At 39.1% G+C, this 72,089-nt stretch overlaps 1 protein-coding gene across 7 annotated transcripts; it reads left to right on the top strand.

The window, feature by feature from the left end:
* The first annotated feature begins 49,183 nt into the window (after positions 1 to 49,183).
* RFXAP (regulatory factor X associated protein) lies at positions 49,184 to 71,390 on the top strand. 7 transcript variants are annotated; one of them, XR_010318228.1, is made up of 5 exons: positions 49,184 to 49,856; positions 56,341 to 56,539; positions 65,767 to 65,818; positions 66,158 to 66,205; positions 67,646 to 67,755. XR_010318228.1 is itself a non-coding variant. In XM_023551382.2 (4 exons), the coding sequence occupies exons 1-2, from the start codon at positions 49,416 to 49,418 to the stop codon at positions 65,815 to 65,817; spliced, it is 492 nt and encodes a 163-aa protein (XP_023407150.1). In that variant the 5' UTR covers positions 49,184 to 49,415; the 3' UTR covers position 65,818; positions 66,158 to 66,205; positions 67,646 to 67,755. The 7 variants fall into 7 exon arrangements, 5 of the variants coding, with proteins under 5 accessions (XP_023407150.1, XP_023407147.1, XP_064126319.1 ...); XR_010318229.1 differs by lacking the exon at positions 66,158 to 66,205 and having other exon boundaries at positions 67,646 to 67,704; XM_023551382.2 differs by lacking the exon at positions 56,341 to 56,539.
* The last annotated feature ends 699 nt before the right edge of the window (positions 71,391 to 72,089 follow it).

Below are 72,089 nucleotides of genomic sequence, written 5' to 3'. Positions count from 1 at the left end.
AATACATACTTTCCCAGCACCCCACCCTTCTTTCCCCCACTCAGCGTCCACTGATTTTTGCCAGCCACAGTCTCTTTGCCGGGAGGCACCGGCTCCAGCCCCATTCGGGTTGGATTTGCCCCACCCACACTAACTAGCTCCATCAGTACCATTTGTTTGTAGCTGGTGTTGCTTCTTTCCGATTCTTTTGGTTTTTTCCTTGCCACACACCACCTCCCTCGCCTTTCTATCAAACACCTGCCAGCTCTGCTTCTTCTTGAAAGGCTATGAAGCACCACTTAGCTGAGGAACTGCTTCCCAAGTCCGAGGTGTCACACTCGTGGGATCCCTGGGGCCTTTTTCCTTTAAAAAATTTTTTTTGTCTTCTTTTCTTTTGTTCTGATTTGTTTGTTTTCTTTTTGTGGCTTTGAAGTCCCTTCTAGCCACGTTGTACTGTCCAGCTTGGGAACCACTTCCCCAGTCTGCACAGCTGTACTGGTGTGATCCCTGGAGGCATTTCTTTTTCTCTTTTTTCCTTTTGTCTTTCTTAATTTCTCAGTTTCTTGTCTGTCTATATGTACCTTCTTTCTCCTGCATACCTGGAGCTGTGTGATACCTCTGCCCCTTCTAGCCAGACTGTACTTCGCAGCCTGGGAGCCACTTCCCCAGTCTTCACAGTTGCACTGGTGGGATCCCTGGGGGCTTTGCTTTTATTTTTTCTAGTTTTTTTGTATTTTATTTGTTTTCCCTTTTTTTCCCCCCTTTTGCTCTTCTCCACTTCTCGGTCTCCCATGTCTCTACTCCAATAGGAAACTCCCTTAGCACTCTTTGTGTATGTGTGTGTGTGTTTGTTTGTTTGCTTTTGGGTCCTATTTCTCTCTCCTTTCCGATACTCATCTTAACTCCACACATCACAACTTCTTCTTCCTGTCTATCTGCACCATGCGCTGAACATCACACCCCCAAACAGAACAGGCACAGCCTACCAGTACCTGACCTGTGCTGATTCCAGGCCCACCCTGTAAGCCCTAGTACGTGCCATAAACAACCCATCCCTGCTCCTCCCTTCAGCTAGATCTGCCATGCTGCACCATAGATGAGTGACTGGCCCTGCCCATTGGACAAGAACCTGAAAAGTATCATCCCCATAGATGAGCAAACAGCAAAGAACGCACAACCCTCCTGCTCAAGCATAACAAAATAAAACAAAAAAATCAGGAAAAAAACAAACAAATCTACAATCAACAAAGAGAATAACTACTGAATGTCCTGAATACAGCAGACAATATAAAACACATTAAAAAAAAAAAAGATAGGATGGTTCCAAAAGGCATTCAAAATAAAACACCAGATGACTTTCCAGTAGAAGAAAAGGCACTAGAACTACCTGATAAGGAATTCAAACTCTAATATCCAGAGCTATCCAAGAGTTGAAGCAAAAAGCTGACAGATATGAGGAAAAAAATGGGCAAATGCATGGAAAAGGCAGACAAATTCATGGAATGTACAGGCAAAAACACGGAAGAATTCAGGAAAATAATACAGGAACAAAATCCCAAAATAAATTTACAACTAGAAATCATACAAAAACAATTAGAAATCCAAAAGATAAACAAGATTTCAGAAATGGACAGCTTCATAGAAGGGCTGAGGAACAGATTTGAAACAATGGAAGACAGGATCAGCAAAATTGAAGACAAATACTTGGATACAACCTTGAGGAAAAATCAGATAAAAGGAGGAAGAAAAATGAAGAAACCCTGAGAATTATGTGGGACACAACGAAAGCAAAAATTTGCGAGTAACTGGAGTTCAAGAACAGGGAGAGAAAATGGAAAACACAAAGAGGATCATTAAAGAATTACTGACAGAAAATTTCCCTAATATCATGAAAAGCTGACCATCCAAGAAGCTCAACAAGCCCCATATAGGACAGACCCCAAAAAAGAAAATCACCAAGGCATATCATAATCACACTCACTAAAACCAAAGACAAAGCATCCTGAGAGCAGCTCGAGAAAAATGAAAAGTCACATACAGAGGGGAAACAATAAGACTAAGCTCTGATTATTCGGCAGAAACCAAGCAGGCAAGAAGGGAACAGGACGATATACATGAAACCTTGAAAGAAAAAAATTGCCAACCAAGATTAGTATATCCTGCAAAACTCTCATTCATATGTGATGGTGAAATTAGGACACTTCCAGATAAACAGAAATTGAGGGAATATGTAAAAACCAAACCAAAACTTACAAGAATTATTAAAGGGAGTCCTTCAGTCTGAGAACAAACATCATCAGATCACAGCCTGAATCTAGGATTCAAGATTGTACCAGCCAGATACCAACCTAGGAAATTAACTCTCAAGGACTATCCAAAACCAAAAGAATTACAACAGGGAACCAGAGAGATTAATCTGTAAATGACAACAACACCAGAACAATAAAAGAGGGAATAAATGGTATTGCTATAGAACTTTCTAATGGAGAGGAAGGCAAGGTGATACCAAGTAATAACAGACTGGTTCAAACCTAGAAAGATGAGAGTAAATTTCAAGGTAAACACAAAGAAAGTTAACAAACCTACTAGTCAAAATAAAGAAGATAAACATAAGATCTCAGTAAAAACAAAATCCACAAAAATAAATGAAAAATTTTCACAAACAAAAGGAATTCAGCACAGGAGAGTAAGAGGAACAAAGAAAAACGGCAGCACTGCAAAAAAAAAAAAAAAAAAAAAAAAAGCACTACAAAATGACAGCAGTAAACTCACACCTATCAATAATTACACTGAATGTAAATAGCCTAAATGCACCCATAAAGAGATAGAGAGTGAAACAATGGATTGAAAAAAAAAAAAGGATCCATAAATATGCTGTCTACAAGAGATACACCTTAAAAACAAAGACATAAATTTATAAAAAATTGAATAATGGAAAAAAATATATATCAAGCAAACAGCCACCAAAAAAGAGCAGGAGTGGCGAAGCTAATCTCAGATAAAATAGACTTTAAAACAAAGTTCACCATAAAAGACACAGAAGGGCACTATATAATGATTAAAGGGACGATCCACCATGAAGACATAACCATAATAAACACCTACACACCAAATGACAGGGCTCCAAAATACATAAACTCTAGCAGCACTGAAAAGAGAAATTGACAGCTCCACAATATTAGTAGGAGACTTCAACACACCACTCTTGGTAAAGGACAGAACATCTAGAAAGAAACTCGACAAAGATACAGAAGAGCTAAAGGCCACAATCAGCCAACTTGAACTCATAGACATATATAGGACACTCCACCCAACAGCAGCAAAGTACATATTCTTTTTCAATGCACATGGAATATTCTCCAGAATAGACCACATCTTAGGCCACAGAGCAGCCCTCAACAAAATCCAAAACACTGAGACAAAACAAAGTATCTTCTCTGACCACAATGCCATCAAGGCAGAAATCACCAAAAGGAAGAGCAAGGAAAAAAAATCAATTACATGGAAACTGAATAACACTCTGCTTAAAAGCCACTGGATAATAGAAGAAATCAGAGATGGAATCTAAAAATTCCCAGAATAAAAACACATCATACCAAAACCTTTGGGACACAGCAAAGGCAGTGCTCAGAGGTCAATTTATAGCAATAGATGCACACATCAAAAAAGAAGGGACAAAATTAAAACAGCTACACAAGTCAAACAAAGAGAAAGAGAACAGCAAAAAAAAAAAAAAAAAAAAAAAAGCCAACGGCCACCAAAAGAAAGGAAATAATAAAGAGCATGAATAAATGAAATAGAGAATAGAAAAACAATAGAAAGAATCAAAACCAAAAGTTGATTCTTTGAAAGGATCAACAAAATCGACAAACCACTGGCCAAAATGACAGAAGAAAAACAGGGGAGGATGCAAATAACCCAAATAAGAAACGAAATGGGAGACATTACAACCGACCCAACGGAAATAAAAAGAATCATAACGGAGACCTATGAAAAACTATACTCCAACAGGAAACCCTGGTGGCGTAGTGTTTAGGAGCTGCGGCTGCTAACCAAAAGACTTGCAGTTCAAATCCACCAGATGCTCCTTGGAAACTCTATGGAGCAGGTCTACTCTGTCCTATACACTCGCTGTGAGTTGGAATTGACTCAAAGGAAACAGGTTGTTTTTTTCAATTCCAACAAATCTGAAAACTTAGAGGAAATGAACAAATTTCTAAAAAGACACTACTTACTCAACCTAACACAAGATGATGTTGAAAATCTGAACAGACACATAACAAGAGAAGAGATTGAAAAGGTAATTAAAAAAAAACTCCCCCCCCCAAAAAAAAGCCCTGGCCCAGATGGCTTCACTGGAGATTTCTACCAAACATGGAGAGAAGAGCTTACACCAGTACTGCCCAAACTATTTTAGAACATAGAAAAGGAAGCAATACTTCTGAATTCCTTCTATGAAGCCAGCATAACCCTGATACCAAAACCAGGCAAAGACACCACAGAAAAAGAATATTACAGATCAATATCTACCATGAATATAGATGCAAAAATTCTCAATAAAATACCAGCCAATAGAATTCAGCATCTTATCAAAAAAAAAAAAAAAAACACCATGACCAAGTAGGATTCGTACCAGATATGCAAGGATGGTTCAACATTAGAAAATCAATCAATGTAATCCACCACTTAAATAAAAGGAAAGAAAAGAATTGTAAGATCATCTCGACTGATGCAGAAAAGGCATTCAACAAAGTCCAACACCATTCCTGATAAAAAGTCTCAATAAAATACGTATAGAAGGGAAATTTCTCAACATAATAAAGGGCATCTGTGCAAAACCAACAGCCAACATCATTCTTAATGGACAGAGGTTGGAAACATTCCCTTGAGAACAGGAAAAAGACAAGGATGCCATTTATCACCACTCTTATTTAACATCATGATGTAAATAAGGCAAGAAAAAGAAATAAAGGGCATCCGAATTGGTAATGAAGAACTTAAACTGTCCCTATTTGCAAATGATATACTACTGTACACAGAAAACCCAAAAGACTCACGAGAAAACTACTAGAACTAATAGAAAGATTCAGCAGATTAGCAGGAAACGAGATAAACTTACAAAAATCAGTTGTATTCCTATACACCAATAAAGGGAATGATGAAAAAGAAATCAGGAAAACAATACCTTTTCTAATAGCCCTAAAAAAAAAAAAAAAAAACTTAGGAATAAATCTAACCAGGGATGTAAAAGACCTATACGAAGAAAACTACAAAACGCTACCACAAGAAACCAAAAGAGATCTACATAAATGGAAAAACATACCATGCTCATGGATAGGTAGACTCAACATTGGGAAAATGACAATTCTACCAAAAATCTTTTTTTTTATGGTAGTGCCCTTTTTTAAAAAATTTTTTATTGTGCTTTAAGTGGAAGTTTACAGTCAGTCTCTCATACAAAAATTTATGTACACCTTGCTATATACTCATAGTTGCTCTCTCCCTAATGAAACAGCACACTCCTTCTCTCCACTCTCTATTTTCGTGTCCATTTGGCCAGCTTCTGATCCCCTCTGCCCTCTCATCTTCCCTCCAGGCAGGAGGTGCCCACATAGTCTACTTGATCCAAGAAGCTCACTCTTTGCCAGTATCATTTTTTATGCCATAGTCCAGTCCAATCCCTGTCTAAAGAGTTGGCTTTGGGAATGGTCCTGTCTTGGGCTAATGGAAGGTCTGGGGACCATGACCTCTGGGGTCCTTCTAGTCTCAGTCAGACCATTAAGTCTGGTCTTTTTCTACCCAAAACAATTTACAAATACAATGCAATCCCAAATACCAATAACATTCTTTAAAGAGATGGAAAAATTAATCATTAACTTTATACGGAAAGGGAAGAAGCCCTGGATAAGTAAAGCACTAGTGAAGAAGATATAAAAATAAAGTAGGAGGACTAACAGTACCTGGCCTCAGAACCTACTCTACAGCTACAGTAGCCGAAACAGCCTTTTAGTGGTACAACGACGGATACATTGACCAATGGAACATTATTGGGAACTCAGATGTAAATCCACCCACCTATGGTCATCTGATCTTCGAAAAGGGCCCAAAGTCCATCAAATGTGGAAAAGACAGTCTTTTAACAAATGGTGCTGACGAAACTGGACATCTATCTGCAAAAAAATGAAACAGAACCCATACCTCACACCATACACAAGAACTAACTCAAAATGGATCAAATACCTAAAATAAAGCCAAAAAGTATAAAGTTCATAGAAGAAAAAATAGGATCGATGCTAGAGGTCCTAATACACGGCATCAACGGGATACAAACCATAACCAACAATACACAAACTCTAGAAGATAACCTAGATAACTGGGATCTTCTAAAAATTAAAAACATATGCCATCAAAAGACTTCACCAAAAAAGTAAAAAGCGAAACTACAGACTGGGAAAAAAAAAAAAAAATTTGGCTATTACAAATCAAAGTTCTAATTTCTAAAATCTACATGAAAATCCAACACCTCTACAGCAAAGAGACAAATAATCCAATTAAAAAATGGGCAAAGGAAATGAACAGACACTTCACCAAAGAAGACATTAAAGCAGCCAACAGACACATGAGGAAATGCTCACAATCACTAGCCATTAGAGAAATGCAAATCAAAACCACAATGAGATGCTGTCTCACCCCAGCATTACTGGCAGGAATCAAAAAAACAGGAAATAACAAACATTGGAGAAGCTTTGGGGAGATCAGAACTCTTAGGCACTGCTAGTGGGAATGCAAAATGATACAACCATTTCGGAAAACAATATGGTGCTTCCCTAGAAAGCTAGAAATAGAAGTACGATCCAGCAATCCCACACCTAGGAATATATCCTAGAGAAATAAGAACCATCACACAAATAGACATATGTACACCCATGGTCATTGCAGCATTGTTCACAGTAGCAAAAAGATGGACATAATCTAGATGCCTATCAACAGATGAATGGATAAACAAACTATGGTACATACACAAAATGGAGTATTACAAAACAGTAAAGAACAATGATGAATCTGTGAAGCATCTGATAAAACTGATGAATCTGGAGGGCATTTTGCTGAGTGAAATAAGTCAATCACAAAAGGACAAATATTGTATGAGACTACTACTGTAAAAACTCATGAAAAGGTTTACACACACAAAAAGAAACAATCTTTGATGGTTACGTGGGAGGGGAGGTGTGAGGCTGGAAAAACACTAAATAGGCAATAAATAAGTAGTAACTTTGGCGAAGGGTAAGCCAGTACACAGTACTGGGAAAGCCAGCACAACTTGTCCAAGGCAAGGTCATGGAAGCTCCATAAAAAAAAAACAAACAAAAAACAGTCCCGTTGAGTCGATTCCAACTCATAGCGACCCTATAGGACAGAGTAGAACTGCCCCATAGAGTTTCCAAGGAGCACCTGGCGGATTTGAACTGCCAACCCTTTGGTTAGCAGCTATAGCACTTAACCACTATGCCACCAGGGTTTCCGGAAGCTCCATAGACACATCCAAATTCCCTGAGGGACCAAATTACTGGGCTGAGGACTATGGGAACCATGGTCTTGGAGAATATCTATGTCAATTGGCAGAACATAGTTTATAAAGAAAACGTTCTACATTCTACTTTTGTGAGTGGCATCTGGGGTATTAAAAGCCTATGAGCAGCCATCTAAGATACTGCACTGGTCTCACACCTTTGGGAGCGAGGAAGAATGAGGAAAACTAAAGATGCAACGGAAAGATTAGTCCAAAGGACTAATGGACCACATCTACCAAGGCGTCCACCAGACTGAGTCCAGTATAACCAGATGGTGCCTGGCTACTACCACTGACTGCTCTGATAGGGATCACAATAGAAGCTCCTGAACAGAACTAGAGAAAAATGTAGAACAAAATTCTAACTCACAAAAAAAGACCAGAGTTATTGGCCTGACAGAGACTGGAGAAACCCCAAGAGTATGGCCCCCGGATACCCTTTTAGCTCAGTAATGAAGTCACTCCTGAGGTTCACCCTTCAGCCAAAGATTAGACAGGCCCAAAAAACATAAGTATACTAAAGTAGCACACCAGCCCAGGGGCAAGGACTAGAAGGCAGGAAGGGACAGAAAAGCTGGTAAAAGGGAACCCAGGGTCGAGAAGGGAGAGTGTTGACACGTCGTGGGGTTATGAACCAAAGTCATAAAACAATATGTGTACTAACTGTTTAATGAGAAACTGATTTGTTCTGTAAGCCTTCATCTAAAGCACAATTTAGAAAAAAGATATAAAAAAAAGTCTAGCCAATAGAATTCAGCATCATATTAAAAGAAAAAGAAATCACAGTGGAAAAATGTTTTTAATATTTTAAATTGATAATGAAAATATGATGTATCAAAGTTTGGGGATGCAGCTATATCCAAGATTATTGTTTAGTGACAGTTATGTAGCCTAAAATGCCTAGATTAGAAGAAAGGCTAAAAAGTAATTAAGTATCCTTTTCAAGAAATAGGAAAAAATAAAGAAAACCAAAGAAAGCAGTAGAAACAACAACGTTAACAACAGAAATTAAAGAAAGAGAAAACAAATATAATAAGAAAATCAATATCACTAAATGTCAGCTTTTTTTTTTTTAAGACTGATATTTTTTCACAGGAACACAACTACCACATAAATTGAAGAAGGAATGTACTTTATTCAAAACCTTACGAAAAGTTGTTTCTATTTCAAAAAGTCACATAACCAACGGCAGCATTGCTGGTGGTATTCGAGTCACCACGACAACACTTGTACCGAACAGTCTGCATTTGCGGCTACAGCATTTATAGTCATTCTAAGTATACGTACGAATATACCTACTTAGCTCTTCTTTCAAAATGTCAAATATAAATAAAAAATGTGGGCAAATATTCATTTAAATATTTGAAATATTTCAGTTATATATATTGCACAGATGAACAGTCACCAACGTGCCTATTCTACCAATGCATTTTTTCTAATTAAGCCAAGTAACCCATCAAGATTAAGTCAACATTTTACAAAGGAACATGTTGAAGAAACTGGCAAAGATATACCATATTTCTGATACTTAAATAAATTGAAAACTGCAATACTGTCACTGGGATGTTTGAAAAATGTTCTATTCAGAAAGAGATACATTTCATTTTTCTTACAGAACATTAATGATCACAAAATATGATAAACCACACAGCATTCGATAAAAATGAATCTTAGCTGTATAAGAGATTACTTCAAAGGTGATGAAAAAATTAAATAACTTCCTTTATTCTATTGACCAATACTGCTTTAAAAAGGTGGCAAATATGCCCAAATCAACTGCATAATACAAATAAAATCTTTATTACAAGTGGATGATAGCATCCTGCATGATCATGAAGCTTTACCATTTACATTTGTAATGTTTGCAAGGATATAAAAAGTTGTAGAGAAAACGTTATTTTCAAAATGAGTGTCGTGAACACATAAGAATTGTCAATATTTGAAACCCTTAAAATTACTTAAAGGAAAAAAAAATCCCTTTTCCAACGGCATTGCTCGTTCAACAAATGGCAGCAATGTAAGGTAATAGCCAGTTTTAAAAAGGTGCAACAGGTATTTTAACAAGTCACTTTATTCATTAGCACACTTAATTACCAAGAATCTTGGAGGAAGAGCTCAAAGATCAATGAATGTTTAAAACTAATGCCTCAACGATAGATTACTCATAATCTATCAAATGTCAATGAAGAAGGGTTCGAATGCTTTGTTCAACTCAAAGGAATAAGAGGCTCTCCAAAGGAATTTTTTTTTTTTTAAGATTTGGTTCATTATATAGACCTCTAGGGAATTTTTGATGTGATCAATGAAAAATAAGTATCAAATTTGAAATATAGCAAAACAATGAGGGATATATTTCAAACATATTTGAATTTATAACTGTTTTTAATGTATAATGTATATCATTGTACATTTTCAACATATTTGTGTTTTTATGTATATCTTAAAATATAGCAGAAAAGCTGAAAACCAGAAAAATAAACACCCATATGCCTACTACCTAGATTCAACAATCATAAGCATTTTTCCATAATTGCTTCTCAGGTATGTGTATATTTTGATTGAAACATTTTGACATGAAATGCAAATATCATGCCACTTTACCCCTAACTTCTTAAGCATGCATATCCTAAAAATAAGAACATTATCTTACATAACCACAATGTCATTACCACAGCTAAAAAAAATTCAGAATTTTCTAATGTCATCTAATAGTCCATTTTCGTATGTCAATTGTCCCCCAAATGTCTTTAATAATTGCGTATGTTGTGTTTAACTAGGATGCAATAGAGGTTCAAGCATTGCATTCTTTTGTTGTGACTCTTTAACCAACCAATCAGCTGCCGCCGAGTCTATTCTGACTCATGGTGACAGCATGTGTGTCAGGGTAGAACTATGCTCCATAGAGTTTTCAATGACTGATTTTTCAGATCTCTAGGTCTTTCATTTGAGTTATCTCTGGGTGAACTCAAACCTCCAGCATTTCGATTAACAGACTGCCATGTCTTTCTGCTACAGGGCCCTGGGTGGGTTAGACCCATCAACCTTTGGGTTAGCTGTTGAGTGCTTAACCACTGTGCCACCAGGGCTCCTTTCTGTAAAGATTACAGCCTTGGAAACCCTGTGAGGCAGTTCTACTCTGTTCTGTAGGGTCATTATGAGTTGAAATCGACAGTAATGCGTTTTTATGCTTCATTTTGCTTTACATCAAGAGGCAGAAGATGACAGGTCATGTGCCTATTACTAATGGTATCATGAGGACAAGCAGGGGACAGGCACATCCATCATTGTAGAGGTCCATTTATAATGTAATCTCTGGGGCAATACTAGATGAGCTCATTATAGAACTTTAAGTAAAGGATATCAACCTCACTACAGTTAAGGGAATTATCATGATTTTATCAACAAATATAACCCATTTACATCAAGAGGCAGAAGATGACAGGTCATGTGCCTATTACTAATGGTATCATGAGGACAAGCAGGGGACAGGCACATCCATCATTGTAGAGGTCCATTTATAATGTAATCTCTGGGGCAATACTAGATGAGGTCATTATAGAACTTTAAGTAAAGGATATCAACCTCACTACAGTTAAGGGAATTATCATGATTTTATCAACAAATATAACCCATTGACAAACCAAACCTGTTGCCGTTCAGTCAATTCCAACTCACAGCGACCCTATAGGACAAAGTAGAAATGTCCCATAGAGTTTCCAAGGAGCAGCTGTGGATTAGAACTGCTGACCTTTTGGTTAGCAGCTGACCTCTTAACAAGTTTGCCAGCAGGGCTCCATCAACAAGTATAATATTTAAAAATAACCTTGCTCACTGAGGACTTTTATGGGTTTCAGCTTTGCAGCAAAATTTATGTAACATAGCCAAACGAAACCAAAACCTTTGCAGTCAAGCCAATTCTGATTCAAAGATGTTGACTCAGAAATATATGCTGTCAGCATAGAAAAGGATGGAATACTCCCAAACTCATTCTATGAAGCCAGCATAACCCTGATACCAAAACCAGGTAAAGATACCACAAAAAAGAAACTTACAAACCAATATCCCTCATGAGCATAGACACAAAAATCCTCAACAGAATTCTAGCCAATAGAATTCAACAACATATCAAAAAAATAATTCACTATGACCAAGTGGGATTCATACCAGGTATGCAGGGATGGATCAACATTAGAAAAACAATTAATGTAATCCATCACATGAATAAAACAAAAGACAAGAACCACACGATCTTATCAATTGATGCAGAAAAGGCATTTGATAAAATTCAATACCCATTCATGATAAAAACTCGCAGCAAATAGGAATAGAAGGGAAATTCCTCAACATAATAAATGGCATTTATACAAAGCCAACTGCCAATATCACCGTAAATGGAGAGTCTGAAAGCATTCCCCTTGAGAATGGGAACCAGGCAAGCATGCCCTTTATCAGCACTCTTATTCAACATTGTGCTGAAGGTCCTAGCTAGACCAATTACGCTAAAAAAAAAAGAAATAAAGGGCATCCAAATTGGTAAGGAAGAAGTAAAAGTATCTCTACTTTCAGATGATATGATCTTATACACAGAATACCCCAAAGAATCCTCCAGAAAACTACTGGAACTAATAGAAGGTTTCAGTGAAGTATCAGAATACAAGATAAACATACAAAAATCAGTTGGATTCCTCTATACCAACAGAGAGAACTTTGAAGAGGAAATCACCAAATCAATATCATTTACAGTAGCCCCCAAGAAGATAAAATTCTTAGGAATAAATCTGACCAGAGACATAAAAGACCTGTACAAAGAAAACTACAAGACTACTGCAGGAAACCAAAAGAGACCTACATAAGTGGAAAAACATACCTTGCTCATGGATAGGAGGACTCAATATTTTGAAAATGTCTATTTTACCTAAAGCAATCTACAAAGACAATGCAATCCTGATCCAAATTCCAATGGCATTCTTTAGTGAGGTGAAGAAACAAATCACCAAATTCATATGGAAAGGCAAGATGCCCTGGATAAGTGAAGCATTACTGAAGAAGAAGAACAAAGTGGGAGGGCTCACACTACCTGCTTTCAGAAACTTTTATATTGCCATGGTAGGCAAAACAGCCTGGTACCAGTACAACAGAAGATACATAGACCAGTGGAACAGAATTGAGACTCCAGACTTAAATTCATCCACCTATGAGCAGCTGATACTTGACAAAGGACCACAGTCCCTTGATTGGGAAAAGACAGTCTCTTTAACAAATGGTGCTGGCATAACTGGATATCCATCTGCAAAAAAATGAAACAAGACCCATTCCTTACACCATGCACAAAAAGTAACTCAAAAATGATCAGAGACCTAAATATAAAATCTAAGACAATAAAGATCATGGATGAAAAAATAGGGACAATGTTAGGGGCCTAATACATGGCATAAACAGAATACAAAACATTACTAACAATCCACAAACACCAGAAGACAAACTAAATAACTGGGAGCACCTAAAAATCAAACACTTATACTCATCGAAAGAGTAAAAAGACAACCTACAGACTAGAAAAAATTTTTGGCTACAGTAAATCCGTCAGGGTCTCTAAAATCTACAATATACTGCAAAACCTCAACAACCAAAAGAGAAATAACCCAATTAAAAAATGGGCAAAGGATATGAACAGGCACTTCACCAAACAAGACATTCAGGCGGCTAACAGATACATGAGGAAATACTCATAATCATTAGCTATTAGATAAATCCAAATCAAAACTACAATGATATACCATCTCACCCCAACAAGTCTAGCATTAATCGAAAAAAAAAAAAAAAAAGTAAATGTTGGAGAGGTCATGGAGAGACTAGACCACTTATACACTGCTAGTGGGAATGTAAAATGTTGTAACCACTTTGGAAATCAATTTTGCACTTCCTTAAAAAGCTAGAAATAGAAGTACTACATGATCCAGAAATCTCTCTCCTTGGAATATATCTTAGAGAAATAAGAGCCTTTACATGAACAGATATATGCACACCCACGTTCATTGCAGCACTGTTCACAATAGCAAAAGGATGGAAACAACCTAGGTGCCTATCGATGGACAAATGGTTAAATAAACTGTGGTATATTCACACAATGGAATACCACTCAATGATAAAGAACAAAGATGAATCCACAAAACAACTCATAACATGGATGAATCTGGAAGGCATTAAGCTGAGTGAAACTTTTTTTTTTTCAGTGCCGTCGAGTTGATTCCGACTCATAGCGACCCTATAGGACAGAGTAGAATTGAAACTAGTACAATGAAACTAGTAGAGTGAAACTAGTCAGTAGCAAAAGGACAAATATTGTATGAGACCACTATTATAAGAACACAAGAAAAGGTTTAAACACAGAAAAAAATTTTTTGATGGTTATGAGGGTGGGGGTGGGTATTCACTAACTAGATAAAAAAAAAAAAAACTAGATAGTAGATAAGATTTATCTCAGGTGAAGGGAAGGACCACACACAATACAGGGGATGTCAGCACAACTGGACTAAATCAAAAACTAAGAAGTTTCCTGAATACAGCCAAATACTTCTAGGGACAGAGTAGCAGGGGCAGGGGTCTGGAGACCATGATTTCGGGGGACTTGTATGTCAATTGGCATAACAGCTTATTACGAAAACGTTCTTCATCCCACTTTGGTGACTACCATCTTAAAAGCTAATGAGCGGCCATCTAAGATGCACCAATTGGTCCCAACCTACCTGGAGCAAAGGAGAATGAAGAACACCAAAGATGCAAGGAAAATATTAGCCCAAGAGACAGAAAGTGCCTTATAAACCAGAGACTCCATCAGCCTGAGACCAGAAGAACTAGATGATGCCTGGCTTCCACCAATGACCGCCCTGACAGGGAACACAACAGAGAGTCCCTGACAGAGCAGGAGAAAAATGGGGTGCAGAGCTCAAATTCTAGTAAAAAATACCAGACTTAATGGTTGACTGAGACTGGAAGGACCCCAGAACTCATGGCCCTGGACTCTCTGTTAGCCAAAACTGAAAACCATTGCCAAAGCCAACTCTTCAGACAAAGATTAGACTGGACTATAAGACATGAAATGATATTTGTGAAGAGAGTGCTTCTTAGCTCAAGCAGATACATGAGACTAAATGGGCAGCGCCTATCTGGAGGCAGGATGAGAAGGCAAAAAGGGACAGGAGCTGGTTGAATGGATGTGGGAATTCCAGGGTGGAAAGGAGTGTGTTGTTGCATTTTAGGGAGAGCAACTAGGGTCACATAACAATATGTGTATAAATTTTTGTATGAGAAAATAACTGGAACTGTAAACTTTCACTTAAAGTACAATAAAAAAAAAAAAGAAGAAATATATGCTCTCATTTGGATGATATGATGACTGGATTTAAAGATCAGTTATTAATTTACAATACTAGATTGAGTGGTTTTAAACAGATGTGGAATGTATTACCCAGCATTTTCAAGAAAAGTTAATTCAGTTTCAAAAAGGCTGAAGACAAACCTGAGTTAACTGGTCTAATTAAAAAGATTTTGGATCCAATTAGGACTTTCATATCTACGTCTTAGCAAAGAAGCCAAGTTATGGCAGCATTTCCTACTACATATATAGTTACCCAAAGGGTCGGCAGTTCGAATCCACCAGGCGCTCCTTGGAAACTCTATGGGGCATTTCTACTCTGTCCTATAGGGTCACTGTGAGTCGGAATCGACTCGACGGCACTGGGTTTTTTATATAGTTAAGAATGATTCCAGTGTGCTTACTGTAAAAGTCATAAAAATCAATTGCAAATATATGACAGAAGATTTTAAACTAACTTTAATAAACAAAGCCCGTTACCATCAAGTCGATTCTGACTCATGGTGACCCCATGTGTGGCAGAGTAGAACTGCTCCATAGGGTTTTCATGGAAACCATGAAGCAGATTGCAGGGCTTTCTTCTGAGGTACCTCTCAGTGGGTTCAAGCCACAACCTTTCAAGTTGTAGTCCAGTGCCATCGAGGGACTCCAGCTTTTTTTTTTAATTTTTTATTGTGCATTAAGTGAAAGTTTACAAATCAAGTCAGTCTCTCATACAAAAATTTATACACACCTTGCTATATACTCCTAGTTGCTCTCCCCTGAGACAGCACACTCCTTCCCTCCACTCTCTCTTTTCGTGTCCATTTGGCCAGCTTCTGACCCTCTCTGCCCTCTCATTTCCCCTCCAGACAGGAGATGCCCACATAGTCTCATGTGTCTACTTGATCCAAGAAGCTCACTCTTCACCAGTGTCATTTTCTATGCCATAATGCCATAGTCCAGTCTAATCCCTGTCTGAAGAGCTGGCTTTGGGAATGGTTCTTGCCTTGGGCTAACAGAAGGTCTGGTGACCATGACCTCTGGGGTCCTTCTAGTCTCAGTCAGGCCATTAAGTCTGGTCTTCTTATGAGAATTTGGGGTCTACATTCCACTGCTCTCCTGCTCCCTCAGGGGTTCTCTGTTGTGTTCCCTGTCAGGGCAGTCATCAGTTGTAGCCGGGCACCATCTAGTTCTTCTGGTCTCAGGATGATGTAAGTCTCTGGTTTATGTGGCCCTTTCTGTCTCTTGGGCTCTTAATTACCTTGTGTCTGTGGTATTCTTCGTTCTCCTTTTCTCTAGGTGGGTTGAGACCAATTGATGCAGCTTTGATGGCTGCTCGTTAGCGTTTTTAAGACCCCAGACGCCACTCTCCAAAGTGGGATGCAGAAAGTTTTCTTAATAGATTTTATTATGCCAATTGACTTAGATGTCCCCTGAAACCATGGTCCCCAACCCCCTCCCCCCACTACACTGGCCTTCAAAGTGTCCAGTTTATTCAGGAAACTTCTTTGCTTTTGGTTTAGTCCAGTTGTGCTGACCTCTCCTGTATTGTATGTTGTCTTTTCTGTTAACTGAAATAGTTCTTACCTACTATCTAATTAGTGAAAACCCCTCTCCCACACTCCCTCCCACTCTCATAACCATCAAAGAATATTTTCTTCTCTGTTTAAGCTATTTCTTGAGTTCTTGTAATAGTGGTCTCATACAATATTTGTCCTTTTGCAACTGACTGATTTCATTCAGCATAATGCCTTCCAGATTCCTCCATGTTACGAAACATTTCACGGATTCATCATTGTTCTTTATTGATGCATAGTATTCCATTGTGTGAATATACCAGAATTTATTTATCCTCTCATCCGTCGATGGGCACCTTGGTTGCTTCCATCTTTTGGTATTGTAAACAGTGCTGCCGTGAACACAGGTGTGCATATATCTGTTCATGTAAAGGCTTTTATTTCTCTAGGATATATTCCAAGGAGTGGGGTCGCTGGATTGTATGGTAGTTCTAGTTCTAGTTTTTTAAGGGAGCACCAAATCGATTTCCAAAGTGGTTGTACCACTACATTCCCACCAGCAGTGTGTAAGTGTTCCAGTCTCTCCACAACCTCTCCAACATTTATTAATTTGTGTTTTTCGATTAATGCCAGCCTTGTTGGAGCTAGATGGAATCTCACTGGAGTTTTGATTTGCATTTCTCTAATGGCTAATAACCGTGTTTCCTCACGTATCTATTAGCTACCTGAAAGTCTTCTTTAGTGAAGTGCCTGTTCATATCCTTTGCCCATTTTTTCAATTGGGTTATTTGTCTTTTTGTAGTTGAGTTTTTGCAGTATCATGTAGATTTTCAAGTTCAGACGCTGATTGAAAATGTCATTGCTAAAAATTATTCCCAGTCTGTAGGTAATCTTTTTACTCTTTTGAAGTCTTTGGATGAGCACAGGTGTTTGATTTTTAGGAGCTCCCAGTTATCCAGTTTCTCTTGAAGGACTCCAACTTTAGGACTTAGTAAAAAATATGATAGCATAGAGATAAAAAAAAAACACACACACAAATAATATTTCATATTATTGTTATATATGTATGTTTAAAATTTTAAAGCAGCACTAGATATAAATGTTACAAAAATTACATTTTTAAATTATATATTTATATTTTACAAGTCCCTGGGTGGCGCAAATGGTTAACCACTCAGTTACATACTAAAAGATTGAGAGTTCCAATCTACCCAGAGGTACCTTGGAAGAAAGGCCTGGCGATCCACTTCTAAAAGATCATATCCACTGAAAACTGTGTGGAGCACAGTTCTACTCTGACACACATGGGGTTGCCACGTGTTGGAATCGACTCAATTGCAACTGGTTACAACCGGTTACAGCTGCGGGGAGGGAAAAGCGAGGATGGAGACTAGCTGCTGATAGGTACAAAGCTTCTTTTTGAATTGATAAAACGGTTCTAAAATTGGTGATGGTTGCATAACTTTGTAAATATACTAAAAACAGACTTGTACACTTAAAGTGGGTGAACTTTATGTAAATTATACCTCAGTAAAGCTGCAAAAAAAAAAAAGGGAATGATTGAATAAATCCTAAAAGCCTGCAGCCATCCTTGTCAAGTCCACCTAGGACTTTATCAAGAATTCAGCCAATTATGACTATATACTTTTGTTTGAAAAGTTAGGTAATATCAGATATACAAATACATTTTATATCTAAAATAAAATATAAATTATCATTTATTTTACCAATCAGAACAAACTTTATTCAATACACACACTCAGCAGCATAGTGTAAATTCAAGAGGAAGGAGCTATGGCTCCTTTACTCCTATATCAGTGACTTAAGCTCGATTAAATAGCAGATGATACTTCAGATGCAGGGGATAACCTGTCTAAGGTGGATCCCCTGCAGGATGATTTCCTAGACAAGGAATTATCCTCCTTCAGCACTCCATTAAAATCTCTTATAAAGAACTGTGTAAGGAAACAATCCTGGTCAGTCTCAAGGATTGGACCCCAGCCCCCAATCTCACCTTGGGAGGAGGTGGTGTTTCTCCAATCATGAACACTGAGGTAGCACTATACAGCTGGACCCAAGGTTCTGCTGAGTCACACTACTGTTGCACCAGCTGCTTTCAAGTCAACCCTGACTCTTGGCAACCCCAACTCATGGTGACCTCATGTGTGTCACTGTAGAACTGTGCTCCATATAGTTTTCAAAGGCTGATGGCAGTGCAGTGAATTGCTTTTGTATGGCCCTTCTAGTGATGACGTTGTAACTTCCACAAAACAATTGGGTGGGACTATGGAAATAAGGTGCTTGTGGCCCACCAAGAAGAATGGACAGTTTTTGCTAATGCAAACAAGGTACATGGAATCCTTGTAGGGGATTGGTCAGTATTGCCCCTGCTAGGCTTAAAGGGAGCCAATCCCTGAGGCTGGAAGGGGGAACCTCACTACAGTCAAGAAGAACCAGGAGCAGAACATGTCCTTTGGATCCCTGCACTGAGAAACTTCTACACCCAGGAGACAGGGACAGCTGTAACACTGTAGGTGGCAAAGACATGACACAGCACGAACCAGGAGACCAGTGTGGGGGACTTCCCAGCCCACAGAGTGAGGTGGCAGCAAGGCCTGTCCAGGGCCCAGTGGCAGCAGGCCAAAAAGAAGCTGTCCTGATTGAACAACTCTATCCTGAGTTGTTCTTATTACTTTCAAGGTGATCCTGATTCTGAATTATAACCTGTTACTTCCCTAATAAACCCCATAATCTTCAATATGGTCTGCGTGGCCATTGCAACAAATTACCAAACACAGCAGAGAAGTAGAGAGTGCTGTGGGAGGGACGGTTGGTGTCAGAATTGGTAAAAAAGTTAGAGTTATATCTGACCTCTGCCTCACAGGACTCAGCTTTGGGCTGATGGTGATCTTGATTCTCCTCCACACTCATGAAATTAGATGAAGAGGTCTGATGCCATGCCATTTTTTACAGTGATTTTTCAGAAGTAGATTGCCAGGCCTTTCTTCCAAGGCACCTATGGGTAGATTTGAATTTTCAACCTTTCAGTTAGCAGCCAAGTGTATGAACCATTTTTATCACCCAGAGATTCCCCTTTTGGACCTTAGTGCCTTATGCCAGGGGAGGCACTGATGCGTTCTTATGCTTGCAACAAAGACTCACACCCAAGGGCCTACATTAGGTTCCTCTCCTGGGGTCTGGTCCTGCTAGATGCCTGTGAACTGCCTCAGTATGCATGGGCAACAGAAGCTTACATATCTCCTACTTAGGAATCTCCCCGGGGTTAGCTCTGTTCCAGAAGGCTTGGCATTTGCCCTCATTCGACATACCATTATCAGTTCGTTTACTTATTCAAGTATGTTTCTAAAAAGACTACTTAAATGGAAATATTTTTAAACATTATTCATTTTTCATAATTAATTTACTTAAAAAAAGACTAAACAGCTTTTTTACCATTAGACGTATGAATATAGATGTATGAATGTTTGTAGTGTCAAACACTGCCATAGAGTTATTGCCCAACTGGAAACTACTTGAAAATTATTTCCTCCGTTTCTTTCTTTCTTTTTTTAGGAAAAGTAAAGTCCTTCTGTTATTGATACTTGGTTACTAAACCTGAAACTTTGACTTCTTTATCTTTTCTGCTGAATTTCAGTAGCACTTAAAGTTAAATATTCTCAACTCAAAGGTATTTTTGTTGTTGTTTCAGAGGTTATGCCCCTGATGTCAGCATATTCTTTTCTCTTTTACCTAATAATATGAGATAGTAGCTCATAAAAAGAAGTGAAGAATATACATAATATAAGCAATGGTTTTATGAACATATTTAGGAGTTGGACACTAGAGTTCTAGAAAAGAATTAAACATACCAATCTATAAGGTGTTCATAAAGCACTGAAGATTTTTAAGATCGGGACTGCTGTCATCTGTGTCTTTCACTACGGGCACTTTAATGGACAAGGTAAATCAGTAAGATAGGTGAGGCATTTTTAAGAAATCACTGGATATCAAAAAACCTCCAAGGCATATTAGGACTCTCGTGATGACCCAGACCCTGGCCACATGATTGATCACACCCAAACCTTAGAGCTATTCCCACACAAAATTGGTGATTCATCATCATACACCACAGCAGTGAGGTTCTCAGGTACACAGGGGTACCAAAATACCCTTCAAGAGGACAAACACCTCAGGCCACAGAGATGGCCACAGATCTCAGGCTTGGTCCACAAAGTACAAAACTAATGACGGTGACTTCTTACTGTTATTTTGCTCAAAGTAATAAACAAAGACTAGTATAAAAAGAGAAAAAGGGCAATGAGACAAAACAAACAAGCAACATCTTGACTATACTCACAGACAACCACAACGGTGAGCAAATATTTTACGTAGTTTCCCAAATTGTAGGCATTTTCTAGCCCTTCATCATTTGAAGACATATTGGTGCTGTTTGCTGATTTGTTTTCTTGGCTGGGTTGGGGGTTCTCCCCATTCTTGCTCCCCCACCAGGAAGCTATGACATTTGCTTAGCTTGGGAACTAACTATACTGACAGTTTCAAAAGGATGCAAGGTTGACCATGGTCCCCAGCTCTCAGCTCCAGTAACTCAGTCCCCCGGGGTGTTTGGATGTGTCTCGGAAGCTTCTATGACTTTCCCTTGGTTAAGCTGTGCTGACTTCTCATATACTGTGTATTGTATTTCCCTTCACCAAAGGTAACACTTATCTACTCTCTAGTTAAAGATTTTTCCTCCCCAACCCTTCCCTCCCTTGTACCCATCAGAGATAGTTTCTTTCTGTGTATTAACCTTTTCTTCGGTTTTTATACTAGTGGTCTCATACAATATTTGTCTTTATTTTATTGACTTATTTTTCTTAGCATAATGCCCTACAGATTCATCCATGTTGTGAGATGTTTCACAGATTCATCATTGATCTTCACTGTTGCATAGTATGTCATTATGTGTCTGTGCCATAATTTGTTTATTCATTCATCTGTTGATGGGCACTTAGGTTGTTTTAATTTTTTTGCTATTGTGAATAAGGATGCAATGAACATGAATGTGCGTGTGTCTTTTCGTGAGATGGTTCTTATTTCTCCAGGATATATACTTAGGAGTGGGACTACTTGATCTTATGGTATTTCTATTTCTAGCTTTTTAAGGAAGGACCATATTGTATTCTATAATGGTTTTACCATTTTACATTCCCACCAGCTGTGCCTAAGTGTTCCAATCTCCCCCCAACCTCTCTAACACTTCTTCTTTTCTTTTTTTTTTAATTAGTGCCACTAATGGTAAAAACAAGCACTGCTGGAAAACAAGGCTCCAGAAATTGACAGAATACCAATTGAGATGATTAAACAAATGGATGTAGCACTGGAAGTGCTCACTCATCTGTGCCAAGAAATTTGGAAGAGAGCTACCTAGACAATGGACTGGAAGAGATCCCTATTTGTACCCACTCCAAAACAACATGATCCAATAGAATGCAGAAATTATTGGACAATATCATTAATATCACACACAAGAAAAATTCTGCTGAAAATCCTTCAAAAGAGGTTGCAGCAGTACATCAACAGGCAACTGTCAGAAATTCAGATGGATTCAGTAAAGGGCATGAAACAAGGGAGATCATTGCTGATGTCTGATGGATCTTGGCTGAAAGCAGAGACTACCAGAAAGATGTTTACCTGTGTTTTATTGACTATGCAAAGGCATTTGACTGTGTGGATCAAGACAAATTATAGATAACATTGTGAAGAATGGGAATTTCAGAAAACTTAATTGTGCTCATGAGAAACGTGTACTTAGACAAAGAGGCAGTCATTTGAACAGAACAATGGGATACTGCAAGGTTTAAAGGCAGGAAAGGTGTAAGTCAGGGTTGTACCCTTTCACCATACTTAATCTGCATGCTGAGCAAATAATCCAAAAAGCTGGATTATATGAAGAAGAACTGGGCATCGGGATTGGAGGAAAATTCATTAACATCCTGCATTATGCAGATGACACAACCTTCCTTGCTGAGAGTGAAGAAGACTTGAAGCCTTTACCGGTGAAGATCAAAGACCACAGCCTTCAGTATGGATTACACCTCAACATAAAGAAAACAAAAATCACCACACCTGGACCAATAAGCAACATAATGAGAAACAGAAAAAATACTGAAGTTGTAAAGGATTTCATTTTAATTGGATCCACGATCAACACCCATGAAAGCAGACGTCAAGAAATCAAATGACACATTGCATTGGGAAAATATGCTACAAAAGATCTCTTTGAAGTGTTAAAAAGCAACAATATCGTAGCCAAGACTGCGGAATAGACAGATGCTTCCAGCTAGCCCTCTTTACAACAAAGATCTGAAAAAACAAGTGAAATGAGTATATTTATGTCAAGGTAAAGGTAGGATCCCTGAATATCAAAAGCAAGCTTAGAAAATGAACTAAGGGGCGGGCAGAGGAAGAGATGGTTCAGAAGCAGAGAGGATTTACCAGACCTGAATCGCAGGGAGGCCTAAGGCACCATTCCCAGGAGCAGCGGCATTGGGCTGGTACTAGCGTTCTGCTGCAGTTTCCTCAGGGAGAAGCAGCCAGCCAGCCTACTCACACTTCCGGAACGAGAGAACAGCATTCTGGGCAAAGCTAAGTACTTGCATATATTTACCAACCCGCCCTCCCCCCCCGCCCCCCGAACACCGCTCCCAAGCCAGCTTCAGCGCCTGACTTCCCTGAGCCTGAGATAGGCCATGTTGAGCACCTAGAGCCATCACCCAGCCTTGGAGAAAAAATACATTTGCAATTGGGGAAAAGGATAATTTCCGATCTCCATTAAATGGGGGAGCTCAGGACAGAAGCGGCTCCTGTCCAGGCATAAACAGTTCATGGAATTTCAGTATGTTTCCCTTCGGCATGGACCTGTGTGGGCCTACTTCAGAACAGGCCATTGCTGGCAGACTACAACCATTTCAGCTGTGCGGGAGAAAGCTGGGCATTTGATGCTTGGCATTGCTTTGCTTGTTAAACAGGGCCCTCACCTACCCATATCAGGGGCCTAAGGACTGGTAGCTCCACTCAGGTCACCAAGCCACCCACGACATGGGTCCAAGGATAACTGGTATCTCCCAGCCCTTACCACCAAAAACACTGGGTGCACATGGTCTGTCTGCAGAACCCACCCACCTGTACGCTCTACAGATCAGGTACACGCTGTCCTCAGAGGCACGTGGGTGACAAGTCTCAGCCCCCTGCCTTCTTCAGAGTGTGACCCCTTGCTGCAACCAGATACCAGTACCTACGCCAATCACCCCTGCCTCTCTAAGACTGTAGGACAGAGCCTGTACCACACACTTGATGATCAGCTACCTGGACACCTGAGCTAAATTCATACAAGAAAACTGAATGGACTCCTAGACTGATATACCTGATAACAGCTCTAGCCAACTAGGGACAGGACATCAGAGCTCCAAAGGCGAAAATAATCAAGCTAGCTTACTCAAGCAACCCATTTGGGTATATCAAAACAAAACAAAGCAAGAAGCTATGACACAGTAAGAAACTCAGAGAAGCAGAATTGAGCAAGTGGAAGGCAGAATTTCTGAACTTGAAGATAAAGCACTTGGCTCTAACATATCTGAAGAAAAATCAGATAAAAGAATTAAAAAAAATGAAGAAACCTTAAGAATCATGTGGGACTCTATCAGGAGAAATAACCTACCAGTGATTGGAGTACCAGTACAGGGAGGGATAACAGAAAATACAGAGAGAATTGTTGAAGATTTGTTGGCAGAAAACTTCCCTATTATCGTGAAAGATGAGAAGATATTTATCCAAGATGCTCATCCATCTCTACACAAGGTAGATTTTAAAAAGAAGGTCACCAAGACATATTATAATCAAACTTGCTAAAACTAAAGATAGAGAATTTTAAGAGCACCCAGGGATAAATGAAAAGTCACCTACAAAGGAAAGGCAATAAGAATAAGCTTGGGCTACTCGGCAGAAACCACACGGGCAAGAAGTCAATGGGATAACTTACATAAAAAATTGAAGGAGACATATTGCCTGCCAAAAATCATATATCCAGCAAAGCTGTCTCTCAAACATGAAGGAGAAATTAGGACATTTCTAGACACACAAAAGTTTAGGGAATTTGTAAAAACCAAACCAAAACTACAAAAAATACTAAAGGGAGTTCTCTGGTTAGAAAATCAATAATATCAGATATCAACCCATGACAAGAACACTGGGCAAAGCAATCAGAAGTCAGCCCAGACAGAGAAATCACCAAAATAAATCAAGATAAAAAAAGCTCAAAGCAGGGTAACAGCGATGTTATTATGTAAAAGAAGGCAACATTAAAACAATAAAGAGGGACTAAGTTTTATTTTTTTTTTTAAGAAATGTAGTCATAGATCTTCCATATGGAGAGGAAGATAAGGTGATACAAAGAAATAAAAGTTAGGTTTAAATTTAGAAAAATAGGGGTAAATAATAAGGTAACCACAAAGGAGACAAACTATCCTACACATCAAAATAAAATACAAGAAAAAAATAGAGACTCAGCAGAAACAAAATCAACAACGAAACTGAGGAAGAGACAATATGTAAAGAGAATCTACTCAGCACATAAAATCAAGTGGGGAAAAGAAACTGTCAACACACAAAAAAAGACATCAAAATGATAGCACTAATTTCATACCTATTCATAATTACCCTGAATGTAAATGGACTAAATGCACCGATAAAGAGACAGAGAGTGGCAGAATGGATTAAAAAACACGATCCATCTATATGCTGCCTACAAGAGAAACACCTTAAATTTAGAGACACAAACAAAAACTCAAAGGATGGAAAAAAATATATCAAGCAAAGAACAATCAAAAAAGAGCAGGAGTGGCAATATTAATTTCTGACAAAATAGACATTAAAGTTAAATCCATCAGAAAGGATAAGGAAGACACTATATAATGATTAAAGGGACAATATACCAAGAAGATATAAACATATTAAATATTTATGCACCCAATGACAGGGCTGCAAGATACGTAAAAGAACTCTATCAGCATTGAGAAGTGAGATAGACAGCTCCACAATAATATTAGGAGACTGCAACACACCACTTTTGGTGAAGGACAGAACATCCAGAAAGAAGCTCAATAAAGACACGGAAGATGTAAATGCCACAATCAACCAACTTGACCTCATAGACATATACAGAACACTCCACCCAACAGTAACCAAGTATACTTTCTTTTCTAGTACATATGGAATATTCTCTAGAATAGACCAAATAGTAGGTCATAAGCAAGCCTTAGCAGAATCCAAAACATTGAAATATTACAAAGGATCTTCTCTGACCATAAGGCCATAAAAGTGGAAATCAATAACAGAAAAAGCAGGGAAAAGAAATCAAACACTTGGAAACTGAACAATACCCTGCTCAAAAAAGATGGGATTATAGAAGACATGAAGGATGGAATAAAGAAATTCCTAGAATCCAATGAGAATGAAAACACTCCCTATCAGAACCCTTGGGACACAGCAAAAGCAGTGCTCAGAGGACAATTTATATCAATAAATGCACATATACAAAAAGAGAAACAGGCCAAAATCAAAGAATTATCCCTACAACTTGAACAAATAGGAAGAGAGCCACAAAAGAAACCCTCAGGCACCAGAAGAAAAGAAAAAATAAAAATTAGAGCAAAACTAAATGATATTAGAGCAAAACTAAATGATATAGAAAAACAGTTGAAAGAACTGACAAGACCAAAAGCTGGTTCTTTGAAAAAATCAACAAAAATGATAAAGCATTGGCCAAACTGACAAAAGAAAAAGAGGGGAGGGAGCAAATCACCCAAATAAGAAATAAGAGGGGCAATATTACAACAAACCCAACTGAAATTAAAAAAAATCATATCAGATTACCATGAAAAATTGTACTCTAGCAAATTTGAAAACCTAAAAGAAATGGGTGAATTCCTAGAAACACACTACCTACCTAAACTAACAAAAGCAGAGGTAGAACAACTAAATAGACCCATAACAAAAGAAGAGATGGAAAAGGTAATCAAAAAACTCCGAACAAAAAAAAGCCCAGGCCCAGACGACTTCACTGCAGAGTTCTTCCAAACTTTCAGAGAAGAGTTAACACCACTACTACTAAAGGTATTTCAGAGCGTAGAAAAGGACAGAATACTACCAAACTCATTCTCTGAAGCCACCATATCCCTGGTACCAAAACCAGGTAAAGACACCACAAGAAAAGAAAATTATAGACCTATATCCTTCATGAAGTTAGACGGAAAAATCCTCAACAAAATTCTAGCCAATAGAATTCAACAACATATCAAAAACATAATTCACCATGACCAAGTGGGATTCATACCAGGTATGCAGGGATGGTTCAACATTACAAAAACATTTAACGTAATCCACCACATAAATAAAACAAAAGACAAGAATCACATGATTTTATCAATTGATGCAGAAAAGGCATTTGACAAAGTGCAACACTCATTCATGATAAAAACTCTCAGCAAAATAGGAATAGAAGGAAAATTCCTCAGCATAATAAAGGGCATTTATACAAAGCCAACAGCCAACATCACCATAAATGGAGAGAGCCTGAAAGCATTCCCACTGAGATCGGGAACCAGACAAGGATGCCCTTTATCACTGCTCTTATTCAACATTGTGCTGGAAGTCCTAGCCAGAGCAATTAGGCTAAATAAAGAAATAAAGGGCATCCAGATTGGCAAGGAAGAAGTAAAAGTATCTCTATTTGCAGATGACATGATCTTATACACAGAAAACCCCAAGGAATCCTCCAGAAAACTACTGAAACTAATAGAAGAGTTAAGCAGAGTATCAGGATACAAGATAAACAGACAAAAATCAGTTGGATTCCTCTACACCAAAAAAAAGAACATCAAAGAGGAAAACACCGAATCAATGCCATTTACAATAGCCCCCAAGAAGATAAAATACTTAGGAATAAATCTTACCAGAGAGGTAAAACACTTATACAAAGAAAACTACAGTACACTTCTGCAAGAAACCAAGAGACTTACGTAAGTGGAAGAACATACCTTGTTTGTAGATAGGAAGACTTAACATTATAAAAATGTCTATTCTACCAAAAGCGATCTATAGATTTTACGCAATTCTGATCCAGATTTCAACGACATTCTTTAATGAGTTGGAGAAACAAATCACCAACTTCATATGGAAAGGAAAGAGGCCCTGGATAAGTAAGGCATTACTGAAAAAGAAGAACAAAGTGGGAGGCCTTACTCTCCTGATTTTAGAACCTATTATACTGCCACAATAGTCAAAAGAGCCTGGTATTGGTACAACAACAGATACATTGACCAATGGAACAGAATTGAGAATCCAGACATAAATCCATCAACATATGAGCAGTTGATATTTGACAAAGGCCCCAAAACAGTTAAATGGGGGAAAGACAGTCTTTTTAACAAATGGTGCTGGCGTAACTGGATATCCATCTGCAAAAAAAAATGAAATAAGACCCATACCTCACTCCATGCACAAAAACTAACTCAAAATGGATCAAAGACCTAAATATAAAATCTAAGACAATAAAGATCATGGAAGAAAAAATAGGGACAACATTAGGAGCCCTAATACATGGCATAAACAGTATACAAAACATTATAAAGAACGTAGAAGAAACTAGATAACAGGGAGCTCCTAAAAATCAATCACTTATGCTCATCCAAAGACTTCACCAAAAGAGTAAAAAGACTACCTACAGACTGGGAAAAACTTTTTGGCTATGACATTTCTGATCAACACATGATCTCTTAAAATCTACATGATACTGCAAAAACTCAATGTCAAAAAGACAAATAACCCGATTAAAAAATGGGCAAAAGATATGAATAGACACCTCACTAAAGAAGACATTCAGTTAGCTAACAGATACATGAGGAAATGCTCACAATCATTAGCCATTAGAGAAATGCAAATCAAAACTACAATGAGATTTCATCTTACTCTAACAAGGCTGGCATTAATCCAAAAAACACAAAATAATCAATTTTGGAGAGGCTGTGGAGAGATTGGAACACTTACACCCTGCTGGTGGAATGTCAAATGGTACAACCACTTTGGAAATCGATTTGGTGCTTCCTTAAAAAGCTAGAAATAGAACTACCATACGATCCAGCAATCCCACTCCTTGGAATATATCCTAGAGAAATAAGAGCCTTTGCACGAATGGATATATGCACGCTCATGTTCATTGCAGCACTGTTTACAATAGCAAAAAGATGGAAGCAACCAAGGTGCCCATCAACAGATGAGTGGATAAATAAATTATGGTATATTCACACAATGGAATACTAGGCATTTATAAAGAACAGTGAGGAATCTGTGAAACATTTGATTACATGGAGGAACCTGGAAGGCATTATGCTGAGTGAAATTAGTCAGTTGCAAAAGAACAAATATTGTATAAGACCACTATTATAAGAACTTGAGAAATAGTTTAAACTGAGAAGAAAACATTCCTTTGTGGTTACGAGAGGGGAGAGGGAGGGAGGGTGGGAGAGGGACATTCACTAATTAGATAGTAGATAAGAACTAGTTTAGGTGAAGGGAAAGACAGCACACAATACAGGAGAGGTCAGCACAATTGGACTAAACCAAAAGCAAAGAACTTTCCTGAATAAACTGAATGCTTCGAAGGCCAGCATAGCAGGAGAGGGACCTGGGGACCATGGTTTCGGGGGACATCTAAGTGAATTGGCATAATAAAGTCTATTAAGAAAATATTCTGCATCTCACTTTGAAGAGTGGCATCTGGGGTCTTAAACGCTAGCAAGCAGCCATCTAAGATGCATCAATTGGTCTCAACCCTCCTGGATCAAAGGAGGATGAACACCAAGGATACAAGGCGATTACGAGTTCAAGAGACAGAAAGGGCCACGTGAACCAGAGACTACATCATCCTGAGACCAGAAGAACTAGATGGTGCCCGGCTATAACTGATGACTCCCCTGACAGGGAGCACAACAGAGAACCCCTAAGGGAGCAGGAGACCAGTGGGATGCAGACCCCAAATTCTCATAAGGCCAGACTTAGTGGTCTGACTGAGACTAGAAGGACCCCAGTGGTCATGGCCCCCAGACCACCTGTCGGCCCAGGACAGGAACCATTCCCAAAGCCAACTCTTCAGACATGGATTGGACTGGACAGTGGGTTGGAGAGGGATGCTGGTGAGGAGTGAGCTTCTTGGATCAGGTGGACGCTTGAGACTATGTTGGTATCTCCTGCCTGGAGGGGAGATGAGAAGGTGGAGGGGGTTAGAAGCTGACGAAATGGACATGAAAAGAGAGTGGAGGGAGAGAGCGGGCTGTCTCATTAGGGCAAGAGTAATTGGGAGTGTGTAGCAAGGTGCATATGGGTTTTTGTGTGAGAGACTGACTTGATTTGTCAACTTACACTTAAAGCACAATAAAAATAATAATAAAAAAAAGAACAGACCAAAATCAAAATGTTAACCCTACAACTCAAAGAAATAGAAAGAGAACAGCAAAAGAAGCCCACAGCCAACAGCAGACAGGAATAATAAAGATTAGAGCAAAATAAATGAAATAGAGAACAGAAAAACAATAGAATCAACAAGACCAAAGCTGGTTCTTTGAAAAGAGGAGCAAAATTGACAAACTATTGGTCAAACTGACAAAGGAAAAACAGGAAAGAAAGAACATAACCCCAATAAGAAATGAAAGGAGAGCCATTACGACAGACCCAGCTGAATTAAAAAGGATTGCCGTAGGATACTCTGAAAAAGTGTACTCCAACAAATTTGAGAATCTAGGAGAAATGAACAAATTTCTAGAAACACACAACCTACCTAACATAACACAAACTGAGATAGAAAACGTGAACAGATTCATAACCAGAGAAGATATTGAAGAGGCAATTAAAAAAAAAAAAAAAACTCCCAACAACAACAAAATCCTGGGCCTGGATGGCTTCACTTGGGAATTCTACCAAACATTCAGAGAACAGTACTACTCAAACTATTTCAGAGCACAGAAAAGAAAGGAATGCTCCCTAACTCATTCTATGAAGCCAGGATAACCCTGATACCAAAGCCAGGCAAAGACACCACCAAAAAAAGAAAAAAAAAAAAAAATTATAGACCAATATCTCTCATGAATATAGATAGATACAAAAATTCTTAACAAAATTCTAGCCAATAGAATTCAACATCATATATAAAACAAAATACACCACCACCAAGTTGCAGTCATGATGGGTATGCAAGGATGGTTCAACATTAGAAAATGAATCAATGTAATCCACCACGTAAATAAAACAAAAGAATCGTATGACCATCTCAATCAATGCAGTAAAATCCTTTCATAAAGTCCGACACCCATTCCTGTAAAAACTCTCAGCAAAATAGGAATAGAAAGGAAATTCCTCAACATAATAAAGGGCATCTATACAAAAAAAAAAAAAAAAATTATACAAAACCAACAGCTAATATCATTTTCATTGGAGACTGGCTGAAGCATTCCCCTGAGAACCAGAACAAGACAGGGATGCCCTTTATCACAACTCCTATTTAACATCGTTCTGGAAGTCCTAGCTAGAGTAATAAGGCAATAAAAAGAAATAAAGGGCATCCAAATTGGAAAGGAAGATGTAAAATTATGTCTATTCACAGATGATATGAGTCTATACATACAGAACCCCAAAGTTTCCACAAGAAACCTACTAGAAATAATGGATTCAGCAGAGTAGCAGGATACAAAATTCATTTGGATTCCTGTACACCAAGAAACAGAACTTCGAAACAAAATCAAGAAAACAGTATCATTTATAATTGCCCCTAAAAAAGTAAAATACTTGTGAGTAAACCTGATCAGCGATGTAAAAGACTTATACAAAGAAAACTACACGCTGCTGCGAGAAACCAAAAGAGACTTAAATAAGTGGAAAAACGTATCATGCTAATGGATAGGAAGACTCGACATTGTGAAAAGGTCAGTTCTACCCAAATGTTCTACAGACATAATGCAATCCTGCTCCACATACCAACAACATTCTTTAATGAGAAAACTAATCACTAACTTTATATGTAAAGGAAAGAGGCCCTGTATAAGTGAAGCATTGTTGAAAAAGAACAAAATAGGAGGCCTCACACTGCCTGATCTCAGAACCTAGTAAATGGTAGTCAAAACAGCCTGGTACTGGTACAATGATAGATGCATAGGCCAATGAAACAGACACAAGAACCCAGATGTAAATCCATCCATCTTTGACATAGGCCCAAAATCCTTTAAAAAGAGAAAAGGCAATCTCTTTAACAAACGGTGCTGGCAAAGCTGGATATCCATCAGGAAAAAATGAAACAGGGCCCATACCTCACACCATACACAAAAACTAACTCAAAATGAATTAAAAACCTAAATATAAAACCTGAAACAATAAACATCATGGAAATAAAAATAGTGACGATGCTTTAAGAAAAAAAAAAAAAACCAAACCTGTTGTCGAGGAGTTGATTCTGACTCATAGTGACTCTGTTGAACAGAGTAGAACTGCCCCCATAGAGTTTCCCAGGAGCACCTGGTGAATTCAAACAGCTGACTTTTTGGTTGGCAGCCATAGCTCTTAACCACTACACCACCAGGTTTTCCAAGGGACAATGCTAGGGGCTCTAATATACAGCAGATATAGGATATAAGCCATAACTAAAAATGAAGAAGCAGCAGAAGATAAACTGAATAACCAGGAGCTCCTAAAAATTAAACACTTATGCCCATCAAAAGACTTCACCAAAAGAATAAAAAGAGAACCTACAGATTTGGAAAAAAAAAATTTTGGCATATCTGACAAAGGGCTAATGTCTAAATCTACAAGATACTGCAACAACAAAAAGATAAATAATCCAATTAAAGGGCAAAGGATATGAACAGATACTTCACCAAAAATACATCCAGGCAGCCAACAGACCCATGTGGAAATATTCGTGATCATTAGCCATTACAGAAATGCAAATCAAAATTTACATTGAGATACCATGTCACCCCAACATTACTGTCGTTAGGTGCTGTCGAGTCAGTTCTGATTCATAGCGTCCTTATGTACAACAGAAGGAAACACTGCCCATTCCTGTGCCATCCTCGTGATCATTGTTATGCTTGAGCCCGTTGCAGCCACTGTGTCAATCCGTCTCGCTGTGGGGCTCCCTCCTGATATCATGTCCAAAGTATGTGAGGCGAAGTCTCGCCATCCTCGCTTCTGATGAGCGTTCTGGCTGTACTTCTTCCACGACAGATTTGTTTGTTCTGGCGGTTCATGGTACATTCAATATTCTTCGCCAACACCATAATTCAAACGCATCAATTCTCCTTTGGTCTTCCTTATTCATCATCCAGCTTTCACATGCATGTGAGGTGATTCAAAACACCATGGCTTGGGTCTGGCGCATTTTAGTCGCTAAAGTGACATCGTTGCATTTTAAAAAATTTTTATCGTGCTTCAAGTGAAAGTTTACAAATCAAGTCCGTCTCTCACAAAAAAACTTACATACACCTTGCTACATACTCCCAATTGCTCTCCCCCTAATGAGACAGCCCGCTTCCTCACTCCACCCTCTCTTTCTTGTCCATTTAGTCAGCTTCTAACCCCCTCTACCCTCTCATCTCCCCTCCAGGCAGGAGATGCCAAGATAGTCTCAAGTGCCCACCTGATCCAAGAAGCTCACTCCTCACCAGCATCCCTCTCCAACCCATTGTTCAGTCCAATCCCTATCTGGAGAGTTGGCTTTGGGAATGGTTCCTGTCTTGGGCCAACAGAAGGTCTGAGGGCCATGACCACCGGGGTCCTTCTAGTCTCAGTCAGACCATTAAGTCTGGTCTTTTTAAAAGAATATGGGGTCTACATCCCATTGCTCTCCTGCCCCCTCAGGGGTTCTCTGTTGTGTTCCCTGTCAGGGCAGTCATCGGTTGTAGCCGGGCACTATTTAGTTCTTCTGGTCTCAGGCTGATATAGTTTCTAGTGTGGCCCTTTCCATTTCTTGGGCTTGTAATTACCTTGTGTCCTTGGTATTCTTCATTCTCCTTCCATCCAGGTGGGTGGACACCAATTGATGCATCTTAGATGGCCACTTGCTAGCGTTTAAGACCCCAGACGCCACTTTCCAAAGTGGGAAGCAGAATGTTTTCTTAATGGATTTTATTATGCCAATTGGCCTATATATCCCCTAAAACCATGGTCCCCAAACCCCCACCCTTGCTTCGCTGGCCTTCAAAGCATTCAGTTTATTCAGGCAAGTTCTTTGCTTTTGGTTTAGTCCAGTTGTGCTGGCCTCACCTGTACCGTGTGTTGTCTTTCCCGTCACTAAAGTAGTTCTTATCTACTATCTAATTAGTGAATGCCCCTCTCCCACCCTCCTTCCCTCCCCCCCACCCGTAACCATCAAAGAATATTTTCTCTGTTTAAACTATTTCTCGAGTTCTTATAATAGTAGTCTTATACAATACTTGTCCTTTTGCAACTGGCTGATTTCACTCAGCATAATGCCTTCTAGGTTCCTCCATGTTATGAAATGTTTCACAGGTTCATCACTGTTCCTTATCGATGTGTAGTATTCCGTTGTGTGAATATACCATAATTTATTTATCCATTCATCCATTGATGGGCACCTTGGTTGTTTCCATTTTTTTGCTATTGTAAACAGTGGTGCAATGAACATGGGTGTGCATATATCCGTTCGTGCAAAGGCTCTTATTTCTCTAGGATACATTCCAAGGAGTGGGATTGCTGGATCGTATGGTAGTTCTATGTCTAGCTTTTTAAGAAAGCACCAAATTGAATTCCAAATTTGTTGTACCGTTTTACATTCCCACCAGCAGTGTACAACTGTTCCAATCTCTCCACAGCCTCTCCAACATTTATTAGTGTTTTTGGATTAATGCCAGCCTTGTTGGAGTGAGATGAAATCTCATTGTAGTTTTGATTTGCATTTCTCTAATGGCTAATGATCATGAACATTTCCTCATGTATCTGTTAGCTACCTGAATGTCTTCTTTAGTGAAGTGCCTGTTCATATCCTTTGCCCATTTTTTAATTGGGTTGTCTTTTTGACGTTGAGTTTTTGCAGTATCATGTGGATTTGAAAGATCAGGCACTGATCGGAAATGTCATAGCTAAAACCTTTTTCCCAGTCTGTAGGTAATCTTTTTTGGTGAAGTCTTTGGATGGGCATAGGTGTTTGATTTTTAGGAGCTCCCAGTTATCTAGTTTTTCTTCTGCATTGTTAGTAATGTTTTGTATACTGTTTATGCCATATATTAGGGCTCCTAACATTGTCCCTATTTTTTCTTCCATGATATTTATCATTTTAGATTTTCTATTTAGGTCTTTGATCCATTTAATCTTGCTTTTGTGCATGGACTGAAGTATGGGTCTTGTTTTTTTACAGATGGATGGATATCCAGTTATGCCAGCACTGTTTGTTAAAAAGATTGTGTTTTCCTCATTTAGCTGTTCTGGGGCCTTTCTCAAATATCAACTGCTCATTTGTTCATGGATTTATGTCTGAATTCCGAATTCTGTTCCATTGGTCTCTGTATCTGTTGTTGTACCAGTACCAGGCTGTTTTGAGTACTGTGGTGGTATGATAGGTTCTAAAATCAGGTAGAGTGAGGCCTCCCACTTTGTTCTTCTTTTTCAGTAATGCCTTACTTATCCAGGGCCTCTTTCCTTTCCATATGAAGTTGGTGATTTGTTTCTCCAACTCATTAAAGAATGTCGTTGAAATCTGGATCAGAATTGCGTAAAATCTATAGATCGCTTTTGGTAGAATAGACATTTTTATAATGTTAAGTCTTCCTATCTACAAACAAGGTATGTTCTTCCACTTACGTAAGTCTCTTGGTTTCTTGCAGAAGTGTACTGTAGTTTTCTTTGTATAAGTGTTTTACCTCTCTGGTAAGATTTATTCCTAAGTATTTTATCTTCTTGGGGGCTATTGTAAATGGCATTGATTCGGTGTTTTCCTCTTTGATGTTCTTTTTTTTGGTGTAGAGGAATCCAACTGATTTTTGTCTGTTTATCTTGTATCCTGATACTCTGCTTAACTCTTCTATTAGTTTCAGTAGTTTTCTGGAGGATTCCTTGGGGTTTTCTGTGTATAAGATCATGTCATCTGCAAATAGAGATACTTTTACTTCTTCCTTGCCAATCTGGATGCCCTTTATTTCTTTATTTAGCCTAATTGCTCTGGCTAGGACTTCCAGCACAATGTTGAATAAGAGCAGTGATAAAGGGCATCCTTGTCTGGTTCCCGATCTCAGTGGGAATGCTTTCAGGCTCTCTCCATTTATGGTGATGTTGGCTGTTGGCTTTGTATAAATGCCCTTTATTATGCTGAGGAATTTTCCTTCTATTCCTATTTTGCTGAGAGTTTTTATCATGAATGAGTGTTGCACTTTGTCAAATGCCTTTTCTGCATCAATTGATAAAATCATGTGATTCTTGTCTTTTGTTTTATTTATGTGGTGGATTACGTTAAATGTTTTTGTAATGTTGAACCATCCCTGCATACCTGGTATGAATCCCACTTGGTCATGGTGAATTATGTTTTTGATATGTTGTTGAATTCTATTGGCTAGAATTTTGTTGAGGATTTTTCCGTCTAACTTCATGAAGGATATAGGTCTATAATTTTCTTTTCTTGTGGTGTCTTTACCTGGTTTTGGTACCAGGGATATGGTGGCTTCAGAGAATGAGTTTGGTAGTATTCTGTCCTTTTCTACGCTCTGAAATACCTTTAGTAGTAGTGGTGTTAACTCTTCTCTGAAAGTTTGGAAGAACTCTGCAGTGAAGTCGTCTGGGCCTGGGCTTTTTTTTGTTCGGAGTTTTTTGATTACCTTTTCCATCTCTTCTTTTGTTATGGGTCTATTTAGTTGTTCTACCTCTGCTTTTGTTAGTTTAGGTAGGTAGTGTGTTTCTAGGAATTCACCCATTTCTTTTAGGTTTTCAAATTTGCTAGAGTACAATTTTTCATGGTAATCTGATATGATTTTTTTTAATTTCAGTTGGGTTTGTTGTAATATTGCCCCTCTTATTTCTTATTTGGGTGATTTGCTCCCTCCCCTCTTTTTCTTTTGTCAGTTTGGCCAATGCTTTATCATTTTTGTTGATTTTTTCAAAGAACCAGCTTTTGGTCTTGTCAGTTCTTTCAACTGTTTTTCTATATCATTTAGTTTTGCTCTAATATCATTTAGTTTTGCTCTAATTTTTATTTTTTCTTTTCTTCTGGTGCCTGAGGGTTTCTTTTGTGGCTCTCTTCCTATTTGTTCAAGTTGTAGGGATAATTCTTTGATTTTGGCCTGTTTCTCTTTTTGTATATGTGCATTTATTGATATAAATTGTCCTCTGAGCACTGCTTTTGCTGTGTCCCAAGGGTTCTGATAGGGAGTGTTTTCATTCTCATTGGATTCTAGGAATTTCTTTATTCCATCCTTCATGTCTTCTATAATCCCATCTTTTTTGAGCAGGGTATTGTTCAGTTTCCAAGTGTTTGATTTCTTTTCCCTGCTTTTTCTGTTATTGATTTCCACTTTTATGGCCTTATGGTCAGAGAAGATCCTTTGTAATATTTCAATGTTTTGGATTCTGCTACGGCTTGCTTTATGACCTAATACGTGGTCTATTCTAGAGAATATTCCATGTGCACTAGAAAGGAAAGTATACTTGGTTGCTGCTGGTTGCAGTGTTCTGTATATGTCTATGAGGACAAGTTGGTTGATTGTGGCATTTACATCTTCCGTGTCTTTATTGAGCTTCTTTCTGGATGTCCTGTCCTTCACCCAAAGTGGTGTGTTGAAGTCTCCTACTATCATTATGGAGCTGCCTACCTCACTTTTCAATGCTGATAGGGTTTGTTTTATGTATCTTGCAGTACTGTCATTGGGTGCATAAATATTTAATATGGTTATATCTACTTGGTGTATTGTCCCTTTAACCATTATATAGTGTCCTTCCTTATCCTTTCTGATGGATTTAACTTTAAACAGAAATTAATATTGCCACTCCTGCTCTTTTTTGATTGTTGTTTGGTTGATACATTTTTTCCATCCTTTGAGTTTTAGTTTGTTTGTGTCTCTAAGTCTAAAGTGTGTTTCTTGGAGGCAGCATATAGACGGATCGTGTTTTTTAATCCATTTTGCCACTCTCTCTTTATTGGTGCATTTAGTCTATTTACATTCAGGGTAATTATGGATAGTATGAATTTAGTGCTATCATTTTGATGTCTTTTTTTGTGTGTTGTTGACAGTTTCTTTTTCCCACTTGATGTTATGTGCTGAGTAGATTTTCTTTATATATTGTCCTTTCCTCATATTCGTTGTTGTTGATTTTGTTTCTGCTGAGTCTCTATTTTTCCCTCATATTTTATTTTGATGAGTAGGATAGTTTGTCTCCTTTGCGGTTACCTTATTATTTATCCCTATTTTCTAAATTTAAAACTAACTTTTATTTCTTTGTATTGCCGTATCTTCCTCTCCATATGAGAGGTGTATGATTACATTTCTTAGTCCCTCTTTATTACTTTAACGTTGTCTTCTTTTATATAGTAACATCACTGTTCCCCTGTTTTTGGTTTCTTTCTTTTTTTTTTTTTTAATAACCTTGCTTTGTTTTTTTGGATTTCCCTGTCTGGGTTGACTTCTGGTTGCTCTGCCCAGTGTTGAGTCTTGAGTTGATACCTGATATTATTGATTTTCTAACCAAAGAACTCCCTTTAGTATTTCTGGTAGTTTTGGTTTGGTTTTTACAAATTCCCTCAACTTATATTTATCTGGAAATGTCTTAATTTCTCCTTCATATTTAACAGACAGTTTTGCTGGATATATGATTCTGGCAGGCAATGTTTTTCCTTCAATTTTTTAAATATGTCACCCCATTGCCTTCTTGCCTGCATGGTTTCTGCCGAGTAGTCCGAGCTTATTCTTATCGGCTCTCCTTTGTAGGTGACTTTTCATTTATCCCTTGCTGCTCTTATAATTCTCTCTTTATCTTTGGTTTTGGCAAGTTGGATTATAATATGTCTTGGTGACTTTCTTTTAACATCTACCTTATGTGGAGTTTGATGAGCATCTTGGATAGATATCTTCTCATCTTTCACAATATTAGGGAAGTTTTCTGCCAACAAATCTTCAACAATTTTCTCTGTATTTTCTGTCATCCCTCTCTGTTCTGGTACTCCAATCACTCGTAGGTTATTTCTCTTGATAGAGTCCCACATAATTCTTAAGGTTTCTTCATTTTTTTTTTCAATTCTTTTATCTGATTTTTCTTCAAATTTATTAGCGCCTAGTGATTTATCTTCAAGTTCAGAAATTCTAGTTTCTACTTGCTCAATTCTGCTCCTCTTTCTATTGAGTTGTCTAATTCTGTAATTTTATTGTTAATCTTCTGAATTTTGTTGCTGTCTGTCTATGGATTTTTCAAGCTTATTAAACTTTTCATTATGTTCCTGAATAATCTTTCTAATTTCTTCAGCTGCTTTATCTGTGTGTTCCTTGCCTTGTTCTGCGTATTGCCTGATTTCCTTCCTGATGTCTTGAAGGGTTCTGTATATCAGGCTTTTGTATTGTGCATCTGGTAATTCCAGGAATGCACTTTCATCTAGAAGATCCCTGGATTCTTTGTTTTGAGAGCCTGTTGAGGTGATCATGGTCTGTTTCTTTATGTGACTTGATATTGACTGTTGTCTCCGAGCCATCTACAAGTTACTGTATTAGTTTATGCTTGCTTATTGTGTTGTAGCTTCTTGCTTTGTTTTGTTTTTGGTATACCCCTATGGGTTGCTTGAGTGAGCTAGGTTGATTATTTTCGCCTTTGGAGCTCTGATGTCCTGTCCCCAGCTGGCTAGAGCTGTTATCAGGTATATTAGTCTAGGAGTCCATTCACTTTTCTTGTATGAATTCAGCTCAGTCCTACAGTCTTAGAGGAGCAGGGGTGATTAGCACATATACCGGTATCTGATTGCAGCAGGGGGTCACGCTCTGAACAAGGCAGGGGCTGAGAACCAACCTTCAAGTGTCTCTGAGGAAAACGTGTCTCTGTTCCCTAGAGCGTGTTGGTGGGTGGGTTCTGCAGACGGATCATGGGCACCCAAAGTTTTGGGTTATAAAGACTGGGAGGTACCACTTATCTTTGGACCCCTGTTGCAGGTGGCTGGGTGATCTGAGTGGAGCTACCAGTCCTTAGGTCCCTGATGTGGGTTAGTGAGGACCTTGTTTAATAGGCAAAGCAATGGCAAACATCAAACACCCACCTCTCCACTGCACAGCTGAAATGGTTGGAGTTTGCCAACAAGGGCCTATTCTCCCGAAACAGGCCCACACAGGTCCATGCAGAAGGGAAAGGTGCTCAAGGCCCATGGGCGGTTTATGCCTGGACAGGAGCCGCTTCTGTCCTGAGCTCCCCCGGTTAATGGAACTAGCAAATTATCTTATCCCCCCAACTGCAAATTTGTTCCTTCCCCAGGGCTGGTAGGATGGCTCTAGGTGCTCTCCAGCGTCTATCTCAGGCCCAGGAATTTAGCCACTGAAGCTGGCTTGGGGGTAGGGGGGCACAGTAAAATATACACAAGCACTTAGCCTTTGCCGAGAGCGCCGTCCTCCTCAGGTTCCAGAGGTGTGAGTAGGCTGTGTGGCTGGCTGCTTCTCCCTGAGGGCACTGCAGCCGAATGCTAGCACCGGCCTGCCGCTCCCACCACCGCCACTCCGGGAATGGTGCCTGAGGGCTCCCTGCGAATCAGGTCCGGTAACTCCTCTCCACTTCTGTAGGGTCTTTTCCTCCCTCTGCCCCTCAGTTCGTTGTCTAAGCTTGCCTTTGATGCTCAGGGCTCCCAGCTTGTCATATTCTTGTTTCACTTGTTTTTTCAGGTCTTTGTTGTAAAGGGGGCTCGCTGGAAGCGTCTGTATTCTGCCATCTTGGCTCCGCCTCCTTCTGTTCTTTTTTGATGTGTGCATTTATTGTTATAAATTGACCTCTGAGCCCTTCCTTTGCTGTGTCTCAAATGTTTTCATTTTCATTTGATTCTAGGAAGTTTTGGATTCCCTCTTTGATTTCTTTTATTACCTAGTTGTAAGCAAGGTGTTATTCAGTTTCCATCTATTTGATTTTTTATCCTTCCTTTTCCTGTTACTGATTTCTACTTTTATGGCATTGTGATCAGAAAGAATGCTTTTTATTATTTGGATGTTTTAGATTTTTATTGAGGGTTGCTTTGTGGCCTAAAATGTGGTGTATTCTGAAGAATGTTCCTTGTGTGTTGGAAAAGACTGTATATTTTGTTGCTGGTGCATGGAGTGTTCTATATACATCTTGAGGTCCAGTTGGTTGATTTAGGTCTTTAGATCTGTATCTTTGCTGAGTTTTTTCCGGAACTGTCAATTTCTCTTTTCAGTGCTGTTAGATTTTGTTTTATGTATTTTGGAGCCCTGTTGTTGGGTGCATAGATATTTATTAAGGTTATGTCTTCTTCTTCGATTTCCCCTTTAATCATTACATAATGTCCTTCCTTGTCTTTTACTGTTGATTTTGCCTTAAAGTCTATTTTACCTGAGATTAGTATTGCCACTCCTGCCCTTTTTTGGTTACTGTTTCCTTGACGCATATTTTTCCGCCTTTTGATTTTTTATAAATGTATGTATTTGTGTCTAAAATGTGTCTCCTGTAGACAACATACTGATGGGTCATTTTTTTTTTAATCCATTCTGCCACTCTCTGTCTCTTTACAGGCACATTAAGCCATTTACATTCAGTGCAATTATTGATAGTTATGTGTTTTTTTGCTGTCATATTGTGCTTTTTTTCTGTGGTGCTGGAGTTTTGTTTTTTCCTTTTACTCTGCTGTACTGAGTTCCTTTGGTTTGTGGATTTTTTCTTTCGTTATTTCAAATTTTATGTTTACTGAATCTTTGTTTTTCTTTTTTATTCTGATGAGTAGGTTTATTATCTTTTTTTGTGGTTACCTTGAAATTTACCTTTACCTTCCTAAGTTTGAACTAATCTCTTTTTACTCGATATTACCTTGACTTCCTCACCATTTGAAAGTTCTACACTGGCATGTTTTTTTCCCCCTTTTATTGTTTTGATATTGTCGTCATTTACAGATTGATGACTCTGCCTCCCTGTTTTAAGTCTTTTAGCTTTGTCTTATTATTGTCCGATGCTGTCCTGTGTCCTAGACTCCAGCTGTTGTCTGATGTTGTTTGTTTTCTAATCAAAGGACTCCCTTTAATATTTCTTGTAAGTTTGGCTTGATTTTTCAGAATTCCTTAATTTCTACCTGGAAATGCCCTAATTTCACCATTGTATTTGAGAGAGTTTTGCAGGTTATATTATTCTTGGTTGGCAGGTTTTTTTCTTTCAAGGTTTTATATAGTTATCCCACTGCCTTCTGGCCTGCATAGATTCTGGTAAGTACTCGGAGTTTAGTCTTATTGTTTCCCCTTTGTAAATGACTCTTCGTTTTCCTTGAACTGCTCTCAGGATTCTTCCTTTGTCTTTGGTTTTGACAACTGTGATTATAATGTGTCTTGGTGACTTTCTTTTAGGGTCTATCCTGTTTGGGGTTCATTGAACTTCTTGGATGGACAGCTTTTCATCTTTCATATTTGGGAAGTTGTCTGCCAGCAAATCTTCAACAATCTTCTCCTGTTCTGGAACTGTGATCATGTGCAAATTTTTGCTCTTGATCGTGTCCCACATAATTCTTGTTTTCTTCATTTTTCTTGATTTTTTCTCAAAAAGCGGGTCATCCATGGATTTGTATTTAATTTTGCTGATCCTGTCTTCCATTGTTTCAAATTTGCTCATAAAACTTTCTATCAAGTTGTCCGTTTCTGAAATTTTGTTTTTATCTTTTGGCTATGTTTTCTTTGGTTTTATCTGTGTTTTTCATGATTTTGTCTATTTTTCCTTGGCTTTGTCTTTGTTTTCCTTGATCTCTCTCCTGGTCTCTTGGAGGCCTTAAATATTATTCTTTTGAATTCCATATCAGGTAATTCGATTGTATTTTCTTCTACCAGGAAGTCATCTGATTCTTTATTTTGGTCATTTGCTGGAGCCATCTTGTCCTGCTTATTCATGTTTTGATATTGTCTGCTGTCTCTGAGCCAATAAGGTATTATTTTCTGTATTTATTGATTTTATATTCATTTGTTTTGTTTTGTTTTGCTATGTCAGTGTTTGAAAGCCAGGCATGTTTTGCTGTTTGCTCATCTTGCACAACAGTTCTCACCATCTTGTCTGGGTGTGCAGGGCACCAGCATGCAGGGCAAGCCCACTTCACTATACACTGGTTTGGTGAGGTGACTGAGGGTGGACTGGGCAGGCATTGTCTTTCTCTTGATGTTGGCCCAGAGATGTGGAAAATTTCACAGCCCCTCACCAGATAGGGAGTGTTATGAGCTCATTTCTCACCATTCAGCAGCTAGTCAAGCAGCAGGAGGTGAGGGCAGTGTGGGTCTGGTGTGTGGCTGACCTGATCACTGGGGGGGCTGCAGCTGCAGCAGCATGTTGGGGACCAATGGGAAGGGGAGTTGGCATATGGGGTGGAGCTCTGTCTCCTGTTGGGAGCTCTATGAAGTTGTCTTCCTGTCTGGCGTCATTGCTGGCTGTGCTCCAATATGGTGAAGTTCTGCCGCTTCAGCTGCCAGGGGGTCTCCACTGTGTGGCTCTCCTCATTCCCTGTCTCCGTCAGTTTCCTATTCCATTTGGTGCTTGGTCTAGTTCTTTATCCCTTCATTTGATGCTTAGCATTCCAGGACTGACATTTTATCAGTTTATTTAGTTTTTCAGGTCTTTGCTGCAGAGGGACAGCATGGTGCTTTTGTCTATAGTGCCATGTTGGGTCCCAGCTATATATGTAGAAGTCCTTTTCTTGCCTAAAAATTGTCTAGTAAAATGGACCTTTGGTAAAGTAACCTACACACACTTCTGTACATCTGCCATCAGTGAAAAAAATTAATGTTGCTACAAACTTTAAAATGATGTTTAATGCCTCATTACAGTTAATTTTGGAGTCTCTGGGTGGTGCCGTTATGCACTAGTTAATGCACTTGGCTGCTAACCGAAAAATTGGTGGTTCAAGTCCACACAGAGGCTCCTCGGTAGAAAGGCCTGTTGATCAACTCCTGAAAAATCAACCATTGAAAACCGTATGGAGTTAAGAAGAGTCATGAATAGGAGGAGAAAATGGAATGCATGGGTAATTGCCTCCAGGAATAACTGCCTCTGTTGCCACGAGACCAGAAGAACTGTATGGTGCCAAACTGCCATTACTGAACATTGAGCAGACTCTACAGAAGAATCCTAATCAAAAGGGGTAAAATGTAGAACAGAATTTATGATTCTCATAGAATACAGATTTTCTGCAGCCATGGAGGCTAGATAAACCCGTAGAACTATTGCCCTAAGATAATCTTTAAAACTTAAACCAGAAATATCCCCTGAAGTCTTTAAAAAAAAAAACAAAAAACAGTAGTTTAGCTTACCTAGTAAAGAATTAGTAAAGAATGTCTGCCTTGAGCACTGTGCTTTCTTAAGAACTATCTATATGGGCTCAAAAACTAATGAATATCACCTGTAAGTACTGTGCTCCTTTTAAAAATCACCTATATGAAATCAAACAGTCAATAGTTACTTTGAAACAAGGATGAGAAAGTGAGGGGGCAGGAAATCTAGATTAATGGGAATGGAACAACCAGAACAGAAACAAAGAGAATTTTCACACATTGTGAAGAATGTAACCAATGTCACTGAATAACTTGTGTAGAAATTGTTGAATAGGAATCTTCACTGAAAACACAATTAAAAATATTAAAAAAAATAGATATATACATATATAGGCATATATGTATATAGGTATGAGTATATATGCACATATATTCATATGTATAATAAAGCACATGGGGGGCACAACTGCAGCTACTTCTCAGACATAGTCAAATACCTCACAGGATTGATTTTCTGGGTTTGAAGGATCAGGAACACAGTCTTGTAGGACATCTCAGTCAATTGGCAAAATATAGTTTGTAAAGTTATGTTTTACATCCTAGTTTGCTAAGTAGAATCCAGGGTTTTAAAAGCTTTCAAGAGACCATCTAAGATACAACTATTGGTCTCTACTCATCCATAGCAAAAGAGAAAGGAGGAAACCAAAGACTCAAAGAAGAAACTAGTTTACAGGACAAATAGTCTACATGAACCATGGCCTCACCTACCCTGAGAAGAAGAACTAGCTTATAGGTGGCTACCACTACCAATCATTCTAACCTGGGCCACAATAGATGGACATTGATAGAATGGGAGTAAAATTTGGACTAGAACCTCAAATGAAAAAAAGAAAAAACAGACTTACTGGACTGGTTGATACTGGAGAACTCCCAGAGACTACTGCTCTTAGATACTCTTCAAACCTTGAACCAAAAACAACCCGAGGTCACCTTATAGCTAAATAACAGATTGGCTCACAGAATAATGAGTATCACCTGCAAGTACTGTGCTCCTTTAAAAAATCACCTATATGAGACCAAACAGTCAACAATGACTTTAAAACAAAGATGAGAATGTAAGGGAGCAGGGAAACTAGATTACTGGAAACAGAACAACCAGAATGGAAATAATGAGCATGTTCATGCATTGTGAAGAATGAAACTAATGTTACTGAACAACTTGTGTAGAAATTGTTGAATGGAAATCTAAACTGCTACACAAAAAAACCGTCACCAAAAACAATAAAATATTCTTCAAAAAAAAAAAATCTATCTATACAGGACCAAATTGCAACCGCAACTCAAAAGATTAGATAGGAAACTTAGGATGCAGTGAGTTTGTGCTAACTGGAAAGGAACAATTCAGAAAAGGAGGGGGAGAATGGTTGAAAAACGCAAAGAATATAATCAATGTCACTGAATGGTATCTGTGAAAATAGTTGAATTGGTGTATGTCCTGCTATGTATATTCTCAACAACAAAAATAAAATAATTCATTAAAAAAAAAAGAATCCTTTGGGATCCTGGTCTCTCCAAAAAAAAAAAAAGAAAAGAAAAGAAACCCTTTGGAACACAGTTCTACTTTGACATACATGGGCTGGCCATGAGTCAGTATCCACTTGATGGCAACTGGTACTGGTACTAGTACACTTACTCTTTACAATAATAATTTAAAAAATACCTTAGTTAAATAATTTAAGCTATATCATGAAGCTTCCAGGAGTTTTTCACGCTCTTCCTCCCTCTGCTCATAGTTCAAGAAGGATGAGAAGGTAAACTGTTTCTCAACCAAACCCAGACTTTTGTCACCACAGCAAATGGCTCCAGTTGCCAACTAGACCCACATTTATATGGATCAAGACAGGCTCCTCACTGGTCTTCCAGTTATACTTTCTGTCTAGGACCAGACTTATACGGGTTACTTAAAAAAAAAATTTTTTTTTTGTGATTGTAATTTTATATTGAGAGGATTAGGGTGGTTGTAACACCACCCTTACTCAGGTCACCTCCCTGATCCAAGGTAAAGGGGGTTTCCCTGGGGTGTGGCCTGCACCACCTTTTATCTCTGAAGAGATAAAAGGAAGCTAGCAGAGAGTTGGGGACCTCATACTACCAAGGAAGCAGTGCCAGGAGCAAAGTGTGTCCTTTGGACCCGGGTCCCTGTGCCTGAGAAGCTCCTCGACCAGGGGATGATTGAGGACAAGGACCTTCCTCCAGAGCTGACAGAGACAGAAAGATTTCCCCTGGAGCTGACACCCTGAATTTGGATTTTTAGCCTACTTTATTGTGAGAAAATAAACTTTTCTTTGTTAAAACCATTCACTTGTGATATTTCATTTATAGCAGCACTGGATGACTAAGACCCTCCGTATAACAGAAAAACACTGCCCAGTACTGCGCCATCCTCATGATCGTTGTTACGCTTGAGCCTGTTATTGCAGCCACTGTGTCAATCCATCTCTCTGAGGGGCTTCCTCTTTTTTGCTGACCCTCTACCAAGCATGATGTCCTTCTCCAGGGACTGATTTCCCCTGGATAATATGTCCAAAGCATGTGAGATGAAGTCTCACCATCATCATATCTCATGAGCATTCTGGCAGGCGGTACTTCTTCCAAGACAGATTTGTTCCTTCTTTTGGCAGTCCATGGTACATTCAATATTCTTCGTCAACACCACAATTTAGAAGCGTCAGTTCTTCTTTGATCTTCCTTATTCATTGTCCAACTTTCACATGCATATGAGGTGACTGAAAACATCTTGGCTTGGGCAAGGTGCATCTTAGTCCTCAAAGTGACATCTTTAACACTTTAAAAATGTCTTTTGCAGCAAATTTGCCCAACACAACGCGTCATTTGATTTCCTGACTGCTGCTTCCATGGGCATTGATTGTGGATCCAAGTAGAATGAAATCCTTGACAACTTCAGTCTTTGTTTCTCATGATGTTGCTTATTGGTCCAGCTGTGAGGATTTTTGTTTTATGCTAAGGTGCAATCCATACTGAAGGCTGTGGTGTTTCATCTTCATCAGCAAGTGTTTCAAGTCCTCTTTGCTTTTATCAAGAAAGGTTGTGTCATCTGCATAACGCAAGTTAATGAGTCTTCCTCCAATCCTGATGCCCCATTTTTGTTCATATAGTCCAGTGTCTTGGATTATTTGCTCAACATACACATTGAATAATTATGGTGAAAATACACAACCCTGATTCACATGTCTCCTGACTTTAAACCATGCAGTATCCCCTTGTTCTGAGCAACTGCCCCTTGATCTGTGTACAGGTTCCTCATGAGCACAATCAAGTGTTCTGGAATTCCGATTCTTCGCAATGTTATCTATAATTTGTAATGATCCACATGGTCAAGTGCTTTTGCACAGTCAATAAAACACAGGTAAACATCTTTCTGGTATCCTCTGCTTTCAGCCAAGATCCATCTGACATCATCAATGGTATCCCTTGTACCAACTCCTCTTCTGAATCTGGCTTGAATTTCTGGCAGTTTCCTGTCAATGTACTGCTGCAACTGCCCTTTAATGTTCTTCAGCAAAACTTTACTTGCGTGTGATATTAATGATACTGCTCAATAATTTTTGCATTCAGTTGGATCACCTTTCTTTGGAATAAGGGTAACATACAGTAATATTGAAAAATTTTGTTTTGACTATAATCTGAGTTTCTATCATCTTTAAAATACCATATATGCAAAATTTTACTGGTTGGTGACAAATACACTGCTTATAAAATCCTATGTTAGGATATCTGTTTCTACATATAAATCTACTAGGTTACATTTAAAGTCCCTAAAGCCAAACCTGTTGCGATTGAGCCGATTCTGACTCATAGTGACCCTATAGGACAGAGTGGAACTGTCCCATAGGGTTTCCAAGGTGTAGCTGGTGGATTTGAACTGCTGACTTTTTGGTTAGCAGCCAAGTTCTTTAAACCACTGTATCACCAGGTGGCACAAACAGTTTGTACTCAACTACTAACCTAAAGGAGCCCTGGTGGTGCAGTGGTTAAGAGCTCAGCTGCTAACCAAAAGGTCAGCTGTTCCAATCCATCAGGCACTCCTTGGAAACCCTGCAGAGCAGCTCGGCTCTGTCCTATGTGGTGGCTATGAGTCGGAGTTGAATCATGGGCATCAAGTTTTTCTCAAACCCACTCAGTGGCAACACAGAAGAAAGGCCTAGCAATCTGGTTCTGAAACTCCACACTGCCAATGGTAGTCCTTGGAAACCACGGCTTTCAAACTGCGGTTTGCTCCGAGCCTGCTGCCCTTGCAAAATGCAGCCTCTAACTTCAGTTTGTATTTGGCACCAGATCTTTGCACATCTGTTGTTCAGGATCTTGAGGCAAGCGCGCATCTGGAGAATCGTATCTTTACCTGACCCTGGACCTGAGCATCACAGGAGGGAAGGATATTCTCTGGCATACAGTTCCATCCGAGCCCAGGCAGGGAGGGGTGGGGGTGTAGGGTTTCAGGCTCCAATCCCTGTCCCCTGTGGACTCGAGGACATAAAAGGTCCCTGGTCCCCTCCGCTGCGGGAAGGCAGCGTGTGGTCTTTTGGCCAATAGGTCCCAAGTTGCTCCTTGTCTGCGCAGACAATGAATTACCACCTTCTGTTTTCCTTGCAATTGGCATCTTATTTCGATCAGCTAATAGGACAAAAAAAAAAAAAAAAAAGGACAGGACAAGACCTGAGGAATTTGGTTACAGATTCCTAAATATTAAACCGAAAAAATCAAATCCGTTGCCATTAAGTGTATTCCAACTTACAGCAATCCCACAGGACAGAGTAGAACATTCCCACAATGCTTCCAAGGCTGTAAATCATGGTCTGGCTGGTGGGTTCCAACCACTGAGCTTTTGGATAGTAGCCCAGTGCTTAACCTATGGGACACCTGGGCTCCTTTCTGCAAACATTATAGCTAAGAAAACTCTATGGAACAGTTCTACTCTGTAATACATGGGGTCATCATAAGGCCCAACGGACTCACTGGCAAAGAGTTTTTAAAAAAATAAAGACGTCTTACCCCACGCAACCCCAGTTACATCAAAACTTCCGCCATTACCCCCCCATCCGCAGGGAGCGCCTCAGCCGCACGTGCGCAGTCACTCCCCAGAAGTAAACGCTCGGCCCCGCCCCCCAGGAACGTCAGGCCTCCAATCGCCACCGAGCGCAGACTGTGCAGCCGCACATGCGCAGTCGGTAGGCCTTGGGGCGCAGCGCCTCTTCCTGCTGCGCGTCCCGGTCCTCGGTGTGCGGAGGGCTTTTGGGCGCGGCAGGCGCTGAAGAGGTGGGGGTCTTGGGCCCCGGCCGAGGCTCTGCAGCACGGAGGTGCAGAGTGTCGATGAGGGCCCGGGGATCGACGCAGCCTCCGCGGTCCCCGGCGCGGCTCGGGCCCCGCAGCTGACCCTGCTGGTGATGCGCCCCTGTGGAGCGCAGGACGAGGCAGCGGCCGCAGCGGGGCGGCCCGTCAGGTACCTGTGTGAGGTGGCCGGGGATGGCGAGGAGGAGGCAGGCGACGACGAAACGGAGCTGCTGGACGCCTCGGACCCCCCGGGCGGCGGCGAGAGCACGGCCAGCTTGGAGGATCTGGAGGACGAGGAAACCCACTCCGGGGGCGAGGGCGGCCGCGGCGGGGCCCGGGGACGGAGCAGCGGCGGGGGCAGCGCGAGCAAGACCTGCAACTACGAGGGTTGCAGCGAGACCACGAGCCAGGTGGCCAAGCAGCGTAAGCCGTGGATGTGCAAGAAGCACCGCAACAAGATGTACAAGGACAAGTACAAAAAGAAGAAAAGCGACCAGGCCCTCAACTGTGGTGGGGCCGCCTCGGCCACCAGCGCGGGAAGCGTCAAGCTGGAGGTAGGGAACCCCAGCCTGGGCCTTGGGGAGTGGGAGGTGGAGGAAGAAACCCCGTTCCTATTGCACACCCTATTCCCAGGGCCTCGCCACCTTCCCGGGGCCAGCCTGAAGTGGCTGGGCTTGTGGTGAGAGTTAGTGTGTGCCTCCGAGCCTATTCTAACGTGTTGCACTCTTCTGGTAGGTGAATAAATTTAAAAGGAAATGTGATAGATCAGCATATCCTTTGAAAGAGCTGGAGTATGGGCTAGAAGGACAGATAATAAATGATTGGTATGTTTCATCACTAAAGGGGTACACAGAAAAGCTTAAGAACCTAGATGAAATTGGTACTTTGGAAAAGAGGGTAATCCGCTCCTATTTTCAGTACCCTGTTCTCTGGCGCTCTGGCGGCGCAGTGGCTAAGCCCTATGGAGGTTGTTACCCTAAAGGTCGGCAGTTTGAATACACCAGCCGCTCTTTGGAAACCCTATGGGGCGGTTCTACTCTGTCCTCTAGGGTCACTATGAGTGGGAATCTACTCGACGGCAACGGGTTATTCTCAGTATAACAGGAGCACAGGTGGCGCCGTGGTTTAAGCGCTAGGCTGCTAACCGAAAGGTCTACTGTTGGACGAAGAGGTCTGTGGCTCTGTGAGAGAAAAATATGACAGTCTGCTTCCATGAAAATTCCATAAAAGCTTCCATAAGGCCTTGGAAACCATGCACTCTCACTAGGAGTTGGAATCCACTGGATGACAACAGATTTTATTCTCCTTGTTCTGTTTTCAGTATCTAGGTTCTTAGTGTTCTCTCACTACCTCTTTTTTTAGTACCGGATTCTTAGTACTTCTGGAGAACAGAACTGGTAATGGAGCCTTAGTCTCAAAAGACTTTTGAACTGTTAGATTTGAACTATGCGGAAGGAGTTAACTTCAGGCTGCAAACTCCTGCTCCTTCTTTTGCTGGCTGTGTGGTCTTGAACAGGTTGTTGAACTCTTTAAATTTCAGCTTCATCTGTAAAATGGGCATTAAAGTAGTGTCTACTTCATAGTGTTGCTGTGAAGATGTAAAAGACTTTACAATGTCCAAACAGAAAAATTCCACAGACCTTCGCCATTATTATGGTATGCTTTTATTAACAACACACTTGAAGGTTGTTACACTTAAGCAGATCTCCGCCATTATTACTGTGTGCTTTTGTTAACAACACACTTTAAGGTTGTCACACATAGGCAGACCTTTGCCATTATTACTGCGTGCTTTTATTAACAGCATACTTAAAGGTTGTTACACATAAGCAGATATTTTATCCCTTGTTTTCCTCTGTTTAATAAAAGCTATAATCCCTCCGTGCGGAGAGAATGCAGTTGAATTTTGTTAAAAGTTATCCAGAAGATAATTTTTAAAGCTGAAAGCTGTCCTAGGGATATATTCTAAAATTCTTTAAATTACTTCGTTTCAGGCTGAACTTGAGCAGCTAGCTGCCCCATTTATAAATATTTTAAACTTTGGAATTACTCATATATTTAATAATCTAAACATTTGTAAAATCGACAGTCACCAACATTCCGCACATAATTCATACTAGTTAGGGTACTAAGTGACTTCTCTTTCCCTTTTTTATCCCATTGAGTGTTAATCTGTTTGAGAATCTGATGAATCCTAAAGAATCCTCTTCCCAGAAAAATGCACATTATGTAGGTATATAATTTTGCATATAAATTCATGAGGCTGAGGACCCCTGCTGATTTCAGGTTAAAAACTCTCTCTACCCATATCCTTGTGAAATAATCTCTTACCAAATCGTAGATTACAAGTAATTATGGAAATAAGCATCTCAATATAGAATAAAAATGATCAAGATATTTATATTTATAGAGTAAAAGTAATCAAGTGTGTCCTTCTGTTCTAACGGTGCCCATTCTCTTCAAAATTCTTTTCAGAGAGAAAAAACACTACTTTTTCTCTTTTTCTTGTTCTTTAGATAAGGTTTACAGGGCAATTTAGTTTCTCATTAAACAATTAATACACATTGTTTTGTGACATTGGTTGCCAACCCTACAACATGCCATGACTCTCCTTCTCAACCTTGGGTTCCCCCTTACCAGCTTTCCTGTCTTTTCTTCTTGTTCTTGCCCCTAGGCTTATGTGCCCATTTAGTCTCATTTTGTTTTATGGGCCTGTCTAATCCTTTGGCTGAAGGGTGAACCCCAGGAGAGACTTCAGTACTCAGTTAAAAGGGTGTTCCGCGGGCCGTACTCTCAGAGTTTCTTCAGTCTCTATCAGAGCAGTTAGCCTGGTCTTTTTTTGTGAGTTAGAATTTTGTTCTACGTTTTTGTCCAGCTCTGTCCGGGACCCGCTATTGTGATCCCTGTCAGAGCAGTCAGTGGTGGTAGCTGGGCACCATCTAGTTGTGCTGGGCTCAGTCTGGTGGAGGCTGTGGTAGTTATGGTCCATTAGTCCTTTGGACTGATCTTTCCCTTGTGAATTTGGTTTTCTTCATTCTTCCTTGCCCCAGATGGGGTGGGATCAGTGTAGTATCTTAGATGGCCTCTCACAAGCTTTTAAGACCCCAGACACTACTCACCAAAGTAGGACGTAGAACATTTTCTTTATAAACTATCTTATGCCAGTTGAGCTAGATGTCCCCCAAGACCATGGTCCGTAGCCCTCAGCCCAGTAATTCAGTCCCTCACGGAGTTTGGGTATGTCTATGAAACTTCCATGACCTTGCTTTGGTCAAGTTATGCTGACTTTCTCAGTATTGTGTACTGTCTTTCCCCTCACCAAAGTTACCACTTACTTATAGTCTAGGTAGTGTTTTTCCCTCCCTACTCCTCCCTTCCCTCATAACCATTAAAGATTGTTTTTTCTGGGTATAAACCTTTTCATGAGTTTTTATTAGTGGTCTCAAACAGTATTTGTCCTTTTGTGATTCACTTGTTTCACTTTACATAATGCCCTCAAGATTGATCCGTGTTGTGAGATGTTTAACAGATTCATCATTGTTCTTTATTGTTGCGTTGCCTAGTAGTGGGATTGCTGGATAGTGTAGCATTTCTATTTCTAGCTTTTTAAGGAAGCACCATATCATTTTCCAAAATGATTGTACCATTTTACACCCCCACCAGCAGTACATAAGAGTTCTAGTCTCCCTGCAGCCTCTCCAACATTTGTTACTTTCTGTTTTTTTTGATTAGTGCCAGTAATGTCAGGTGAGATGGTATCTCACTGTAGTTTTGATTTTCATTTCTCTAATGGCTAGTGATGATGCACATTTCCTCATGTGTCTGTTAGTCACTTGAATGTCTTCTTTGGTAAAGTGTCTGTTCATATCTTTTGCCCATTTTTTAATTGAGTTGTTTGTCTTTTCGTTGTAAACATGTTGGATTTTCCTGTAGATTTTACAGATTGGACCTTTGTCAGGTTTGTCACAGCCAAAAATTTTTTCCCTATCTGTAGGTTCTCTTTTTACTCTTTTGGTGAAGTCTTTTGATGAATGTCAGTGCTTAATTTTTAAAAGATCTCAGTTATCCAGCTTATCTTCTGGTGTTTGTGTATTATTGATTATGGTTTGTATCCTATTTATGCTGTATATTAAGGCCTCTAGTGTTGACTCTGTTTTTTTTTCTGTGATCCTTGTAGTTTTTGGTTTTATATTTAGATCTTAAATCCATTTTGAGTTAATTTTTGTGTGTGGTGTGAGGTATGGTTCCTGTTTCATTTTTTTATAGATGGACATTCAGTTTTGCCGACACCATTTGTTAAAAAGGCTTCCTTTTCCCCATTTAACGGACTTTGGGTCTTTCGAAGATCAGGTGACTGTAGGTGGGTGGATTTACATCTGGGTTTTCGATTCTGTTCCTTTACTGAGAATGATGTGTTGAAGTCTCCTACTAACATTGTGGAACTGTCCGTTTCTCTTTTCAGTGCTGTTAGAATTTGTTTTATGTATTTTGGAGCCCTGTCATTGGGTGCATAGATATTTAAAAACTATGCTTATGTCCTCGTGGTGGATTGTCCCTTTAATCATTATATAATGTCCTTCCTTGTCTTTCACAGTAGATTTTATTTTCAAGTGTATTTTATCTGAGATTAGTATTGCCACCCTCACTCTTTTTTGGTTGCTGTTTGATTGATACATTTTTTTCCCATCTTTTGATTAATATATTTATGTCTTTGTTATTGTAGATTTTGTGTTTATGGAGACTTTGTTTTTCTTCTTTATTTTGATGAGTAAGTTTGTTAACTTTCTTTGTGGTTACCTTGAAATTTACCCGTTTTCCTAGGTTTAAGCCTGTTTTCTATTACTTGATAATGCCTTGACTTCCTCTCCATTTGATAGTTCTATACCTATCTATAGTTCTATACCTGACCATTGTTGTCATTTACAGCTTGACCTTTCTAGTTCCTTTTTGTAAATCTTTTACTTTTGTTTTATCCTTGAGAGTTCATTACCTAGATTGATACCTGGCTGATGCTGTCCTGTGTCCTAGATTCAGGCTGTTGTCTGCTATTGTTGGTTCTCTAACCAAACGACTACCTTTAATAATTCTTGTAAGTTTGGTTTGTTTTTTACATGTTCCTTTAATTTTTGTTTATCTGGAAATGTCCTAATTTCTCCATCATATTAGAGTAAGAGTTTTGCAGAATATTTTATTCTTGGTTGGCTGCTTTTTTCTTTCAAGGTTTTATATATGTCATCCCATTGCCTTCTTGCCTGCATAGCTTCTGCTGAGTAATCAGAGTTTAGTCTTATTGTTTCCCTTTTGAGACTTTTCATTTTTCTCCAGCTGCTGTCAGGATTCTTCCTTTGTCTTTGGTTTTAGCAAGTGTGATTATGGTATGTGTTGGTGATTTTGTTTTGGGGTTTATCTTATATGAGGTTCACTGAGCTTCTTGGATGGTCAGCTTTTCATCTTTTGTGATTATTAGGGAAATTTTCTGTCAGGAAATCTTCAGTGATCCTCTTTGTGCTTTCCATTCCCCCCTTTGTTCTGGAATTATGATCACACACAAATTGTTGCTTTGTGTTGTATCCCACATTGCTCACAGGGTTTCTTCATTTTCCTTCATTCTTTTCTCTGATTTTTCCTCACAGTGCTATCCAAAGATTTGTCTTCAATTTTGCTGATCCTGTCTCCCATTGTTTCCAGTTTGCTCCTAAAACCTTTTATTGCACTGTCCCTTTCTGAAATCTTGTCATTTATCTTTTTGGGTTTCTAATTGCTGTTTTTGTATGATTTCGAGTTGTTTATTTATTTTGACATTTCGTTCCTGTATTTTTTTCCTGAATTCTTCCATTACTTTGTGTTTTCCCTGATTTTTTTTTTTTTTAAATGCCCTATCAGGCAGTTCCAGTGTCTTTTCTTCTACCAGAAGAAGGTTATCTGGTATTTTATTTTGGTTGCTTTCTGGAGCTATCCCATTTTTAAAAAATATGTTTTGATATTGTCTCCTGTCTCCAGGACATTCAGGAATTATTTTCTTCATTTATTGAATGTAGATTTGTTTGTTTTATCCTTCTTTTTTCTTGTATTTGGTTGTGTCTGGGCAGGTGGGCTGGGTGTCTTTTGTTTCTTGCACGATACTTCTCCCCACTTTGTCCAGGTGATCATGGCTCAGCTCTGGTTTCCACTGGGGGGGGATGGGCAGGGGTGGGTTGTTCATGGCACTAACTGGAGCCAACGGGGCAGAGCTAGGGGGCAATGCAGGGTGGGACCTGGGGACCGTGTTGATGTTGCTTAGGGGCTCGACACTCAGTGCAGATAGTCAGGAGGGAAGGGAGAGGATGTGATGTGCAGAGCAAGTGACCTGTCTCCTGTTAGGAGCTCGTGAAGTTGCCTTCCTGTACTCCCTGTCTGTGATCCTTGGTGGCTGAGGTCCAGGATGGCGAATCCAGGTGCCAGTGAGCTGGTGTCTCTCCGACTGAGCAACTGTGGCCCACTAAAAAGCGGCGGAGGTCTTGTACAAGGAAGAAGGGTGCGGGTGAGAAAGCGTGTATCCCTGGTTACCCAGCTGTCTCCTGCTGGGATCTCCTTGAAGTTGCTTTCCTGTACTCCCTGTCTGCATTCTTGGTGGCTGAGGTCCAAGATGGCAAATCCGTGCCATGTTAGCTGTTAGGGAACCTCCACTGCGTAGCTTCCCTCGTTCTCTGTTCTCCATCAGTTTCTTATTCCATTCGCTGCTCGATTGAGTTCTTTGCGCTTCATTTGAAGGTTCCGGGATTGACATTTATATCTATTTTACTTAGTTTTTTGGTCTGTGCTGCAGAGGGATGGCATGGTGCTTCTGTCTATAGGGCCACGTTGGCTCTTCCTCCTCTGATATTACTTCTTTTTAAGGAAGTATTACTTTACTTATGGCAACTTTCATTTTTTAAGTACCAGCATTTACATCTATAGTTTGAGGAAAATGTATAAAAGGAAAGTAGATACTGAATTACAGTTACCCCCATTCCCCCTGAAAAAAGTCTTAATGATTTCCCTAACTTAAAATAATTTCAGAGGCAGGGCCAAGATGGCGGACTAGGTGGACGCTACCGTGGATCCCTCTTGCAACAAAGACTCGGAAAAACAAGTGAATCGATCACATACATAACAATCTACAAACTCTGAACAACAAAAACAGATTTAGAGACGGAGAACGAACAAATACGGGGAGACAGCGATTGTTTTCAGAGCCTGGAGCCAGCGTACCAGTCAGGTGACCTTCGGAGCCCGATTTGGGGCAGAGCCCAGGGGGGCAGATGGCACAGACAAGGGGCCCAGCCCTAGCCCCCGAACTCATTCCGGGAGGGGGCCTAGCCGGTTCGCGCGGGCGGCGTGGCGGCGCAGCTGGTGGGAGAAGTCCCCAGGAGGCAGTGACTGGTCTTGGAGCGGGGAGTTCAGCGTCCCAGCCGGGGAGTCGTCCCGCCGGGATTTTGGCGGGCCGCGCATGTGGCGTGAGCACGGGGAGCAGCTCCATCCCCCTGAATTGACCCCGGGGGGGGGGGCCTAGCCAGTTCGTGCGGCCGGCGTGGTCGCGCAGCCGGTGGAAGAAGTCCCCGGGAGGCAGTGGCTGGTCTTGGAGCGGGGAGAGCGGCATCCCAGCCGGGACGCGCAGTCACGGCGCAGGCGCGGGGAGCTGCTCCGCTCTCCTGAGCTGACCCCGGGGGGGGAGCCAGCCGGTTCGCGGGGGTGGCGCAGCGACACGGCTGGTGGGACGGGGAGTCCCCGGGAGGCAGCTTCTGATTTTGGAGTCGGGAGTGCACCGTCCTAGTAGGGGAACCTTAACCTTGGGGGTGGGGCTGATAGCGGAGGATCTGACTGTGACTCCAGCGGGCCAGACCCCCCGGGGGCAATCTCCACACAGCCAGCACACACAGGCGACGCGCCCCGCGGAAATCTCAGATATAATAGTCATTCCAAGCAAGACAAGCAACTCTGGCTATATTCTGAGGTGCTACTCTCCTAGCTCTCTGATCCCTCCCCCAGCCTCCACAGGCGGCTCCATTAACATCTGAATAGCCTGAGCCAGAGGGAGAACCCTGATAGGGATCTGACTGCATTTTTTTTAGCAGATTTTCTGGAAAAACTAGTTTCCCAGTGATGGCTCGGAGACAGCAATCCATATCAAACCACTTAAAGAAGCAGACCATGACAGCTTCTCCAACCCCCCAAACAAAAGAATCAAAATCTTTCCAAAGGAAGATACAATCCTGGAATTATCAGATACAGAATATAAAAAACTAATTTACAGAATGCTTCAAGACATCACAAACGAAATAAGGCAAACTGCAGAAAAAGCCAAGGAACACACTGATAAAACTGTTGAAGAACTCAAAAAGATTATTCAAGAACATAGTGGAAAAATTAATAAGTTGCAAGAATCCATAGAGAGACAGCATGTAGAAATCCAAAAGATTAACAATAAAATTACAGAATTAGACAATGCAATAGGAAGTCAGAGGAGCAGGCTCGAGCAATTAGAATGCAGACTGGGACATCTGGAGGACCAGGGAATCAACAGCAATATAGCTGAAAAAAAATCAGAGAAAAGAATGAAAAAAAAAGAAGAAACCCTAAGAATCATGTGGGACTCTATCAAGAAGGATAACCTGCGGGTGATTGGAGTCCCAGAACAGGGAGGGGGGACAGAAAACACAGAGAAAATAGTTGAAGAACTCCTGACACAAAACTTCCCTGACATCATGAAAGACGAAAGGATATCTATCCAAGATGCTCATCGAACCCCATTTAAGATTGATCCAAAAAGAAAAACACCAAGACATATTATCATCAAACTTGCCAAAACCAAAGATAAACAGAAAATTTTAAAAGCAGCCAGGGAGAAAAGAAAGGTTTCCTTCAAGGGAGAATCAATAAGTTCAGACTACTCAGCAGAAACCATGCAGCTAAGAAGGAAATGGGACGACATACACAGAACACTGAAGGAGAAAAACTGCCAGCCAAGGATCATATATCCAGCAAAACTCTCTCTGAAATATGAAGGCGAAATTAAGATATTTACAGATAAACACAAGTTTAGAGAATTTGCAAAAACCAAACCAAAGCTACAAGAAATGCTAAAGGAGATTGTTTGGTCAGAAAACCAATAATATCAGATACCAGCACAATACAAGGTCACAAAACAGAACGTCCTGATATCAACTCAAATAGGGAAATCACAAAAACAAACAAATTAAGATTAATTTAAATACATAAATAAATAATACACATAACGGAATCATGGAAGTCAATAGGTAAAAGATCACAATCAAAAAGAGGGACTAAATACAGGAGGCATTGAACTGCCATATGGAGAGTGATACAAGGCGATATAGAACGATACAAGTTAGGTTTTTACTTAGAAAAATAGGGGTAAATAATAAGGTAACCACAAAAAGGAATATCAACTCCATAACTCAAGATAAAAGCCAAGAAAAACGTAACGACTCAACTAACATAAAGTCAAACACTATGAAAATGAGAATCTCACAATTTATTAAGAAAAATGTCTCAGCACAAAAAAGTATGTGGAAAAATGAAATGGCCAACAACACACATGAAAAGGCATCAAAATGACAGCACTAAAAACTTATTTATCTATAATTACGCTGAATGTAAATGGACTAAATGCACCAATGAAGAGACAGAGAGTCACGGACTGGATAAAGAAACACGATCCATCTATATGCTGCCTACAAGAGACACACCTTAGACTTAGAGACACAAACAAACTAAAACTCAAAGGATGGAAAAAAGTATATCAAGCAAACAATAAGCAAAAAAGAAGAGGAGTAGCAATATTAATTTCTGACAAAATAGACTTTAGACTTAAATCCACCACAAAGGATAAAGAAGGACACTATATAATGATAAAAGGGACAATTGATCAGGAAGACATAACCATATCAAATATTTATGCACCCAATGACAGGGCTGCAAGATACATAAATCAAATTTTAACAGAATTGAAAAGTGAGATAGACACCTCCACATTTATAGTAGGAGACTTCAACACACCACTTTCGGGGAAGGACAGGACATCCAGTAAGAAGCTCAATAGAGACACGAAAGACCTACTTACAACAATCAACCAACTTGACCTCATAGACTTATACAGAATTCTCCACCCAACTGCTGCAAAGTATACTTTTTTTTCTAGCGCACATGGAACATTCTCTAGAATAGACCACATATTAGGTCATAAAACAAATCTTTGCAGAGTCCAAAACATCGAAATATTACAAAGCATCTTTTCAGACCACAAGGCAATGAAACTAGAAATCAATAACAGAAAAACTAGGGAAAAGAAATCAAATACTTGGAAAATGAACAGTACCCTCCTGAAAAAAGACTGGGTTATAGAAGATATCAAGCAGGGAATAAGGAAATTCATAGAATGCAACGAGAATGAAAATACTTCCTATCAAAACCTCTGGGACACAGCAAAAGCAGTGCTCAGAGGCCAATTTATATCGATAAATGCACACATACAAAAAGAAGAAAGAGCCAAAATCAGAGAACTGTCCCGACAACTTCAACAAATAGAAAGTGAGCAACAAAAGAACCCATTAGGCACCAGAAAAAAACAAATAATAAAAATTAGAGCTGAACTAAATGAATTAGAGAACAGAAAAAGAATTGAAAGAATTAACAAAACCATAAGCTGGTTCTTTGAAAAATTAACAAAATTGATAAACCATTGGCTAGACTGACTAAAGAAATACAGGAAAGGAAACAAATAACCCGAATAAGAAATGAGAAGGACCACATCACAACAGAACCAAATGAAATTAAAAGAATCATTTCAGATTACTACGAAAAATTGTACTCTAACAAATTTGAAAACCTAGAAGAAATGGATGAATTCTTGAAAAAACGCTACCTACCTAAACTAACACATTCAGAAGTAGAACAACTAAATAGACCCATAACAAAAAAAGAGATTGAAACGGTAATCAAAAAACTCCCAACAAAAAAAAGCCCTGGCCCAGATGGCTTCACTGCAGAGTTCCACCAAACTTTCAGAGAAGACTTAACACCACTACTACTGAAGGTATTCCGAAGCATAGAAAAGGACGGAATACTACCCAACTCATTCTGTGAAGCCACCATCTCCCTGATACCAAAACAGGGTAAAGACATTACAAAAAAAGAAAATTACAGACCTATATCGCTCATGAACATAGATGCAAAAATCCTCAACAAAATTCTAGCCAATAGAATCCAACAACACATCAAAAAAATAATTCACCCTGATCAAGTGGGATTTATACCAGGTATGCAAGGCTGGTTTAATATCAGAAAAACCATTAATGTAATCCATCACATAAATAAAACAAAAGATAAAAACCACATGATCTTACCAATCGATGCAGAAAAGGCATTTGACAAAGTTCAACACCCATTCATGATAAAAACTCTTACCAAAATAGGAATTGAAGGAAAATTCCTCAACATAATAAAGGGCATCTGTGCAAAGCCAACAGCCAATATCACTCTAAATGGAGAGAACCTGAAAGCATTTCCCTTGAGAACGGGAACCAGACAAGGATGCCCTTTATCACCACTCTTATTCAACATCGTGCTGGAAGTCCTAGCCAGGGCAATTAGGCTAGACAAAGAAATAAAAGGTATCCGGATTGGCAAGGAGGAAGTAGAGGTATCACTATTTGCAGATGACATGATCTTATACACAGAAAAGCCTAAGGAATCCTCCAGAAAACTACTGAAACTAATAGAAGAGTTTGGCAGAGTCTCAGGTTATAAAATAAACATACAAAAATCACTTGGATTCCTCTACATCAACAAAAAGAACACCGAAGAGGAAATAACCAAATCAATACCATTCACAGTAGCCCCCAAGAAGATAAAATACTTAGGAATAAGTCTTACCAAGGATGTAAAAGACCTATACAAAGAAAACTACAAAGCTCTACTACAAGAAATTCAAAAGGACATACTTAAGTGGAAAAACATACCTTGCTCACGGATAGGAAGACTTAACATAGTAAAAATGTCTATTCTACCAAAAGCCATCTATACATATAACACACTTCCAATCCAAATTCCAATGTCATCTTTTACGGGGATAGAGAAACAAATCACCAATTTCATATGGAAGGGAAAGAAGCCCCGGATAAGCAAAGCATTACTGAAAAAGAAGAAGAAAGTGGGAGGTCTCACTCTACCTGATTTCAGAACCTATTATACAGCCACAGTAGTCAAAACAGCCTGGTACTGGTACAACAACAGGCACATAGACCAATGGAACAGAATTGAGAACCCAGATATAAATCCATCCACGTATGAGCAGCTGATATTTGACAAAGGACCAGTGTCAGTTAATTGGGGAAAAGATAATCTTTTTAACAAATGGTGCTGGCATAACTGGATATCCATTTGCAAAAGAATGAAACAGGACCCATACCTCACACCATGCACAAAAACTAACTCCAAGGGGATCAAAGACCTAAACATAAAGACTAAAACGATAAAGATCATGGAAGAAAAAATAGGGACAATCCTAGGAGCCCTAATACAGGGCATAAACAGAATACAAAACATTACCAAAAATGATGAAGAGAAACCAGATAACTGGGAGCTCCTAAAAATCAAACACCTATGCTCATCTAAAGACTTCACCAAAAGAGTAAAAAGACCACCTACAGACTGGGAAAGAATTTTCAGCTATGACATCTCCGACCAGCGCCTGATCTCTAAAATCTACATGATTCTGTCAAAACTCAACCACAAAAAGACAAACAACCCAATCAAGAAGTGGGCAAAGGATATGAACACACATTTCACTAAAGAAGATATTCAGGCAGCCAACAGATACATGAGAAAATGCTCCCGATCATTAGCCATTAGAGAAATGCAAATTAAAACTACGATGAGATTCCATCTCACACCAACTAGGCTGGCATTAATCCAAAAAACACAATAAATGTTGGAGAGGCTGTGGAGAGATTGGAACTCTTATACACTGCTGGTGGGAATGTAAAATGGTACAACCACTTTGGAAATCTATCTGGCGTTATCTTAAACAGTTAGAAATAGAACTACCATACAACCCAGAAATCCCACTCCTCGGAATATACCCTAGAGATACAAGAGCCTTCACACAAACAGATATATGCACACCCATGTTTATTGCAGCTCTGTTTACAATAGCAAAAAGCTGGAAGCAACCAAGGTGTCCGTCAACGGATGAATGGGTAAATAAATTGTGGTATATTCACACGATGGAATGCTACGCATCGATAAAGAACAGTGGCGAATCTCTGAAACATTTCATAACATGGAGGAACCTGGAAGGCATTATGCTGAGCGAAATGAGTCAGAGGCAAAAGGACAAATATTGTATAAGACCACTATTATAAGATCTTGAGAAATAGAAAAAACGGAGAACACATACTTTTGTGGTTACGAAGGCGGGAGGGAGGGAGAGGGTTTTTTATTGATCAATCAGTAGATAAGAACTGCTTTGGGTGAAGGGAAAGACAACACTCAATACAAGGAAGGTCAGCCGAATTGGACTGGACTAAGAGCAAAGAGGTTTCCGGGATAAAATGAATGTTTCAGAGGTCAGCGGAGCAGGGGCGGGGGTCTGGGGAACATGGTTTGAGGGGACTTCTAAGTCAATAGGCAGAATAATTCTACTATGAAAACATTCTGCATCCCACTTTGAAATGTGGCATCTGGGGTCTTAAATGCTAACAAGCGGCCACCTAAGATGCATCAATTGGTCTCAACCCACCTGGAGCAAAGGAGAATGAAGAACACCAAGGTCACACGACAACTAAGAGCCCAAGAGACAGAGAGGGCCACATGAACCAGAGACCTACATCATCCTGAGACCAGAAGAACTAGTTGGTGCCCGGCCACAATCGATGACTGCCCTGACAGGGAGCACAGCAGAGGACTCCGGAGGGAGCAGGAGATCAGTGGGATGCAGACCCCAAATTCTCATAAAAAGACCATACTTAATGGTCTGACTGCGACTAGAGGAATCCCGGCGGCAATGCTCCCCAAACCTTCTGTTGGCACAGGACAGGAACCATCCCCGAAGACAACTCATCAGACATGAAAGGGACTGGTCAGCGGGAGGGAGAGAGATGCTGATGAAGAGTGAGCTAATTAAATCAGGTGGACACTTGAGAGTGTGTTGGCAACTCTTGTCTGGAGGGGGGATGGGAGGATAGAGAGAGAGGGAAGCTGGCAAAATTGTCACGAAAGGAGAGACTGAAAGGGCTGACTCAATAGGGGGAGAGCAAGTGGGAGAAGGGAGTAAGATGTATGTAAACTTATATGTGACAGACTGATTGGATTTGCAAATGTTCACTTGAAGCTTAATAAAAGTTAATTAAAAAAAATCACTGTCAACGTATAAAAAAAAAATAATAATAATGATAATAATAATTTGAATGATTTTTTAAGGTCCCTGGGTGGTACAAACATTTTGTGCCCTACTACTAACCAAAAGTTTGGTGACTCGAGTCCACCCAGCAGCACCATGGAAAAAAGCCCTGGCAATCTACTTCGTAAGATTAAAAAAACAAAAACAACACCTGTTGTCATGGAGTCAGTTCAGACTAATGGCAGCCCGATGTGCGTGAGAATGTTTTCAATTGATGTACTCTTACCAAAAAGTCCCTGGGTGGCACAAGTCATCTGAGCTTGTCTACTAACCTAAATACAGGCAGTTTGTACTCACTCCATGGCACTGTGAAACAGGCCTAGCCATCTATTTCCGTAAAGATTACAGCCAAGAAAACCTCATGGAACTCAGTTCTACTCTGTAACAAACACATGGGGTCACCATGAGCCAGAATCAACTCCATGGCAACAGGTTTGGTTTTTGGTATTGCATGATTTTTAAGGGAGAGAATTAATTGCTAAAAGCAACAAATAATAGCCATTTGTCTTTTATTGTGGAACACTTTCCCAGGTTCTGAGGAGGTTACACAGAGCTGTAAGTCTTTGTGTTTGTTGAACTGAGTGTAAAGGAAAGTTACTAACAGGCAGTCAGGATAGATAGGGCCCAAATATGTAGTACTGCTTTAGGAAGTTAGAGGGCAATAGATACGTTGCAGGCTGATACTCTGGAATGGAAGGCTTTACAGAGGAAATACAATTCAATAAAACCAGAAAGGATGGCTAATAGTTTATTCTTAGCTAAATTTCTGTGCACCAGACACTGTGCTAAGGTATAAATGGATTCTTATAACCCTTCTGCAAAGACATAGGCACTATATTTTATATTCATAGACACCAAAGCACAGAAAGGTGAGTTCATACAGCCCAGCAAGTACTCCAACCCAAACATTCTTATTCTAGAGCATCACTTTTTTCCCCATCTTATGCTGCTTTTCTACCAGGCGCTCCTTGGAAACCGTATGGGGCAGTTTTACTCTGTCCTATACGGTTGCTATGAGTGGGAATCGACGTGACAGCAATGGTTTTTTTTTTTTTTTGGTTTATGCTGCTTTTCTAGAATTCTGGTAGGTAAAAGGAAGAGCATTTTAGAAAGAAAGGAAGAGTAGAAATGCAGGTGCCACGTGTGGAAGATAGCAAGTAGACCATTCTAGCTAAAGTGGAATGTTTGGAAAATTCATGAAAGATAAATTTGGAGAGATAGGTTGAAGCCAATTTTTGTATGAGTATTGAATGCCAGGGTATGGGATTTGAGTTTTATGTCTTTAAATGAAGATTTCTAATTAGGTAGTATTTATTGTGTCCATGTGCTTGGCTGCTAACTGAAAGGTTGGGTGTCGAGTCCACCCAGAGGTGCCTCAGAAAAAAGTCCTGGTGATCAGCTTCTGGAAAATTAGCCACTGAAAACCCTGTAGAGCACAGTTCTACTCTGACACACATGGGGCTGCCATGAGTTGGAAGCAACTCCATGGTAACTGGTTTGGTTTGAGTTTGTAATTAGGGAGCCACTGTGGGCTCAAGGTGTTTTGGAGTCCTAATCAGATGGGGCCCTGGTGGTGCAGTGGTTAAGAGCTTGGCTGCTAACCAAAAGGCTGGCAGTTTGAATCCACCAGCCGTTCCTTGGAAACCCTATGGGGACGTTCTCCTCTGTCCTGTAGGACCACTAGGAGTTGGAATCAACAGCAATTTTTTTTTTTTTTAGTCTGATGGGGTGGATTGAAATCAATTGACTATAGATTTAGAGACTCTTTAGGTCATTATAAGGAGCCTTGGCATGCAGTGGTTAAGCACACTTGGCTGTTCACTGAAAAGGTTGATGGTTCGAACCCACCAGCCACTCCAGGGGAGAAAAATGTGGCAGTCTGGTTCCGTAAAGATTACAGGCTTGGAAACTCTGTGGGGCGGTTCTACTCTGTCCTATAGGGTTTCTGTGAGTTAGACTCGACTCAATGGCAATGGGTTTGGTTTCTTTGGTTTTTGGTAGATCGTTAACAGCATGTCTCATAGGTGGTGAGGGGGATCGTCTGCCAGGGTGTGAACAGCAAGATGAGAATTTAAGGTATGTAAAATGTGTTTCTTACATAAGTCACAGTTAAGGAACAAGCGTGTATGTAATATTTAGTTCATGTATCTAGGAACTGGGCTATGTGAGGGACAGATAAAGGAGATGAGGGTAAAAAACTTCACCTGTGTGGACTGTGTTAATTATCCTTAAATATCTGAAAGGCTGTTCTTTGGTAGAAGCGGTAGATTTATTTTGTATAGTTCTGAAGAAACTAGGACTCTTAGGTGGACATCACAAGGATGTGTATTTCAGCTCATCCTAAGTAAAAGCTGCCTAAGTGTTAGAGCAATTCAAAACCAAAATGGATGCCTCAAAATATTGTCAATTCCCTAGGACAAGAAGCTTTCAAAAATTGTAGAAGATTGTACTAGATGACTCAAGGTATTTCAACTACAAGTTTCTATGATTTTGTGATACTAACATTCTCGTTCTACATATTCCTTTGGGGTTGTGAGGATTTAGGGCACTTCACTGCCAAGTCAGTTTCAGCATGCATTTATCTTACATGTCCAAATGAAACAGTCCCATAAATAGAGGTAGTCCTATGGGAGAAAGAAATTATTTTTGTTTTCTCTGGATATTAGGGTACTCTTTGTACAACTTGTTATATATTGAGGTCTAAAATGTTTAGGGATGGAACTTTTTTTTCTACATCAGATTAGTTAACTTCTCGTGATAGAGGAGGTAAAGGGGATATTCTAATAACATAGAGGCCAGTAGAGAGGAGGCCAAGAGAAGAAACAGCTTAGATAACATCCTAAATGAAGAATAGAGATGAGTAAATTCATATATTAGTACTTCATGGTAAAATATTTATAGTCTTATATTTTAGTCAGAATTTTTGCATATGGCGTGTATTGTATTATGGTTTTATAAGAGTAACATGTTTCAGTTAATAGAATTTTTTGTTTTGCCAGGAAAATCATAAGTATTTAAGATTCTTTCAGATAACTTGGGATTCATATTTGGTCATAAGTGTTGCTGATGTTGTTTGGGTAATGGTTTCTCAGAGTAATGGCATAATTTTAGGAGTATCTAGGGATTATTTATGCCAGTGATTTCCAATCTTTTTATCAGCAAAGAGCCAGTTTGTCATTTTTCTCCTAGTGGCTTCAAATATTGAAAGCATTTTTTTTTTTTTAAACAGTTCATTACCCCTCCTCCTTTGTTTTCTGTGAATTGGACAAAAAACTATCAATGAGAGTGTCTTGTTAGCAATATGTAAGTTACCACTGAGTTCATGGATCCCATACAAAGACTATTTTTCAACCTGAATAGTTTTATATGAAAAGATTGCTCAATTTCTACTGAACATTTTTCTAATACTGAAAATACCTCACAGGTGATTCCTTGCCCTTTCCTCCATACTTCTGCCATGCTATTATCTTGGGTCAAAAGACTGAGGAACCTGGTTGGAAATTCTGGGCTTAAACCCTACTACAGAGTAGTAGGCGTAGTGGTTAAGTGCTACAGTTTACTAATCCGTAATCGAATCCGCCAGGTGCTCCTTGGAAACTCTATGGGGCAGTTCTACTCTGTCCTGTAGGGTTGCTATGAGTCAGAATCGACTCCACGGCACTGGGTTTTTGTGGGTACAGAGGAAGAGGAAGTGAGGGAGGAAGAGTGTAACTGTCAGCATCTTAAAAAAAAAACACTGGGACTTAATGAATGGCTTTCCTGAAGTCCCACAGGGACTGGGCAAAAAGAAGGAAGAAAAATCAAAGACCTGGTTTTGGTCATTGTATCATTGAAATGCCTGTAATAGTGGATTGTTATACTATGTTAACTGTTAACCATTTGCATTTTTGTCATTTATCCCAGGAAAATGCAGATAACATACTCTCCATTGTTAAACAAAGAACAGGATCTTTTGGGGATCGTCCTACAAGACCTACTCTTTTAGAACAAGTGTTAAATCAAAAAAGGCTGGTAAATATCTGTTTGTAAAGTAGTTATAAATCTGTTCACAGACTTGTTTGTTATAAATGAAACTATTTAGATCTTTGAGATTTTAAAGCTTGTTAAACTGGTTGTCAGAATTGAACTGAGCCTCTTTGCCGGCGCACACTGGAATCTCATAATCTCTGAAGACTATATGAGTAGGGGCACTTTTAATCCTATTTCTTCATTGACAATACCTTGACTGTCTAAGCAAGATGGGATTTTAAAACACTCTCCTTTTATTGAATTTTGGGACTGGTTGAATAATGCTTTAATGGTATTGAGGTATAATTCAGTAAGGATCCCTATAATAAATTTGATAGAAGGCATCAGAACTCAATCAGGAAAGGAGAGATTATTCAAAAAATATTGGAATAATTGAATAATAATTTGAGGAAAAAATTTTAATTCATCACATCCCTGATAAAGAGTTTTATATTTTTCTTTAAAAAGAACAAAATAGAATTGGGACTTTAAATATCTCAAAAATCTGAAATGAAAATGTTCTAGCTTAAAAGTAGTAGACACAATCACAAAGAGAAGATTATAAATTTTATTACATAAAAATGCACAGCATATGTCAAAATCAGTGGCAAAAATAAAAATGCAAAGTCACAGGAAAAAATATTTGCAGCAAATATAAAAAACTATGATTAATATGGTTTATTTTTTATTATATTAAATATTCATATAAATTGATAAGGAAAAATGTTGGCCTCCAAACATTGCAAAAGATATAAGTAGGAAAAAAAAGTAGAAGTACTACCAACCAAAAAAACCAAACCCATTGCCATCAAGACGATTCTGACTCATAGAAGTACTACTGGGGCGGGTTAATCAGTAAGCCTGGTATGCCCCGGCTTACAATCAGCAAGGAACGTTTGGTCTAATTGTGCTTATTTACTAATCCATAGTGCACAATTTCACCTGGGTTTCACCACATCTTTAACATGAAAACTAGTTGAAATTGCACGAAGTATTAGTAAGTGAGCACAATTAAGCCCGAGCACTGGGACGTTGCTTATTGGGTAATCTGTCCCTCAATTACTGTTAAATGATATGGAGAGGTATTCAGTATCTGCAACATTCACACAATAAAATTACGGTAACAATTAGTGAAATTATTTAAATGAAACACAGTGATGTGGAGGGCTCACTGAAATGGGCACTCTCGTTTGTTGATGGCATCTTGTCTTGATGCAACACTTTCAGAAAGCAGATTGGCGATATGTATCAGGAGTCTTTATAATGGTCATCCCATTAGACTCAGAAATCACTTATATGAAGACATTCATAGAAAATAAATCCTAAATATGGATAAAATTGTGTATGCATAAAGATGTTTCCTGAATGTATTTATCATAAATAGTAAAATCGTTGAAACAACCTAAATGTCCAGTAATCTCATAACAGCTAAATAGATTGTTGTACACTTACTTAATAGAATATTAGGCAATCTTTAAAATGACTTTTAAACAAAACTATTTACACTATGATATAATACTGAATCTTAAAATTAGTATTTAATGATAGCATTTCCACTTTATTTGGCTCATCTTTTTCAATTTATTGGGGCCAAAGATTTTTTTAAATTTAGTAAAAAATATTAACCATAGTCTATTTGTTGTATAATTATACCAAAACCAAAAAACCAAACACAGTGCCATCGAGTCGATTCCAACTCATAGCGACCCTATAGGATAGAGTAGAACTGCCCCATAGAGTTTCCAAAGAGTACCTGGCGGATTCGAACTGCCGACCCTTTGGTTAGCAGCCTTAGCACTTAACCACTACGCCAGCAAGGTTTCCTGTATGATTATAAACGGCAAGTTTACAAAAACACATTGTTGTTTTAGAGCAGTTGTATTCTTTTCTGAAATTTTAGTAATGTGCTAATATTATATTTATATGTATATAAATATCTAAGACTCGTACTAAAACTCATGTCTCTCCCATTGACCTAAGTCTTCAAGCAGAAATTAAAAATTAGTGCGTGCATATACATGTATATATGCATATATATATCTGTATTTGTGTGTATATACATTTGTATACAAATATATATATAAAATATATATAAAAATTTTTATATATATATTATATATAAAATATATAAAAAAATTTTTTATATTTTATATATATTATATATAAAATATATAAAATTTTTTATATATAATATATATAAAAATATATTATATATAAAATATATAAAAAATTTTATATATATTATATATAAAATATATAAAATTTTTTTATATATATTATATATAAAAAAATTTTTTTATATATTTTATATATATATTTGTATACAAATGTATATACACACAAATACAGATATATATCTATGCATATATACATGTATATGCACGCACTAATTTTTAATTTCTGCTTGAAGACTTAGTAGGTCAATGGGAGAGACATGAGTTTTAGTAGTACGAGTCTTAGGTGTATTTCCAAACTGGTACATAACCGCCCTTTTCATGTATGGTCCCACTTTATTTCCTTTTTTTTTTTAAATTCTTGCTGTAATCCTGGGCCAGTGTTGGGCTTGGCTGTTTGCTGTTACGTGCTTGCGTCATATATTGGCGTATTGATTAAAGCATTTTCTTTTGTGCTGAAAGCCACCAATAACATCATTATTTTTAGGTTTTAATATTTTGATGTATGACATCTTTTTTTATTATTATTATTAGTTTGAAGTTTAATTGCAGTGCACCAGATGTAAAAATGAATTTAATTCAGTCATGCTTTGTTTTGTAAGCATATTGTATCTTCAGTAGGGACATATCAGAGTAATTCCGTAGCATGAATACAATTTAATGACATGAGAATAATGATATTAATACATAATTAATATTTTTTTTTCTTTTTTTAAGTCATTACTAAGAAGTCCAGAAGTAGTGCAGTTTTTACAGAAACAGCAGCAACTCTTAAATCGGCAAGTTTTGGAGCACAGACAGCAGCAGTTTCCAGGAGCACCGGTGTGAGGGAACTTACCAAGAGCAGCTATGTGTTTTTTATCTTAATGTAGTAGAGGAACATAATTTTATACTAAAGTTAAATGGGGTAAGATATGCCAGAAGAACGTACACGGTCATTTTCCTGTAAATGTATATGTTCATTTGGGGATAAATAAGTATTGCATTTTATGCATCTAAGCCTTTTAGTTCACCATGAGTTTAAAGAAATCAGCTTATCTTTTCAAAATAACGTTTAATTACAATGTTCTTTTAAACAAAATGTTCCTCTCAGTCATTGTAACTGAAGGTGATGAAGCAGTACTTTCTGTGGAAGTCATGAGATATTAATCTTAAATCATCTAGTTGAGTGGCTCTCAACAAGGGCAGTTAGAAATGTATAGGTATGTTTTTTGATTGTCACAGTTACCTTGAAGAGTATTGGTTTTCAGTGGGTGATCTAGGTATACTAAAATGTTCTGCAGTGTCTGGGATAGTCCCACGCAACCAAAATTATCCCACCTACAGTGAACCCCCCCTTGAGAAGCACTGATAGCTCTTTGTTGTCGTAACAAGTAGCAGGGGTGCCTAGAATTGGGTTCTAGTTGATAACCTTTTCTTTGCAATTAAGACTGGAGAGGTCAAAGAGGTAAGCATATTTTATACCTCTAAAGAAATTGATCATTGTTTAATATCTGTGAAATTAGAGTGTGCATCTTTTTCCAGAGAGGTACAGGTAAAACCTCAGAGAACTAACAAGTACACTGGAATGAATGCATCATGGAAAGCTGACTTGTCTGCTTCATGTTACCTATTAGTTTTGATCTCTCTCAAAGCAGACATTCTTGCATGTTGAGTTTGTGGACAGCATAGATGTATCTCAGCCCACCAGTGTCAAGACAGAATTATTTTTCTTATACTCGTTTGCTTTTTCAAAAAAGATATCCTGAAAATAAGAGTAACACTCCAGCATTTCATCAGTGTTTTCAAAATTGAGCTATTTCAAGACTGTTACTGCTAACTAAATGTTCAAAGAATAATGGGTAATCTGGACAGACTATTTTTTTCCGTCTTTTCTCCCAGGAAACCTTTTTAAAAATGCAAGCCTACCAATAAGAGTAACAAATGTCAAGAAAGTATTTCCAATTTTAGGATAATAAATGTTTGTATCTTGAATGTAACTGCAAAGATATGTTAATTTCTTACAGTTTTTAAACTCTGAAATATATATCAATTTAAACTTAGACATTACTATCCTAAGAAGTACGTATGGAAAGAAAACATGTTTTTGTTAATTTTGTGTGTGTTTTATATCTGCATATCTGTGCAAAAACACTTTTCCCAAAATTCATTAAAATCCATTTGTT

This window comes from Loxodonta africana, chromosome 17 (genome assembly GCF_030014295.1).
Source record: "Loxodonta africana isolate mLoxAfr1 chromosome 17, mLoxAfr1.hap2, whole genome shotgun sequence".
NCBI classification, from domain to species: domain Eukaryota; kingdom Metazoa; phylum Chordata; class Mammalia; order Proboscidea; family Elephantidae; genus Loxodonta; species Loxodonta africana.
The sequence above is the reverse complement of the archived record's forward strand: the minus strand, read 5'-3'. Positions and strand labels throughout refer to the sequence as shown.

Bases quoted from the DNA above. Each gene is read 5' to 3' on its own strand.
- RFXAP (XM_023551377.2), top strand. From the start codon at position 49,416: ATGCGCCCCTGTGGAGCGCAGGACGAGGCAGCGGCCGCAGCGGGGCGG. The intron at 49,857-67,645 runs GTAGGGAACCCC...CATTTATCCCAG, and splicing joins CGGGAAGCGTCAAGCTGGAG to GAAAATGCAGATAACATACT. The intron at 67,754-70,641 runs GTAAATATCTGT...TCTTTTTTTAAG, and splicing joins TGTTAAATCAAAAAAGGCTG to TCATTACTAAGAAGTCCAGA.